The 70,806-nt window shown below is 45.7% G+C and overlaps 2 protein-coding genes across 13 annotated transcripts in view; one reads left to right on the top strand and one right to left on the bottom strand.

The window, feature by feature from the left end:
- GET1 (guided entry of tail-anchored proteins factor 1) overlaps positions 1-14,516 on the top strand; it is a 16,972-nt gene extending 2,456 nt beyond the window's left edge. For 2 of the 7 annotated variants that reach the window (XM_043593580.1, XM_043593583.1), the window contains exons 2-5: positions 7,177-7,342; positions 8,725-8,792; positions 11,192-11,306; positions 12,580-13,570. In XM_043593580.1, the coding sequence (XP_043449515.1) occupies positions 7,177-7,342; positions 8,725-8,792; positions 11,192-11,306; positions 12,580-12,653 (423 nt within the window). In that variant the 3' untranslated portion in view covers positions 12,654-13,570. Of the gene's footprint in view, positions 1-2,394; positions 2,720-7,176; positions 7,343-8,724; positions 8,793-11,191; positions 11,307-12,354; positions 13,571-14,378 lie in introns of those variants that run through there. The other 5 variants (XM_043593577.1, XM_043593578.1, XM_043593579.1 and 2 more) reach the window with 5 other exon arrangements.
- A 3,909-nt stretch (positions 14,517-18,425) lies between these two features.
- On the bottom strand, positions 18,426-66,691 carry LCA5L (lebercilin LCA5 like). 6 transcript variants are annotated; one of them, XM_043593572.1, is made up of 10 exons: positions 66,608-66,691; positions 59,964-60,119; positions 47,395-47,736; positions 46,981-47,127; positions 42,815-43,329; positions 40,692-40,829; positions 27,053-27,134; positions 25,048-25,151; positions 24,763-24,880; positions 18,426-19,137 (listed from the first exon to the last, which is right to left on the bottom strand). In XM_043593572.1, the coding sequence occupies exons 3-10, from the start codon at positions 47,726-47,728 to the stop codon at positions 18,446-18,448; spliced, it is 2,130 nt and encodes a 709-aa protein (XP_043449507.1). In that variant the 5' UTR covers positions 47,729-47,736; positions 59,964-60,119; positions 66,608-66,691; the 3' UTR covers positions 18,426-18,445. The 6 variants fall into 6 exon arrangements, 5 of the variants coding, with proteins under 5 accessions (XP_043449507.1, XP_043449506.1, XP_043449508.1 ...); XM_043593571.1 differs by lacking the exon at positions 66,608-66,691 and adding an exon at positions 66,112-66,222; XM_043593575.1 differs by lacking the exons at positions 18,426-19,137; positions 66,608-66,691 and adding exons at positions 21,405-21,697; positions 66,112-66,222.
- Between the last annotated feature and the right edge of the window lie 4,115 nt (positions 66,692-70,806).

The following is a 70,806-nucleotide window of genomic DNA, read 5'->3' as shown; positions in this document are numbered from 1 at the left end:
TTTTTTTTTTAACGTTTATTTATTTTTGAGACAGAGAGAGACAGAGCATGAATGGGGGAGGGTTAGAGAGAAGGAGACACAGAATCTGAAACAGGCTCCAGGCCCTGAGCTGTCAGCACAGAGCCCGACGTGGGGCTCGAACTCATGGACCGCGAGATCATGACCTGAGCCGAAGTCGGCCGCTTAACCGACTGAGCCACCCAGGCACCCCTGTCCATTCATCTTTTGATGGACATTTGGATTGTCTCCACCTTTTGGCCCTTGTGAATAATGCTACTGGAACATTGGTGTACAAATACCTGTTAGAGTCTCTGCTTTCAGTACTTTTGAGTAAATACCCAGAAGTGGAATTTCTGGATCATGTGGTAATTCTATTTTCAATTTTCTGAGAAACTGCCAAACTGTTTTCCATAGCCGCTGCACCATTTTGCATCGTCACCATCAATGTACAAGGTTCTAATTTCTCCACAATTTCCAACACTTGCTATTTTCTGTTTTGTTTTGTTTTTATAACAGCCATCCTCAATGGATGTGAGGTGGCATCTGACTGTGGTTTTGATTTGCATTTTCCTAATGATTAGTGATGTTGAACATCATTTTATACGCTTATTGGCCATCTGTATACCTTCTTTGGAGAAATGTCGATTCAAGTCCTTTGTCCCTTTTAAATATATATGTATGTATTTTAATGTTTATTTATTTTTGAGAAAGAGCGTGAGGCAGGGAGGGGCAGACAGAGAGGGAGACACAGAATCCGAAGCAGGCTCCAGGCTCCAAGCTGTCAGCACAGAGCCCGACATGGGGCTCAAACTCACGAGCTGTGAGATCATGACCTGAGCCCAAGTCGGACGCTTAACTGACTGAGCCACCCAGGCGCCCCTGTTCCCCTTTTTAATGCAGCTGTCCCTAAGGGAAGGGCATCCTCTGTAGGCCCACAGCAGGGAGTGAATGGTTTTTTGTTTGTTTTTTTTTTGTTCATTTGGTTTTTTGTTGAGTGAGGAGCTGTTTGTATATTGTGGATTAAACTACTTATTAGGTATATGATTTGTACATATTTTCTTCCATTCTGGGGGTTGCTTGCCCATCTTTCTTGGAGTATCACCTGGATTCTTATGTACCCCATCCCATTTCATCTCTCGTGGGAGCCATATGAAACTAACCTAAATTGCTCAAAGAGGCTGTGTTGCTTTTGTGCTCCTCTGTGAATCGTTCATAATTTCCCATTAGCAGAGCGGGAAAGAGGAGTGTTTGTTTCGGGTGTGGCAGCAGCTATAAGGAAGATCTGTCATCATCTCAGGCTCCTTACCTAAGCTTCCACCAAACTCGTGCTCTGCAGCTAGCGCACACTCACTAAAGGTTATCGCTGCAGTCTAGTTGTGCCTGGGGCTTGCACCCGTGGATGTTCATCCTTTAGATGAAAGAGCCCTGGGTTTGCCTTTGGACTTGTGTTCACATTCTGTGCCGCTTCCCACAGGAAGTACAGCCTCTCTGACCTCAATCCAGTTAGCTTTCTTAAACCCGTTTCCCCTTGGTTGTAGCGCTATTTGCCAGGGTTGTGAGCCAGGCTCAACGGATGATGTATAGTTATCCCATCAGAGTACAGCCCTTATTTTTGGTGTTCAGAACAGGGAAGAGTAATGAAGAGATTGTATAGCCTGGCGGCTGGGTTTGTGGCGAGGGTCAGTGTAAAGCTGTAAGGCATGCTTTGGTCCTGGGTCGGGTCAAATGCTGTTCTTTCACGACACTTAGAGGCTGCCCATTACAGGCCCTCCCGAGGAGACTCAGAAAGCTTAATTGGGAATGGGCCATATCCTCGTACTTCCAATTATAGCCTTCCCTACAGTGTTTCGGAAGCATTTCCCACCCAGCCAGAAGCAGAGGAGGGGCACGCCGTCCCATTAGTCGGGTAGGCTGGTTGAGGCCCTATAATCTCTTAAGTATCACAAGTCCCCTGCCTAGCAAAGCCTGGCCAGGTCCTGGCAGGGGATCTCAGCTCAACACTGGGGCGGAGGAGGGGCCTGGATGAGGCTACCCAGTCCCTGGTGTTGACTTGGCTGGCGTTTCCTCAGAGTTCTTTCTCGTCTTCAAGCTGGTCACAGGACGTATGGATGACAGAGCCTAGTTCCTATAGTAGGCGATCCAGGACTTTGTTCAGCCAAAGGCAGAGGAAGAGGTGGACGAAGATGCCCCCTCGAGCGCCCACTCTGCGCGGGTGTAGGGAGGCGCACTGCGCAGGCGCCTCAAGCCTGACGAGGGCATTGGGCCGAGTGAACGTCCCAGCGAGCTGCGTGCACTGCGCAAGCGCCCCGGGAACGACGGTGAGGGGCGGGGTGTAGGGAGGTGCAGTGCGCAGGTGCCCCAGGACTGACGCGGCAGAGGGCGGGGTGTAGGGAGGCGCACTGCGCAGACGCCCCAGGATTGACGCGGCCGAGGGTGAGCTCAGCGCTGGCGTGAGCAGCCCCTGCTTCACGGGTCCTCGCTTTGCTGACCCTAGACGCGGGCACAGCGCAGGCTGTCCCCCTGGGACTTGGTTTGTGGTTTGCCATTTTTATACTTGATGATTTTGGAATGGCCTTCATTTTCTGCTTTAAAAAGTGGCCGCCTCCGTTTCCCTATAGGGGCCCAGGCCACTGAGACGAGGGGCAGACACTGCAGGACCTGCCACTGTAGGTGCCTTCCTGGGACCCTCCTCTCCCTTTCCAAGGAGCATGGTCACCTAGTGAGTTCCTGTTGCAGACCAGGCGTGAGGATGACCCCCAAGTATTAGTTGTGGGGGCGCTGGGGGTTGGGTGCGCAGGTGCGGCCTTGTGAATGGGGTCGTCCACGTGCGGGGGACCCGTGCTGTGAGGAGGGCTCCCGACTGGAGAGCGCTGGCCCTCCGGGCGTGGCACGTTGGGCCGTTTTGGGTCCGCAGAAGGGGCCTTGGTCCCTTCGCAGGATGAGGAATGTGTCGCCTGTATTAGGGACACATCTGAGCGGGCAACCCCAGCATGTCATTCCCCCTGTGCCTCCTGTGCCTCCAGGAGGGATGAGCCTTTGGAACTTAAATGGCATTATGCATTGATTAATTTTCAGATGGGTCTGGTCCAGGGAGGTAGGTGCCAGCCATTGAGTGGTAGAGTGGGGTTTCAGTCTAACCCGGTGTGACCCCAAGTTCAAGCCCTAGCATTTTGTCTGTTGGGAAGGGAGTGTGGAACTTGGACAGGACCTGAGGGTGAGTCTGGTAGGACACTGAGCTCATGCAGGCTGGCGGCCAGCGTCTGGGGCATCAGGGTGACGAGAAGGATCGGTTCTATCCTCGTCTCCTCCCAAGATTCTCCTACTGCCTGTCATCTTAATAACTCATTTTCTGCTTGAGAATTCTTTGTAGACCCATCTCCAGGTCTTTGAAAAGCTGTACCCCACACAGCCTATCTGTTTCTGTCAAGTGGGAGGTTTAATGTCCTGGAAGGTGCTTTTGAGTACATAAGGAGGACAGGGGTTTATTTTTGTTTTAAACATTAATATTCAAAACCTTTACATTCAAATCTCATTAAGTGTTACAATTCAATTCATAATTCTAGAATGTTTTAGTTGTCACTTATCGGGAGGTCTTGGGTTAATGTGGGTACATATTTGCAAATTTAAACACTTTCGAATAGTTCTGTATACTTGCAGATGTCATTTATCCGTCCCCCCCCCCCCCCCCCCCCCAAGCACTGCAGTTGTCTAATTTAACCACAAAACTCTTCACTTCTCCCCAAGCTCATTTTCCCACCCTCGCTCACCGAGTGCTGAGCAAACACCTTGGGCCTTCTCGGTTTGTAATTTTCTTGTGTGTTCTGTATACTGCTAAGTAATGTGTTTGTGCTTCTGTTTCTTCTCTTGAAAATCTAGTTTAAAAAAAAATTTTTTTTTAACGTTTATTCATCTTTTGAGAGACAGAAAGAGGCAGCGTGAGCAGGGGAGGGGCAGAGAGAGAGGGAGACAGAATCCGAAGCAGGCTCCGGGCTCTGAACCGACAGCACAGAGCCCGACGCGAGGCTTGAACCCACAAACCACGAGATCATGACCTGAGCCAAAGTGGGACACCCAACCCACTGAGCCACCCAGGTGCCCCTTGAAAATCTAGTTTTAAAAGCGAGGTTTATTGATGTGTAATTTGCATTTAGTGAAATTGACGTTTTCTAGGTAGGTGGGCAATTTGATGAGTTTGTGCCCTTATTCAGTAGGATAACCACCATCACAATCAAGATAGGATCTCTTTCACTCAAAAAATCTACTTCTTGCCCATTTCTTGATGTGTTAAGTTTAAACATCCATAGACTCTTTGCTCTTAAAGAGGATTCTGTGACTTTCTTAAGAAAATTTGTCCTATTTTCATCTCCAGAGTGGATCAGGTTGGAGTGTATCTGTCCTTTAGTTAGGGGGTTGGGTAGGGGCCAGGCGAGGGCAGAGGGGGTGAAGACAGAGCTACTCTTGGCATGAGGCCTGCAGGGAAGATGTGCGGTAGCAAACACACTGCTTTGTTCAGGTGCCCTTGAGAGACCTCTCGTGTCCCCACGAGAAGCACTTCATTGCGCAGGCACCGGAGGTTGCCATCTCAGAGGGGGTCCCAGGACCTGGCACTTGCGCGGGCGCCGGGGGAGACCCGTGACGGGGACACGGCTTCCCGGTCTCTTTCTGAAGAGTTGCCCTGTTGTGCAGAGGGGAGCCTAAGCCGGAGGGACCGGCTCATTGTGCTCGTGCTATGTGCCAGTACATGTCATACGTTATCTTCTTTCTTTTTTTTTTTAAGTTTATTTATTTATCTTGAGACAGACAATGCCAGCAGGGGAGGGGCAGAGACCAGGAGAGAGAGAATCCCAACAAGGCTCTGCGTTGTCAGAGCAGAGCCTGACGAGGGGCTCCAGCTTACCAACCATGAGATCGTGACCTGAGCCAAAATCAAGAGTTGGATGCTTAACAGACTGAGCCATCCGGGTGCTCCTCTTTAGTCTTTAAGAAAAAAAAAATTTTTTTTTAATGTTTTCTTTATTCTTGAGAGAGAGAGCGAGTGAGCGAGCACGAGCAGGGGAGGAGCAGAGCGAGAGAGGCACACAGAATCCAAAGCAGGATCCAGGCTCCCGAGCTGTCAGCACAGAGCCTGACGCGGGGCTCACAAGCTGTGAGATCATGACCTGAGCCGAAGTCGGAGGCTCAGCCGACTGAGCCACCCAGGTGCCCCTCATCTTTTTTTTTAATCAAGCTTTTAAAAATTTTGAAACAAACATGTAGGAAAGTTAGGCATACAGTGCAAGGAACCAATATTGTTTCCTGAAACATTGAAATTAAGCTGTCAACCTGCGTCCCTGCATTCCTGGATGCACCAGTGTATAAACAGGTGGCTTGTCCACAACACAACCATCAGGGACCTTCCTGATCTCTCGTTCCTGTTTTCACTCCTCCCAAGTGAGGTCCTTTGCAGCAAAAGGACCCTGGTCAGTACCATGCGTTGCACATACTTGTCACGCCTCTTCAGTCTGGAAGGATTCTCCGTCTTTCCTGGACTTGCAGGGCTGACATTTCTGAATAGGGCAAGGGCAGTGAGTTCACACAACGGCCTTCTTGGAGCATCCTTGTCTGATGTCGCAGAAGGGATGCCGTGTTCTCATTGCGGGTCTTCTGGCGCTGTGGACTTTGATTTAGGGGTGTTCACTCTCCGCTTGGGGTGGGTGCTCCAGGGTTTCTCAGTCCTTCCCGCCCCAGACCTGCGCTGTGGGTGGGTCTCACTCCACCCTTGCTGTCAGGGGATCTGTACTTGTCCTGGCCGCTGCCCAGCGCCACCTGGTGGCCACTGCTCCCTGGTCCTGGGGTGGGAGCGAGTGACCCTGGAGTTGTGTGTGTGCGTGCGCAGGTATCTGGGGACGGTGCATGTGAGCGATGGGCGCCTGGCTGTCGGAGGTGCCCCTTCACAAACCTTTACATCTATATTTCTCCATCTGCGGAAAATCGCAAGTTCACACCCATATGCCTCCAATTCTAATTCAACACTGCAGGATTCATTGTATTCTTTTCCAGATCCATATTTCTAATCCCCTTTTCTGACAGTCAGAAAACTGGCTCCCATTATTTATTTATTTTTTTTTTCAACGTTTATTTATTTTTGGGACAGAGAGAGACAGAGCATGAACGGGGGAGGGGCAGAGAGAGAGGGAGACACAGAATCGGAAATAGGCTCCAGGCTCTGGGCCATTGGCCCAGAGCCTGACGTGAGGCTCGAACTCACGCACCGTGAGATCGTGACCTGAGCTGAAGGCGGACGCTTAACCGACTGCGCCACCCAGGCGCCCCGCCCATTATTTTCATTATGTCTGCTGTATTTGATTAAGGCTTTGTAACTCCCATCCTCACTGCTGCCTGCTCCCCCCCACCCCCCATGCCTGTTCCCCCATGCCTACTCCCCCTCAGCCCCTGTGCCTGCCCCCCCATCCCCCAGGCCTGCTCCCCCTACCCTCCCCTGTGCCTGTGCTCCCCCTCACCCCAGTGCCTGCTCCCCCATGCCTGCTCCTCCCCCATCCCCCATGCCTGCTCCCCCGACCCGTGCCTGCCCCCCACAATGCCTGCTCCCCCCATCCCCCATGCCGGCCAGCCCCTCTTGGGCTCTGTCTCTGTGTTTGGCTGGGTGCTCCCAGCCAGTGTCCTGTATGACTCCTGCGCTCACTCTAATGCCAGGCCGCCCTTTCTTGGAGACCCCTGTACCACTGTGCTTGGCTCTGACCCCCTTGCCACGGTGCCCCTCTGTGGGAGTGCCCTCCTCCTGCTGGGCCACGCCCTCCTCACTGGCCCCCTACGCCCACCTTCCTCTGCCTACCTAAGAGGATGTGTGCTCCTTGTCACCCGAGTGGCAACTGGAATTGGTTTTCATTTTGTAATCACAGTTTTGTGGTTAGAGTGAAAGATACGTCCATTTGCACCGGAGCGATCCATGAGCATATCGGCAAAAGGAAACGTAGAATGTGAATAATGGTCCGCATCAGAGGGAGTTTTTGTCTTTGTGGTGGTTGTGGGGGCAGGAGGACCAGGCAGCCGAGGCTGGCTATGTAGGTAAGGCGCAGCCCGCCCCGCTGGAAGAGACCTCAGTGGAGTGGTGGAGGAGGTGGGGGAGAAGACGTACCCCCATGGAGAGGCGCTGATCCCCGCTGTCCGCCCCACCAGATGTCCAGGGTGCTGCAGAAGGACGCCGAGCAGGAGTCGCAGATGAGAGCGGAGATCCAGGGTATGAAGCAAGAACTCTCCACCGTCAACATGATGGACGAATTCGCCAGATATGCCAGGCTGGAGCGAAAGATCAACAAGATGACGGATAAGCTTAAAACTCACGGTACTGGTTTCAGTTGTAGTGTGGAAAGCTTTGCGAGAGCTGATTAATAGAGAAGTTTTTACATAAAGATTCGTAGAATATACGTTTTGATTCTTCGATGTTCCAAATGTTGAAAGGAACTTTTAGGTTCCTTTCAAGGAAGGAGGAAGAAACCCAGTTTCTGGAAGAAACCCAGTGATCATTATTACTTTCTCCTTACTTGCCTGTGAACCTTTGCTTCCTAAACACAGAAACAACTAACATCTTCTGAGTTTTTCTTCGTTTTCTGTAGGTAGACATTTTCAAATTCAATACATTTTGAGACAAGCCTGAAAAAATGTCATCCTGGATTCCCACGGGCTTTTGTGAATACTCTCAAAAATGCCCAGCAGTGTCCTTACCCCAGTATAGACTTCAGGGTCGGGGTTCGGTCTTGTTCACTGCTACTTTTGCCACCACCCCTAGCAGTCTCCTGTGATGAAGACGTTTTTCACCCATGTTCTGGGTGAGAGAGCTGTCTCCATGGCTCGTAAGACATATGGAAGGGCCCACCCAGGCCCAGGACTAGCCAGGTTTCCACTTCTGGATTAGTGTGCTGTGTAGACAGGGAGGCCTGGGGAGCAAATATAGTCCTCCTGGTGAGTGATAAGTGCACTATAAAAGGAATCTGATGTAGATGGATAGTTTTAAGCATCTTCACAATTAAAGCTTCAAATTTTATAATCTGTGTGTGATTCTATTTCTTTTTAAAAAAAAAATTTTTTTTTTCTAACGTTTCTTTATTTTTGAGACAGAGAGAGACAGAGCATGAATGGGGGAGGGTCAGAGAGAGGGAGACACAGAATCTGAAACAGGCTCCAGGCTCTGAGCTGTCAGCACAGAGCTCGATGCAGGGCTTGAACTCACTGACCGTGTGAGATCATGACCTGAGCCGAAGTTGGCCACTTAACCGACTGAGCCACCCAGGCGCCCCTGTGTGTGATTCTATTTTAGCGACTGGCATAATGTGTGGCTTTTAAGAAATTCTGTTTTATATTTTCTTTTTTTTTTTTCAATGTTTATTTTTGAGAGAGAGAGAGCACGCACACACACACACAAGTTGGGGAGGGGCAGAGAGAGAGAGGGAGACACAGGATCAGAAGTAGGCTCCAGGTTCTGAGCTGTCAGCACCGAGCCCGACTTGGGGCTCGAACTCATGAGCCACCAGATCATGACCTGAGCCGAAGTCCAGAATCGGATGTCTAACTGACTGAGCCACCCAGGCACCTGTCTGGTTTATAATTTCTAAATACACTGAATTAGAAAACATTTTATAAAATGAAAATGACACATCTGTGTACTTTGAGTATTTTCTTCATTTTTCAGGACTGATAATAATGATTTCATCCTTGTTTTCCTTTCAGTGAAAGCTCGGACAGCCCAATTGGCCAAGATAAAATGGGTTATAAGCGTTGCCTTCTATGTATTGCAAGTAAGTGCCCTATTGTGTCACCTGGGGTCCTTAAAATTGGTACCAGACTGTCCTCCAGAACTCTGCAGCCCCCAGAGTCCAGGTGCGAGAATTCAGGCTTTTCCACTCTCGGCCGCTGTGCTGCGTCATCCTGCCAGCATGGAACCGAGCTCTGTGGGTTTATAGGTTAGACTAGAAGAAAGCCCTTCTTTGAGTTGAAGTACGACATACAGTGTTAGTTTCAGGTGTACAGCATAATGAATCAACCGTTTTCTGTGTTACTTGGTGCTCGCCATCTGCTTTTTTTAAAATTTATTTAGGTCCTAGTTTTGTGTTTATTCATCTTGTTTTTTTAGATTCCACATGTGAGCGAAATGATACGGTATTTGTCTTTCTCTGTCCGACTTACTTCATACAGCACTGTATTCTCTAGGTTCGTCCATGTTGTTGCAAATGGCAAGATCTCATCTTTTTCTTTTTCTTTTTTTTAAGTTTATTTATTTATTTTGAGAGAGACAGAGATAGCACGAGCGGGGGAGGGGCAGAGAGAGAGGGAGACACAGAATCCCTAGCGGGCCCTGTGCCGCCAGCGCAGAGTCTGACACGGGGCTTGAACTCACAATACCATGAAATCATGACCTGAGACGAAACCAAGAGTCGGACGCTTAACCGACTGAGGCACCCAGGCGCCCCAAGATCTCATCCTTTTTAATGGCTGAGTAGTATTCCAGAGAGTGTGTGTGTGTGTGTGTGTGTGTGTGTGTGTCCACCTCCTCTTTATCCACTCATCTGTCACTGGACATTTTGCTTCCGTATCTTGGCTAATGTAAGTAATGCCGCAGTAAACATAAGGATGGCTGTATAGTTTTTCAAATTAGTGTTTTCGTTTCCTTTGGGCAAATACCCAGAAGTGGAATTCTATGTTTAATGGAATTCTACGGTAATTGTGTGTTTCATGTTTTGAGGAACCTCCATACTGTTTCGCAGCGGCTGCACCGGCTGTGTTCCCACCAGCGGTGCGCGAGGGCTCCGAGAAAGCCTTTCTCGGTTGGAACTGTGAGACGTTGAGGTTTTCAGCACATGAATGCTGAAGTGGCTTCCCTGGAGCTCTTTCCTACTGCCTTTATGCCAATGCAGTTTGGGGAGCGTGTGGAGAAAGGAGAGAAGCTTATTTAGACAGTGCTTTGTTTTTTGTTTTTTTTTTAATTTTTTAAAAAAATGTTTTATTTATTTTTGAGACAGAGAGACAGAGCATGAGCAGGGGAGGGGCAGAGAGAGAGGGAGACACAGAATCCGAAGCAGGATCCAGCCTCTGAGCTGTCAGCACAGAGCCCGATGCGGGGCTTGAACCCACAACCTGTGAGATCATGACCTGAGCCGAAGTCCCACGCTTAACCGACTGAGCCACCCAGGCGCCCCTAGAGAGCGTATTTTGTGAGAGTGCCAGTTTGGGTCGCTGGCTGTTGTGTGGTGTGTGGACGTGGAAGTGACTGCCCGCTCTCCGGGGCGGGGGAGGGGGGGTGCTGCTGTTCTCGTTAAAGTCCAGCACATTGATTCCCAGCTTTCCTGTCTGGGGTCGGAAGGTTCCTGCGGAACCCCTGTTTCTGCTGCGATACTCTGAGGTCATGGATGTGCTGCGCACGCACGAGCGGCTGCCTTCAGTGACCTCTGGGTTTCGGCGCTACACGTGGTCCTCACTGGGGAAGGGATTTGGGCCCGCCCCACACAGCCCAGGTTGTCTGGGTACATTTAAGTATCACCCTAAGGCATTGTCACTGTGACACTGGCTGGTTTCCCAAGGGCAGGAATCGAGCCAGATTCCCTCTTTTATGGTCGCTCGTTTGAGTGGCTGATTCAAAGCCACGAAATGGGTGAGGACAACTGAAGGGATGCTGCTTCACTGCCTACTGTGTAGACTCCCTGGGCTCCCTCCACGCGTAGAGGCCAGCACCGTGTGTGGGTGGGAGATCGACTGGCTTTCCAAGGACCACAGAGGCGTGAGATCACTTTTGTCACTAATAAGGTGTGTTTATCATAGTCTGGCTACTTAAAGGAGATGCTCCATGAGGAAAGAACCCCTTCATTATGCGGGACCCGGGTTGATTTATCAGCTAATTTAATAGTGCATATTTGTTATTCATATTAAAACAGTAAAATGCCAGCTCACAGAAGGCTGCCCCACTTGGCAGCAGTGCGTGCCAATGTCCTGTGGACGAGTCTCTAATTAGACACTATTTCAGGGTTCCGCCAGCGGAAATTAGTGGCTGTGCATCTGGGTCTGTTTCCCGCGAGGACTGATTGATAGGGCTTGACCTCATCGGTTTGGAGAGTTTCCTTAGTATGTTTGCGTGTTTCTCGTCTTTCTTGGTTATTGGTTGTGTCACTGGCAGGTTGTCCGCTCACCGGCAGTGTCTTTGCAGGCTGCCCTGATGGTGTCGCTCATTTGGAAATACTACTCTGTCCCTGTGGCCGTGGTACCGAGTAAATGGATAACTCCACTAGACCGCCTGGTAGCATTTCCTACCAGAGTAGCAGGTAAGAGTTTTCTGGAAATCCCAGGGGAAGAATATGGACATGTGGGGTATGAGGTGAAGTGACCCCCACCTCGTCCATTCACTAGTGAGCAGTTCTTGGTGTCTGGGCCTCACAGCAGGCTCGCGGTGAAGAAACAGGCCTAGAGAAGTTACCTGCCGTGGCCAGCGTCACCGGCATGTTCGGTAGGAGTGCTAGAGTTCTCTGTCCAGTCTGCTTACAGAATCGAGGTCCACTCCTTGAGTTTGATACCCTGTTCATTGAAACGCCCGTCTCTAGTCCCTAGATTCTGTGACCTCTCTTCGTTCCTCACGCTTGGCATTTCTCCAGCATTTACTGCTATTGGCTGTTCTTTTATTTTTGAAAGGTAACATCCTTGGGATGTTAAAAGCAGTACATATCATTAATGATGAGAAATACAAGAACAATTTTAAAACCATCTCATGGGCTATAGATAACTTCTCTTAACTTTGTGGTATGTTTTTCCAGTCTTATTTTCTATTTGTTTTATACAATTAAAGTCGTCTGGTACATGTAACTTTATATCCCCTTTTAGTTTATATTGTAAACCCTTTCCCGTATCAGTAGACTTTTTAAGGAATTTCAAAAAATTGCTCTTCATTAATTTCTCTGTTAAAGATACTCGTTTAGGTCCTAATTTTTTACTGTCGTAGTCTGGTTATGCAACGTGCATCCTTGCCCGCCAGCCTTTGGTTGTGTTTTGTGATCACGCTGGAAGTAATTTACTGAGTGAAAAACAATGACTGTTCCCGAAGATTCCAATTTCACCGCATCCTTCTCCCTCTGCCCCTCTTCTCCCCCCAGCCTTGTGGGCACTGCTGGTGGGCTCTCAGGGCTGCTGAGCAGGAGAGCACGAGGCCCCGGCATCTTGCAGCCTGCTTTCCTATTGCTTCGTCATCACCTGGGCACGAACGGCAAGGGTAGACATGGCCTAGTTTATAACAGTATTTTGAGAAGGAAAAACAAATAGTCTTACAGGGTGGTTTTCTAATTTATTAATGTCATAAATAACAACACACCTCTCTGGCAGGAAAGAAATTCGCATCATTGCCAGTTCGTGTGATTCTTACTGAATGAAGGAGGCAGCCTGTGAATCAGGTCTGATGAGTTTGAATCCAGGAGACACAGTCTGAGTTTTTCGTAGCCTAGCACTGCTGAGAAAGAGTTGGATTCCGGTAAATTAAAGGTAGCAGAGGCCGGAAATACGGGCAGAACCGTTGGCATGCTCTCTGATGTTGAATTTCTTGGTTTCTAGGTGGTGTTGGAATCACCTGTTGGATTTTAGTCTGTAACAAAGTCGTGGCTATTGTGCTGCACCCTTTCAGCTGAGAGACCAGACGAGTCCAGCTGAGACGCTTGTCAACAGTGGATTTTCCCTTATAGGTTAAAAATCTGATACTTTTTTTTTTTAAAGGAAACAGAAGCACACAGGTTAGGTTTTTTTGTTGAATGTGTTTGTTCTTGGATCTTATGTGAGATACGAGAGGCCTGATCTTGTGCACTTGTCGTTGAGCCAGACGGCCAGTCTCTGGTCTCTCAGGCGAGTGCCCCAGCCGGCAGAGTCGCATGTTTGTCGGGAGAAGGGTGTGGCGTGGGTGTCCACACGCTGTGACTCGGGGTTTGCCCTGTTGGCGAATTTTAAAGGTCATGTTGCCAATGGGAAGTCGGTTTTCTAACTTAAGTACTCTAAAGACTTTGTGCTATTCTTGACCCAGATTAGAAAGCAATTCAACTTTAATACCGCCAGTGGAATTTGGAATCTCGTGTAGTACTGCTAAGAGTAACACTAACTGACATTGCTTGTGTTTTTTCCCTTCCTGTGTTGAAATGTCACGTGTTGGGCAAGCCTTTGTGTAGTATTATCTACTTATCTGAAGCTGTTGATTTTTCATCACTGTGTTTTGTAATGTATCCATGAGATCATAATGCATTGTTTTATGCTTGAATTGTATGTTTTATATTTAAAGCATTTCAAATGAAGTGTGTTTTCTAAGCATTTAATATTTATGCTCTGTAGAATGGAACAAACTTAAACTGGGAATTCTGATTAAATTAATTTGAGTGTATACATTTTTAAAAACACTTCTTTTTTACTGTTGCTTTTTTTTGAATTATAATTGACACATAATGTGTTAGTTTCATGAGTACAACATAGTGATTGGTATTTGTACACACTGTGAAACGATCACGATGAGTCTAGTTTCTCTGTGTAAAACACTTTTTTATAATTAAAAGTTTTGCAAGGGCTTGTGTGACTTTTCCTTCCTTATGGTTACTTAACTTGCTATGACCAGTTTGTAAATGTGACAGGTGACAGAGGGCTTTGACTGTTAACTCAGTTGGCCACTGCACCTTAAAACTAAATCCTGTCACCGGTTTTTTTTTTTTTCTGTCACCGGTTTTTAACAGGTAGTATTTGTATTCCCGAGTCCCCTAATGACCTGAGAAGCTACCAATTGTGCCGGGAAAAGGCAGAGTGCCAGAACGCTCTAGTGTGTGTCTCCAGAGTTGGGGTCAGGTTCCCCTTCTCGTTCCTTCAGACTTCCCAGCCCCGGGCTGACTTAGCTTTTCTCAGAAAGGACGTGGAGCAGGCATCACGGGAGTATTTCTAGCGAAAGCATCCGAGGGGGTGTTTTGGCCACAAAGGATGAGAGGCCCACCTGCAGAGGCGAAGAGGGGGCACCAGGGAGCCTCCGGGGCCAGGCCCTCGAGGCCGCGTGCCTACCGCCGCGCTGAGCGAGCCGCAGGCCTGGAGGCAGGTTGTATGGAGCCGTCGGTGGCCGGGCACGGCGTGCGCAGGGACACCCGTGGATCACTAGTCCGTGTTCAGTCTCCCTGACAAGACCCTTGCTCGTCTCCTAATGATCTGATCTTCCGCTTAATACTCAAGAATTTTGACAGCTGTCACCGAGGCCGGAGGAGGAGATGCGCAGTCCGGGCCTGTGTCCGTTCCGCACGCAGTACTTGTTTGTGAAGGTTACGTCAGGGACGTTTACACGGCCGTCGTGTTTTACAGCATCGCGGCTTTTTTAAAGTCTGTTTGTTTTTAAATAGATAATAAACATCGTACTGGATTCACGAGATACAGAAAGGGATACAATGAAAAGTAGATCTATCTTCTGACCGGTGAGTGTCCTGTCAGCCCACTTTCTGTTTCCTGTCAGTACCAGTTTCTTACGACTCTCCCAACGATACCCCGTGTGTATATGAATATTGATGGATGCGTTTTTAAAATAATTTTTTTTAATTATAAAAGTAATACCTAGGGGTGCCTGGGTGGCTCAAGTCGGTTGAGCGACCGACTTCAGCTCAGGTCATGATCTCACGGTTTGTGAGTTCGAGGCCCGCATCGGGCTCTGTGCTGACAGCTCGGAGCCTGGAGCCTGCTTCAGATTCTGTCTCCCTCTCTCTCTGCCCCTCCCCCACTCATGCTTTGTCTGTCTCTGTCTCAGAGATAAATAAACATTAAAAAAAAAAGTAATACCTAAAAAAAATAGTAAGTGCTCATTTAAAAAGAAAAAAACGACTCTTCCAACGATACCCGGTGTGTATATGAATATTGATGGATGTGGTTTTAAAATAATTTTTTTTTAATTATAAAAGTAATACCTAGGGGCGCCTGGGTGGCTCAGTCGGTTGAGCGACCGACTTCACCTCAGCTCATGATCTCACAGCTTGTGAGTTTGAGATCCATGTGAGGCTCTGTGCTGACAGCTCAGAGCCTGGAGCCTGCTTCAGATTCTGTGTCTCCCTCTCTCTCTGCCCCACCCCTGCTCGCACTCTGTCTCTGTCTCTCTTTCTCAAAAATAAATAGTAAACATTAAAAAAAAAATTAAAAAAACAAACAACTCCTACTTGGAAGCAAGGAAACAAAGTCCATGATTGCACAGAGCGGGGATTACTGGTATTAACATTTGTGCTTTTCTTTTTTTCTATTTATTTATGGATAGCTATAGGTTTTGCATTTCTATTAAAAAATACTGGATATACGGGCGCCTAGGTGGCTCAGTCGGTTAAGTGTCTGACTCTTGATTTCGGCTCAGGTCATGATCTTGAACACCTAAAGCTCTCTTTATGGTCTGCTTTACATTTATGATAAATCAAGTGGAGATCTTTACACATAAACCCACCAACATTTCCTTTTGGGGTTGATACCCTTCTGTTGCCTGGATGAGGGGTAGAATCCTAGTCAACTAGTTCACTCTTCCTTGACCTGGCCGGAGTTTTAAAATAATCTGTGAGGATGGGGCACCTGGATGACTTGAGTTGGTTGGGCATCCGACTTCAGCTCAGGTGATGATCCCGCGGTTCACAGGTTCAGGCCCCGAGTTGGGCTCTGTGCGGACAGCTCGGAGCCTGCAGCCTGCCTCGGATTCTGTGTCTCCCTCTCTCTCTGCCCCTCCTCTACTCACCTCTGTCTCTCTCTTTCCCTCTCAAAAATAAACATTAAAACAAAACAAAACAAAATTATCTGTGGGGATTTCTTGAGACCTGGGTTAAAGACAGGCTTTTCCAGACAGTTTGCATTTCTACTGCCCTCTGTAGGTAATCCAGTTTTCAGGCTTCCCGGGAGGTTGAGGGCAGACTGGCTACAGACTCTCAGAGTCTGAGACAATTTCTCCAGGTCCTGGAGGCTGGAGGCCCTGGATGTCCCAGCCTTCCGTCCCATGGGTGGGGCTCCTGGCAGGCCCCTGCTTGGGTGGACAGACTTTGTCCCACTGGGTTTTGTCCTAGAGACTCAGTTCTCCAGTTGTGGCAAATGCCTTAGGCAAGAGCTGACTTCAGAGCTCTGTTTACCTGCCTCTCTGGGTACCTGCTTTCACTTCGTGTTTACCGGCTGTGCGACCTAGTTGAAAACTGAACACATGTTCGTTAGAACTGGTACAACATTTTTAGCTTTCTTAATGAGCAGGAATGCTGGAGTTCCTTGTCTTCCAGACTACAGGAAGTGGCTCTCTTGTTTTTATTATAAAACCTTTTTTTCCTGTTGGTTATAGAGTATGTTCATTGTCGAAAATCATAGGAATAAATTTAAAAGTTGACCACAATTGGGGCACTGGGGTGATTCTGTTAAGTGTCCGACTTCGGCTCAGGTCATGATCTCATGGTTCGTGGGTTTGAGTCCCATGTTGGGCTCTGTGCTGACAGCTCAGAGCCTGGAGCCTGCTTCGGATTCTTTGTCTCTCTTTCTTTCTCTCTCTCTCTCTCTCTCTCTCTCTGCCCCTCCCCCACTTGTGCTCTGTTTCTCTCAAAAGAAAAAAAAAAGTCAGCCACAATTTTATTTTTCAGAAATAAAAAGTTAGCATTTTATTACCCTATATAACCATTCCTATGCATAATTTAAAAAAATGTTTATTTGTTTTGAGAGCAAGAGAGAGAGGAGGGGCAGGGCAGAGAAAGGGAGAGACAGAATAGCAGGCTCCAGACTCTGAGCTGTCAGCACAGAGCCCAATGTGGGGCTTGAAGTCATGAACTGTGAGATCATGACCTATGCTGAAGTCAAGAGTTGGACCCTTAACTGACTGGGCCACCCAGGTGCTCCTATGCATAATTTTTTTAAAAGTTGAGATGACCAGAAAGCAACAGTCCTGGATTATATTTTTATTAAGTAGTTCCCTACAGAAGCACTTTCGGATGGCTGTGATTTAATGTTTTGATTTATGCTTTTGTTGTGGGTAGGCATAAGAAAAGACCCCTTGAAAACTTCTACATCTGCTACAAGGCAAGTAGATGTTATAACATGGAATATTACTCCGTATGCCATTTTTAAGAATCCTTTTAGTAAATTTCCCAGAATTCAGGGCCAGGCATTTATGTCAATTGACCTGCATTTGCAAATCTCCCCTTACAAGCCTGGGAGAGGGCTCATTCTCCCTCTGCCTCCTGTTCTCCCCTTCCTACTCTGTTCCCCAGGGTAGTTTTCCTAACGGTCAAACGCATTGCAGTTACAATATTTATCTCATCTTTGGTTTTAAAAACAATGGTTTTCCACCATGGCTTTCACTCTCTTTTAAAAGTTTTGTTTTACTATTCTCAATTTTTTTAAGTGTTATCACACTCTAACCCAATACACCTCTTTGGAAATAGCACGGTCTCCGTTATCAAGAAGCGGCCCTTAAAAATCAATGCAGGTAAGTAAGCTACTTAGCACTGGGAGTCCAGCCCCCATCTTGTCCCCACAGGAGATGCTGTCAGTATCCTGAATCTGTTAGGACAGAGTGGCTGGCTGGAGTGGACAATGATTAGGCCCATATGCTCTTTCAGAACAAGATTAAAAGAATACAGGTCAAGGTGCGTGTATGCAACCAGTAGAAATAAAAAGAGTGAATCTCAGGTGTACATGAGGAAAGTCACCACACAGGCCTGGTTAACCGAATAGGAGAGCACTCAAAAATAATTTTCATGAAACCAAGCTTGGTAATCACTGTGCCTTTTTTTTTTTTTTTTAAATAGAGTCTTCTGATCATATTGTTCCCTTTCACAGCTGCTTCCATGTTTTTTAGTTAAAACCCAGTGTGATTGCTGAGAACATTGTTATATATACGAGACGTGTGTGTTCTTGGTGACTAACTTGGTCTTATGAGCCATCGAGGTCCGTAGAATATGAAAGTCATGCAATCAGTTTTCCAAAAGATAATGGATCGCTTCTCGGCCTTTTGGCTAAGATCAAGTGCAAAAGATAATGGACATGTTTCATTTGTAGGGAAAAAAAGATACAGTTTTATATTTGAAATGTTTTCATTGGCTAATCACAATGGATATTTATTTATTTTTAAGTGTTTATTTGAGAGAAAGGGCAGGAACAGGGAAGCGGCAGAGGAAGGGAGACAGAGAATCCCAAGCAGGCTCTGCACTGTTAGCGAGATGCCTGACACGGGGCACGAACCCACAAACCATGAGATCATGACCTGAGCCGAAATCAGGAGTCAGACGCTTAACCAACTGAGCCACCCAGGTGCCCCTGGATTTTTAGAATTAGATTATAATAAAACAAAACCTTACTTATCCAGTCAGTCTAAGTACTACAACACACACACACACACACACACACACGCTAACGTAAGATGGAAGGCAAGTCAGAATGAGAATATCAAATCAGAATGTTAGGATAAGGCTTCTATTTAAATAATTATTTTCCTTTTCTCTTCGGTGGGCGAAGACGACTTGGAGTTTACCACAGTTACTTTAGAATCTCCAAAAGCATTGCTGGCCGAGGCCTGACCGGGAGGCGGATGGTGCGCCATGCCTTCTGCAGTCTCCTCGGCCCCCCTGGGGGCAACCGTGCTGGTCGGGTCATGTTTAAAGGCACAGCCTGACCCGAACAGTTCCTCCATGAGACTGCTTTTCTTCTCACTGAAGGTGTCTTTTGCTTTGGGTCGGGAAGACTTGCCGAAAGAGGGTTCGTACCCGCTCACAGAACGTTCTGGTTTCGGTCCCTCCGCGAGCCCGTGGGCCTTGCCTGCGCCAGCCGGCCCCCCTGACGCGGGCAGGCCCAGATGCAGGTTCTCGGTGGCTTCCGTGAACAAGTAATGCTTTCTCTGCCGGAAGGGTATTTTGACGTTTGCAGCTGCGTTTTTCTTGGGCCCCTCAGCCACGTCACTGACTTGGAGACTTCTGAACTCTTCCTTCCCTGCGTCGTCTTCCCGCGTGTCCTCCCTGTCAGGGTGAGTCTCTTGAATTCTCTTTGGTGGCACTTCTTGTTCTTCGGGCACTAAAGTGGTTTTCTTCTCTTGATCTTCTTTTTTCTCCCTTTGTCTCTCAGGGTCCTCTGGAGGTGCTCGTACTTCCAAATGGTCCTCTTCCTTTGATAAATCTATGCGAAAAATAGTCTGTTTAGTGATCGTTATTATTTTAAATGTGTAGTTATTATTTTTGGGAGAGAGAGACAGAGTATGGAGGGGCGGTGCAGACAGGGAGACACAGAATCCGAAGCAGGCTCCAGGCTCTGAGCTGTCAGCACAGAGCCCGACACGGGGCTCGAACTCACGGACCGCGAGATCATGACCTGGGCTGAAGTCGGACGCTCAACTGACTGAACCGCCCAGGTGCCCCAATACCTCACCCTTTCTCAGGGAGAGGTCCCCATTCTAAAATTCTTATACTTAGATGACTCTCACATAGAGTTCTGCAACTGAGATCTTTCTTTTAGTTTCTACACCACCAGGTTGACTTGCTCGTGAGACATACCCACCTGGAGACCCTGTGGGATCCTCAAAGTGGACAATTTCAAGATGGAACTCATCACCCCCATGCTGTGTGGGCTAACTATTCCCCACCTGCCCCCACGGAGCTTCCCTACATCCCCATAGAATGGCTCTTATGGATGCACCTGCATCCACCTCTCACGTGCTCTGGCTTCCTGCTGGGTTGGGCTCATGGGAGGCACTGGCAGGAGACTGAAGGGCAGGTGGAAAATGGAATCTTCCTGTAGGCCCCGGGCGGAGCTGAAACGGACCGAGCTCTTCCTGCCACCATACTCTCGTTCAGTGGTTCTGTCCAATTTTCTCCCTTTGCACCTTGAGGCTCAGGGTGATGGCTCCAGCTGTTCCCGGCCCCGGGGTGCCTCCACATCCGCGGCTGGTCTCCCCTGGCCTATCCCGCGCCTCCAGAATCTTCTAACCCTCCTCTGTCCGTCCCACCACGTGTGCTTCCTGTCTCCCAAAGACCCCGACACATACCTCTCCCGTGTGTCCCTTCCCTTTACTGACTCCACGGACGGCATCAGCTCGCGGTCAGAACCCCAAGCCAGAAGCCGGAGACATGCTTGTCTCCTTCCCTCACCCCACTGCCAGTAGACCCCCCAGTGCCATAACCTTTCCCTCATAGGTTGTCCTCATGGTCCCCTTTGGCTTAACAGAACCGTTCAAGTTGTGGGACTAAATGGATTTGCCACCGCGAGGTAGTCAGCCACGTCACCTGCACTTTGGCAGACACCCAAAGGCAGGCAGGGGAGTAGGAAAGCTTCGGCCGGAGAAAAGGAAGGGCTGCAGGCAGGCCCTGATGGGGGCGATAGGCCTGGAAGAGCCGTGGGCAGCTGGCAGTGGGGCCCCCTCAGCGATCGGTTGATCAGGGGGTACGGATTCGCCTTTGTCTGGTTGCCGCCAAGGCGACAGAAGAACCAAAAACCAGGGAGGCGGCAGGTTATCCATCGAATCCTGGCCATTCTGGGCCAGCGGTTAGGGAAGTCCTCGCTTGGCCGCCTGGGTCGTTCCTAGAGGTGCCGTGTGACGTCCAGCCCGCTGGCGTCCTGGGCTGCGGATTGTACCTGCCCGGCGGGAAAGGGTTTCCGGGCCCGGCCTGCTGCAGCCTGTGGGTCGGCTTCTATTTTTGTCTGCGGTCTGGCCATTTGCATCTTCAGTCTCTCGGGGTCATTGCCAGTTTTTACTAAACAGCGGCCCCAGAGCTGTTATGTTCCTGGTTATAAAGATAATATATCCTCCTGGAGAACAGTTTAAGCCAGCCAGGAAAGGATACGGTATAAAGAAGGGAGCAAAAACCTCACCCCGGGTTCTTCCCGCAAGCGGTAGGCACCGTTAACCTTTTCTTTTCTTTTTGTAAAAAAATTTTTAATGTTTATTTATTTTTGAGAGAGAGCAAGAGAGAGAGACAGAGCATGAGCGGGGGAGGGGCAGAGAGACAGAGAGAGAGGGAGACACAGAATCCGAAGCAGGCTCCAGGCTCTGAGCCATCAGCCCAGAGCCCGACGCGGGGCTCGAACCCACAAACTGTGAGATCAGACCGACTGAGCCACCCGGGCGCCCCTGTTTGGTGATGTTTAAATCCAGTCGGTTTCTATTTCAAGGTGGCACGTGTAGCACACTTACTGACATCTCCCGACAGGCACATGAAAGGGACAACGAGAGGTGAGAAACCAAACGCACCCAACATTAGAACACAGGGGAAGGTGCCGATAACGAGCCTGAAATGCTCGGCTTTCCTAGAACATACCGGGTAAATAGATTTATGAACCCAAATTATGAAAGAAGAAGTAACATTTGCCAAGAAATTATCAGCGGATGTTCATCATTACCAGCTGGGTGTGGTACCAGTTAAAACAATGAGAGCATTTTTCACCCATCCAAATGGGCAAGTGATTTCCAGGTTCGGTGAGAATACAGGGAAATTGGAACTTCCGGGTCCCCATTGGTGTGTGTGTCAATGGTACAGCGTTTTCTGGATGGCCACATGGTCAACAAGTTCGCTTCTAGGACCGACGCGATAAACACACACCCAGGATGTGTACTGCGGCACGGTTTGGTAATGGCGAAGCGTCCCAGGCGTCTGTCGAGGGGTCACGGTTACAGAAACCATAGCACGTGCCGTCGAGGGGGTTCCGGGCGGTGGTTACAGAGAATGGGCTGCGTACACGTGAGCTGACGGGGAAGGACGTTCACAGTGTGTTGTTAATGAAAAAGCCACTTGAAGGTGAACTTCCCCGGTCCTTCTCCGGGCACTCAGGAGGCCCTGCCCTCTGCCTCCCGAGGACGGGCCGCCCCACCACCTGATTACTGACCGGCCGCCCATTTGGGAGGGACAATGGAGACAGTGGCATGCGTGCACAGAGTTGGAGGATTTTCTCGCATGAACACACAGAAAAAAAATTATTCATTTTAATCCAGGGAACTAGGAATTCTAGCAAGAGAAGTTGTTTTAAGAATTCGTGGTGAGGGAAGAAGCCAGCAGACTCTAGTTAATTCTAAATGACTGTTAGCTGTGCACTGTATACTTGATGCAGATGTGAAGGAGTTGGGGGAGACTGCTCATTTTGTGCCTCTGCTGTTCCCAGCCCTGGTCTGTCACCTTCCCTCCTGGCCGGGGTGGGAGGCTCCTCCCGGCTGCACGGCAGCCCACGGAGGCAGGTCTGGTCCCTCCTTGACGCGAATCCTGGCACGGCTCCCCGTCTCCCCCCCGGAGAGAAGGCCCGTGTGCCCAGCACACTACAAAGCTGTACCACATCTGGCCTCCCCTCCCCTCTCTTCGGCTCCCCCCACCCCCACCCCATGACATCTGTCCTCCGGGCCATGGGGTCTTGGCCTGGAATGCTCTTCTCGGGGGTCCGCGGGGCTGGCCCCTTCCCCCCGCCCCACCGCAGCTGCCCTTCCCTAGCCTCCTCTGTTCCACTTGTCTTCCCACCCTCACTTCACGCCCTCAACCTACTGCGCACCTTACTTGTTTTACCCAATGTCTGTCCGTCTGCGCTGGAGCGGACACGTGTGCGGGCAGGGCGGTTTGTCTTCATCGCTGTGCCCCCAGTGCCCAGGGCAGTACCCAGGGCACAGTGTATGCTCAATGAACATCCATCAAATGAACGGATGAAGTTTCTAGCAGAATACGAATTACAAACGGGCTCAAGGACAAGCGGAAAACTTAAGACCAGTGACCCCAGGAGGAAGTGAAAATGGAGTTGTTGGCTTCTGCCCACTGCACCAGACACGGCGGCTTTACAGGTGAGTCGTGCCAAGCCTTTGTGTTATCGAAACGTGTTCTAGGGGCGCCTGGGTGGCTCAGTCAGTCAAGCATCCGACTTCAGCTCAGGTCATGATCTCACAGTTCGTGAACTTGAGCCTCGCGTCAGGCTCTGTGCTGACACCTCGGCCTGGAACCTGTTTTGGATTCTGTGTCTCCCTCTCTCTCTGCCCCTCTCCCAATCATGCTGTCTTTGTTTCTCTCTCTCTCTCAAAAATAAATAAACATTTAAAAAAAAAAAAAAAGAAAAGAAACATTCTAAAGCCAGTCTGGCCCCACACCAAAGGTGTGGCCCCTCCAGAGCCTCTCCTGAAGCCCCCCACTCTGCCGAGGGGGAGCAGGTGACCCGGGGCCCTGGGGGACAGTTCCCTCACGGCGATTGTGCTCACACGGCCGTGAGGGACTCCGCATTCCCCTGCAGCAATAATGTGGCATGCACGCAGTGGGGCAGTGCCTTTAAAATTCTGGAGGGAAATCATCTCCAGCCTAGAAGTTTCTTTCTAGCCAGTTATTAATCAGGCAGGAGGGCAGAATCACATCTCCAGGTGAAGGTAAACACATTTCCCCCACATGCACCCATTCCCAAGATGTGGCTCTCAGAGATGATGGCACTGGCCAAGGAGGAGGAGGACGCGGTTTAAGAACAAGACCTAGCAGAGGAGGGGGTGACAGGAGCCTGCAGGGGAAGGGAGGTCCCAGCACGACAGCTGCGCGCCAGAGGCAGAGGGCGACCAGCCCGGACGCAAAGAGGCTGAAGCATCAAGGGCTGGTGTCACCGGGATCCCTGCTCTGCAAAGCTCCCGGGCCCCCGATGTCCTTGGCCTGTCCTGCCCGTGGCCCGATGAAGGTGCTGCCCTCTCCATCGTGAGTGGCAGCCTGGGTCGGCTGGGGACTCTCATTCCACCCCCCCAGGAGCGTTCTGCTGGGACCTCCCCCCAGGAGCTGGAGGTGAGTGTGCTGATCTTAGCACAGGGAATTCAGACTGGCCCTGTCCCGGAGTGTAGACGCCACGGCTCCGGTGCTCCCCAGCCTCCCAGGGAGCTGCGTGGCCTCCTCGGTGCTCCCGGAGGAGCATCCTGGGAGGCTGAAGCCAGTCTGTGCATCTCCTCCTGGAGTCTTCACGTCAAGTCTTCGTTAACGGGAGCATCGCCCTCTACGCAGCTGGGTTTGGGTTTGCTACTCAGTTTGTCAGAACGGAACATACTGTTTAAAGATGTGTACGAGGACAGGACATGGGGAGGAACAGCAAGGGAGTGACCGGCAGCAAACTGAAGATATCGGTTGTTTTCTGGTGGCCGGGGGGCGGGGAAGTGCTTAGGAAGGGCCCACGCGTGTTCTGGGCAACACTAACGTCCTAGCTCTTTTTAAATTAAAAAGAAAAAAAAATTTTTTTATTTTGGAGAGAGCGAGTAGGGGAGGGTGGCAGAAGGGGAGAGAGAGAAAGAATCTCACCAGGCTCCACGCTCAGCACGGACCCCGATGTGGGGCTCCATCCCACGACCCCAGGATCATGACCGTAGCTGAAATCAGGAGTTGGATGCTCGACCAACAGAGACGCCCAGGTGCCCCCAAATGACCTAGTTCTTAAGCAGGAGAATGGCCACGTAGGTGTTCATTTCATAATAATTCTTTATGTTGTATGATTTTTCCCCCCTAATTTTTGGGAAGGTGCAAGCAGGGGCGGGGCAGAGAGAGGGGGACAGAGGATCCTAAGCAGGCTTTGCACTGACAGGCTGACAGCAGCGAGCCCGATGTGGGCCTCGAACTCACAAACTGCAAGATCATGACCTGAGCTGAATGAAGTCAGATGCTCAACTGACTGAGCCACCCAGGCACCCCTGTATGTATGTGTTTTATGTATACTTTCTCACACACACACACACGCACGCACGCACGCACACACACAGAGTAATTCACACCTTAAAAAGATCAGGTAAGAGTAAAGGACACTTTTAAAAGCAGTTAAAATTACCTTCGTATTTTTTCTTGGACTCCTCTTGGTTTGGTAGTTTGCTGATACAGGGAGGAACCGCACAGGTCATTCCGCTGGATTTTTCTTTATGACCAACGTTTCCAGTTGTCTTTTTACCCTATAATTTAGGAAAGCAGCAAAAAAAAAAACAAACCATTTTTTTGGGTACAGATAGTTTTAAATTGTATTTTATTCACTGAATACGAATACTTTCTGTGTAGAGTAAGAGACTGTTCATAGTCTATTTTTGTAAATAGACACTGCAAGAATTCAAATTTGTTGTACCTTAGTTGTCAAAGATGGAACATCTTCTGATTTTTGGGTTTCCTGGTGTTTCATGCTTGTAAACAAAAAACTTCTGTCTGCTTGTACGGATTTTGTTGAAGAAACTGCAGAACAGGTACATTATATGTAAGGAACATATTTTACATGTGGGTGCAATATTGACTTTACAGAGAAAATAACACATTTGTTGTGTAAAACAAAGTATACCAGATATTAAAATTTTTTCTTCCAATATATGTTTAACATTTGTCAGTTTCCTTTCTTCCCTATCATTTTGCCTGTTTTGTCTCTTTTTGGGGCCACCAAGGTTGCATGAATCACAATGTTAGGCTCCAGAGCGAGGAGGCTTTAGGCTAGGTCCACGTCTCGGAGGACCTGCTGTCCCCGCCACAGACACACAGTCGTGAGGGAGTGAGTCACAGGGACGTCCTGCGTCAGTGCTCTTGGTAACCAGCGGTTAGATCGTCCACCGCTAAATCTACACCTCACTTTCCTCAAAGTGTTATCCCATCTAAATGGCCCCATGGCTGGTACGATCATCTCTGCTGGCTGTTCTGGATTACACAGCAGAAGCAAACAAAGGAAGGCGAGAAAATGTCAAGGTTGTTGCCTTTATTTATGTATTTATTTAAAGCAGGCTCCACACCCAGGATGGAGCCCAGTGCAGGGCTTGAACTCATGACCTTGAGATGGCGACCTGAGCTGAGATCAAGAGTCAGGTGCTTAACCAGCGGAGCCACCCCAGTGCCCCTGAAATTACTGCCTTTAAAAGTGAGCACGTAGTGACTTTTTCTACCAAAACAGGTGTTTCTATTGTACCTCTTTTGAGCCAAGCCTGATGCTGGCAGATCTGGGGGGTGGCGGTGGGGGGGGGGGGTGGGGGGAATAAGTACACCCCATCTTGAAGGAAAAGTACTACTCAGCAATGAAGAGGGACACACGGATGATGGCAGCAGCAGCATGGGTGAGTCTCTGAAGCATTAGGCTGGACACGAGAAGCCGACCGAATAGCACGTGCTGTGTGATCCCACCTGCGGGAAACTTGAGAACAGGTAAACGAAGCTGCTGTGACAAGGGAAATCAGTGGTTGTCCCAGGGACAAGGACAGGGACTCGTGATGGCAGGGGGCGCGTGGGTGGCCTCCTGAGCAGGGAGAGGTTCTGCACTGACTATGGTCAAAACCTGCTGAATTGCACACTTAAAATGGGTGCATTTTGGGGCATCTGGGAGGCTCAGTCAGTTGAATGTCCGACTCGGTTTCAGCTCAGGTCATGATTTCATGGTTCGTGGGATCGAGCCCCACGTGGGGCCCTGTGCTGGCAGTGCGGAGCCTGCTTGGGATTCTCTCTTTCTCTCTCTCTCTCTCTCTCTCTCCCCCCCTCCCCTGCTTGGTCTGTCTCTCTAAAAAAAAAAAAAATATATATATATATATATAATATATAATATATATATATATTTAATACATATAAATATATACAAATGTATAAATATAAAATAAATATATTAATAAAATAAATTATAAATTAATTTACATAAATACATATAAACATATTAAAATATATAATATATTATAATTATATAGTATATAATTATAATAATTATATATTATAATAATATAATATAATATATTATATATATTATATATACTATAATTATATCAAATATATATTATCTATATATATTAAAAAAAAACAAGCCACACACTAAGAGATGCGCTTGGAAAGTTCGCTGTCTGCCAGACACTCTCCTCCAGGCCGGAAGGTGGCCCTCTCACTCTGCCTGCAGAAAGGGCACGCGGGACTGAGCAGAGGCTGGGAGGATCAGGGAGCACGTGCAGTCCCTCCTACCTGTTCCCCCATGTCGCAGCTCCTTGTTCTTCTGGAATCACAAAATGTTTCAATGCCTAATAAACTGATGTTTTTAAAATACCCCTTATTTCGTGATATAAAGTAGGAACATAGGACTACGTACTTACAAGTAGATTTTGAGCAAAAATAAAGCGTACCTGTCGGATAATCTTTGTCATGTAAATTTTTAAGTATCCGATTCGCATAGATGTTCCTGATTTCAAGCTCTCGGTCCTTCCCCTAAAGAGAACCACAATACCAATCTCTCTATAAATACTTGCTTTTAGCAGCCTGGATTTCTTCTATAAAACACGTTGAGCAAGCTCAGCATTCTTTGAATAAACTCTGTAGATGCTGGCAGGAACAGAAATAGGCCATATCCTTCTAGATCATCCCTGACACCAAAAAGTACCTTTTAACAGAGCAACAAACCATTGTGACGGGGACAGTACTGCTGAGGGGTTTGCAAGCCAGCTGCCCTCACTGCAGGTTCTGTCCCCCCGGGTCTGTGCCGTGAAGTTTGCTGGCTTTTCTCGTGGTCCAGGACAGCCACTAGCCACGCTGTGGTCTAAACTAATTAAAATGAAATGCACCGTTCAGTCCCCCGTGGCACTGCCCATATTTCCAGTGCTCAGTGCCGCACATCTCTGGTGGCCACGTGACTGCACGGTGTGGTAGAACATTCCCACGTGGCACGAGGTTCGACGAGACAGGCCTGTGTTTCGACAGTACGAGTGCAGGGTGGGTGAAGCCTAGAACAAAGGCATCACTGTTCAGCTTTGAATGTCAGGGTTGACTTTTTAAAGTCTTGGCAAAACAGGGGTGCTGTGTGGCTCCGTCAGTTAAGCGCCCAACTTCGGCTCAGGTCATGATCTCACAGCTCGTGAGTTCGAGCCCCGCGTCGGGCTCTGTGCTGACAGCTCGGAGCCTGGAGCCTGTTTCAGATTCCGTGTCTCCCCTCTCTTTCTGCCCCTCCCCTGCTCATGCTCTGTTTCTCTCAAAAATTAATAATTGGGGCGCCTGGGTGGCGCAGTCGGTTAAGCGTCCGACTTCAGCCAGGTCACGATCTCGCGGTCCGTGAGTTCGAGCCCCGCGTGGGGCTCTGGGCTGATGGCTCGGAGCCTGGAGCCTGTTTCCGATTCTGTGTCTCCCTCTCTCTCTGCCCCTCCCCCGTTCATGCTCTGTCTCTCTCTGTCCCAAAAATAAACGTTGAAAAAAAATTTAAAAAAAATTAATAAACATTAAAAGCTTTTTTTTTAAGTCTTGACAAAAGTTTTGAAATCCTGGCTTGTTGAGGGGAAAAAAAAAGATTTCATTAAGCACCAAACACTCCTCTTACACATGCACCAAGAGGCCAGCCTGTTAGACTCAAGACCACTGAGTTTTAGTCAAAGCCACAGTCAAAAGGAGTGGGCACTGGTGCCTGGGTGCCTCAACCAATTAAGCATCCGACTCTTGATTTCAGCTCAGGTCATGATCCCAGGGTCGTGAGATCGAGCCCCGTGTTGGGCCCTGCCCTGGGTTTGGGGCCTGCTTAGGACCCTCTCCCTCTGCCCCTCTCCCCCATCCCTTTAAAAACACAAAAATGGAGTGGGTATATATGAGTTAAGGCTGTCTGCTGTATGGTTAGACAGAAAGGGTCAGAGGAAGGGGCCCAGAGAAGGAGGGTAGAGCTAGGAGGAAGGGAGAGAGAAAGAGAAATCAGATGGGGTTCTGGGCTCCCTGTGCCCCTCAGGGATATTAGGAAGGTGAAGAAACAACTCTGAGGTTTGGAAAAGTCTCAGCGCAGGAGGCCTTGGTGTGGCCTGGGACATTCAAAGCCCGCGGTCAAGCCCCCCTTCGGCGTGGAGCCAGAGTAGTAATGCATTGCCAGTGGTAAGCTGAAAGGGCAGACACGCCATCCAGGCAAAGGGCCAAAGAGAGCACTTCACTCACTTGCACAAGGAGTGAGACCCAGAGAGGGGACGGGAGCAGAGGGAAGAGCGGGAGCCAGGGAGCCTGCTTCCGAGTCTTCAACGTTACTGACCCAGGTGATCCCACAGCACAGGCTCTGGGACCGACCGTCGAGCCAAGGATCCGATGGCACCTCAAGGCATTGGCATCGACAGACAACACGCGAAGATGGCCGAGATTTGACCGACGGAGCAGAGGCCGTGGGCGTCACCGGCCACGTTCAGCACCTGCCACACAGGTCCCGGGCACCCCACTAGTTAGGACCAGTCACTCCTCAGACGAGGGCAAGAGGTTCCAGAGGGTCGGGGGACTCCTTCTTCTTTTACCAGCAGGGTAACCAGTGCGCACCCCCTCTTAACGCTAGATGCTGTCTCCACCAAGAGACGCTGCAAGTCTCAGAGACAACCTAAAATGGGGCCAGCTTTGATTAGAACAGACTGAGACAAGCTTCTGCCTAGTCTCCGTGTCCATCCCTGTCCCCACCTCCGACTTGTGGGAACGGGGCTCATAAGGAAGTATGGGTCAGTTATGGAAACTAAAAATGTTACATATTTGTGCACATCTGAGTTGGAATGGGCAGGTTTTGTACTGATTCCATTTTTAATGTTTATTTTGATGGAGCACGAGTGCATAAGTGAGGGAGGGGCAGAGAGAGAGACAGAGAGAGAGAGAGAATCCCAAGAGAATCTCTGCACTGATGTGCAGAGCCTGACTTGGGGCTCAATCTCACGGACCCATGAGATTATGACCTGAGCCGAAGTCCAACCCTTAAGCGACTGAGCCACCCAGGCGCCCCTGTACTTATTTTAATCATAAAATTAATTTACTATCGGGGCACCTGGGTGGCTCAGTCGGTTAAGTGTCTGACTTCGGCTCAGGTCATGATCTCGCGGTTCGTGGGTTCGAGCCCCGCGTCGGGCTCTGTGCTGACAGCTCACCCTGGAGCCTTCTTTCGATTCTGTGTCTCCCTCTCTCTCTGCTCCTCCCCTGCTCGCACTCTGTCTCTCTCTCCCTCTCAAAAATAAACATTAAAAAAATTTAAAAATTAATTTATTATCAGAGGTACATAAATGGATACAATATGAGAATATTAGCCTTTTCTAGAATTTAAGTTTCTAGGAGCAAAAATATCAGTATATTTCTCTTTTTCTTTCTTTTCTTGTAATAACACCTCACTTAGCAAGAAAGAACGGTAATGGTGACAGTTTATTACCTGAAGGTGGCCAAGTTTATTCTGGATATTATGTTTTTTTAAATTTTTTAAAATGTTTATTTATTTTTGACAGAGAGAGAGAGAGAGAGAGACAGAGCATGAATGGGGAGGGTCAGAGAGAGAGGGAGACACAGAATCTGAAACAGGCTCCAGGCTCTGAGCTGTCAGCACAGAACCTGACACGGGGCTTGAACTCAAGACCTGACACGGGGCTTGAACTCATGATCATGAGATCATGACCTGAGCCGAAGTCGGACGCTCAACCGACTGAGCCACCCAGGCACTCCTGGATATTATGTTTAAGAAGAATATAGTGTAGGACATCTTAGAAAGTTTTTTTTTTTTTACCCCCCACTGGTTAAGACAAGAAAGATTTTGATGTTTAGAGGGGCAAGCGTTGATCGTCTGGAAAATCCAGTTACTTATTTTGATTCAGGCTGGTTCCTTGGAGGGTCTAGCATGTGCATCAGCAGCAGAGCGCAGGAAGAAGGCAGATGAGAAATGCTGGCTGACGGGTGACAGGTGCAGGGCTGGCTGGGGGCAAAAGGGAAGGACAGTCCTCCCTCAGGCCTGGAACAAAGGTTCAAGTCTGGATGCTGTCCACAGACCTGGGTCCAAGATCAAAGACAACAGGTTCAGAACACAATCCAGGATACTTGTGTAGTTGAGGTCAGTCAGTTAATCAAGAGAAAAAATACTGGGGCGCCTGGGTGGCTCAGTCGGTTAAGCGTCCGACTCTTGATTTTGGTTCAGGTCATGATCTCACGGTTCATGAGTTCGAGCCCCAACAGAGCTCTGTGCTGACAGTGTGGAACCTGCTTGGAATTCTCTCTGTCTGCCCTTCTGCTGGTGTGCAATAAATAAACATTAAAAAAAACCACACAATAAAAATCCACATGTAGGAATGCTCATGGCATGTTTGTGGAATATTCATAGGAAAGAGGACTCACCAGCTCCAAGGTTATCAGGTCAGAGTTCATTGGAGGTTGGGTCATGGTGGGGAACCATGTTAAAAGAGCAGGGCAGATGGGTTCCAAAAGTCAGAAAACAATGTCTACACAGACAGTGCCACTTTGGCAGGGGTGAGCTTGTAGCCTGGATGCTGGGTAGAGTTGCAGTACCTCATTTGGGAGCCGTGGAGGACTGATATTTATGCCTTTACTTTGGCCCATTTTCTGGAAAGAGAGCAGTGTCTAGAATTGGTGTTGGATGACTTCGAAAATAAGTTTCAGAGTACCAAAACAGAAACTTTGATCTTTGGAACTGTGCCTTCCCAAGGTCAGGTGCTAGTGATTTATGTTAATGTGGCAGATTGCATTTTCTCAGAATTGCTTCAGCAGTATTTCCGGTCCCATATGCTCTTCCGGAAACTTGTGACTCCCCATGAAGAGGTAGAATCTATTGCTCCTCCCATGGTGCCGCCTTGACAAAGGGAATGGGGTGGAAGAGATGCTGTGTGACTGGTTCTCTTTCTGTCTGTATCTCCCCACTCTGCTCCTTGGAACCTGGCTGCCATGTTGTGAGGAAGCCCACACCACATGGGGAGGCCACATGTGGGCAGTTCTGGCCAACACCCCAGTTGCCGTCTCAGCTGTTGGTTGACACCAACTGCAGACATACGTGCGAGACTTTAGAGCACTCCAGCCCCAGCCTTTGAACCACCTTAGTTGATGTCGAGAGTGGCGGAGATGGGCTAACCCTGGCAAGCCCTGCCAGATTGTGGATTCGTGAGCAAAATTAATATTGTCATTTCTTTTTTTTCTTCTTCTTTTTTTGAAGTAGGCTTCATGCCTAGCACAGAACCCAGTGTGGGGCTTGAAGCCAGCACCCCAAGATCAACACCTGAGCTGAGATTAAGAGTTAGATGCTTAACTGACTGAGCCACCCAGGTGCCCCCCAGTATTGTCATTTCTTTTTTTTTTTTTTTTTTTTTAATTTTTAACGTTTAACAGAGCATGAACAGGGAAGGGGCAGAGAGAGAGGGAGACACAGAATCGGAAGCAGACTCCAGACTCTGAGCTGTCAGCACAGAGCCCCACACAGGGCTCGAACTCATAAACCGCAAGATCATGACCTGAGCCAAAGTCAGACGCTTCACCAACTAAGCCACCCAGGCGCCCTAGTATTGTCATTTCTTAAGCCACTAAGTTGTGGAGTAATATCTTATGCAGCCATAGTGATTGGAACAGTCAGGTTACTAACACATCCTTAAAGGTTCCATCCCTTTATTCCTTGGGTCAGTACCCGGGATGACCATGAAGTATAAAAGTCTATCTTATTTTTCCTCCTGAAACAGGACTGTAAGGGGGTAGGAGTATATCCTGAATGAGGAAGAAACTATAGGTGATAGGCCATGGGTTTGAATGATTTGCATTATGGGAAATGATCCAGTGGATTGTTTTAAATTCTTTTGTATAGCACACTCCCTCGGTATCTTCTTTTCCTTCATGTGTTTTTCATCTGTCTTCTGGCTCTGTTTTGGGGAGATTTCCTCAATATCCCTAGATTTTCCTTATCTGCCAGCTCTTTTACTGAATTTTGTATGATGGAATTATCTTTTTAAATTTCCACTTACTGTTTTCTGATTTTTTCCCCATTTTCATAACATTCTTATTTTATGGGCACACAGTATCATCTCTTCTGCATATTAAACTAAGCCTACAGGGTGGGCTGGTCTGCTTGTCATTCTTGTTCTTTCTTCACGATGCTGGAGGCTGGATTATTTTACTAACCTACTGTTTTGTGTGGACATTCATTTCTGTAGTTAGGCTTCTTTCCTGAATGGAAAGGCTGGCTCTGGGTAAATCAGTGGGACTTGCCGACTGCCAGGTTTCACTCTGAGGGGAGTCATTTGACTAAGTGCCTCCCATATTCCAGAATTTCCCCTTGGAAGGGCATTACCTGGGATACTGGCAGTTACCCCAGGTGTCCCAGCCCCATTTCTTCTCAAGTCTTTCATTCACAGCCTTTCTGCCTGATGGAAAATGCTGGACTCTGATGCTGTGAGTCCCGTTGAGAGGGCAGTCAGGTGAGATTGATGACCCAGTCCCCTGTGCTCAAGTGTCTCTTGCTCCTGTGTTCCCTGGGGCAAATGCTTCTCCAAGCACCTCATGCTGTGGCTTCTTCTGCTCTGTGACACCCATAGAGATGCTTCCACCTGTTTTCTGTCTTCAACAAATGTCCCCAAATCTCTACTGTTGGCTGGTGACTTTCCCCAGCTCTTTGCTTCTGTGGGTCCACTTTCTGTCCTTCACTGATCACTTCTGTGGGGTTCTGACGGGAGGGAAGTTACAGAGAGTCTGTCATCACCAACAATTGAGGCCAGAGTGAACAAGGTCCTTCTCAGGCCAAACCAGAGTCCCTGTCTATCAGCTGGTGAATGTGGTGTAAGGCACCCACACCGGGAGATTCTGATTTCACGGATATGGGTGTGGCTGGGGCAGTGGAGTGTTCAAAGCTCCCCAGATGATCAACATGTGGCCACGTTTGAGGACCATGGTTTCAACCAAATGTGAAGACAGCTGCCCCAAGGCTCCGCTCCTGCTGTCCACTTGTATTGATTCTGAGCTTGGGGTTTCTCTCCCTGTTCCTGTTAAGTCACCAGCAATTTTTTTGCACTGTTATTTAGGTTGTGATTATTGGTGTCTGGTTTCTCGATCAATCCGAAACATTGTTTTTGATCTTTTTATCTTCCAGAAATTCTTTGGAAGTTCTGGTACGATCATGGTATCCTTTCTGGGGTTATGGGTTATTGCTTTAAAATATGTTGTGCATCATTTCCATGGGGTTGTGGCAGGAAGAGATGAAAAGCGTGTATTTAGCTCGTCTTCTTGACCTGGTTCAACTCTTTAGGGCATAAAATATGTAACTTTTCTTATTTTTCCCTTTGAAAGGATTTTATTATAAAAAATGTCAAACATACACAAATGTAGAGAAAATAGTACAGTGAATCTCCATGAACCAGTGAACCAGCTTCACTAATGAACAACTCCTACCCTGTCTGTCTCTCTCTACACACCGCCCTCTGATCCCGTTCCCCAGCTATGAATTATTTTGAGGCAAATCCTAGACAGCATAAATTTAATCTGTATTTCACTATGTATTTATAGGAGACAACGGCATCCCTTTTAAAACCTAACCACAGTATGAACATTTCACCTACCAAAAAAAAAAAAAAAAATCCCTTAATATAAACATCCAGTTTGTTTCACATTTTTCCAACTGTCTAATAATTTTTAAATATTTCATCTATTTATTATTTTTTAAATGTTTATTTATTTTTGAGAGAGAGAGAGACAGAGCACGAGCAGGGGAGGGTAAGAGAGAGATGGAATCCGAAGCAGGCTCCAGGCTCTGAGCTGTAGGCACAGAGCCTGACGACAGGCTCAAACTCACGCACTCTGAGATCATGACCTGAGCCGAAGTCAGATGCCCAACTGACTGAGCCACTCAGGTGCCCCATAAAGTGTTTATTTATTTTTTAGAGAGAGAGAGAGACAGAGTGTGAGTGGGGGAGGGGCAAAGAGAGAGGGGAACAGAGTGGAGAGGGCTCCGTGCTGACAGCAGGAAGCTCCATGCAGGTCTCAAATTCACAAACCAGGAGATCATGACCTGAGCTGAAGTTGGACGCTCAACCGACTGAGCCACCCAGGGGCCCCTGTCCTATAATTTTTTTTTTTAAGTTTGCTTGAATCAGAATCCAAACAAGGTCCAAAACATTGAGATTAATAGGTCTCTTAGTCTTTAAGAAACCTTGTTTGTATACAGCTTTCTTGATATTATTCAGGTACCATGTAATTTTCCCTTTCAAATTGTACAATCCAGTGGGTTTTCTTTCTATTTTTTTTTATTGTGGTAAAATGCACAGAACATAAAATTCACCATTTCAATCGTTTTAAGTGCCCAGGTCAGTGGCATTAAGTACACTGTCATGCAACCATACCCACTGATCACCTCCAGAACTTTTTTTTTTTTTTATCTCCCCGGAACTTTTATTTAAACTGAAACTCCATCCCCATGAAACACTGACTCCCATTTTCCTTCTCCCAGCTCCTGGCAACCACCACTACACTCTGTCATTATGATTTTGACTATAAACTAGAATAATACAGGACTCGTCTTTTTGTGACTGGCTTATTTCATTTAGCATAATGTTCTGGAGGTTCATCCATGTTGTAGCAGGTGTCAGAATTTCCTTCCTTTTTAAAGCTGAATAATACTCCATGTGTGTGTGTATATATACACACACATTATATTTCTCCACTCCTCTGTTGACGGTCACTCGGGTAGCTTCCACATTTTAGCGATTGTAAATAATGCTGCTGTGAACGTGGGGGGACGAATATCTCTTCAAGACCCTGCTTTCCATTCTCTTGGGTATAGACCTAGTGGAATTGTGGGATCATACATATTTTTCATTTTTTGAGGAACCTCCATACTGTTTTCTATAGTGGCTGTAGCATTTTACATTCCCACCAGTGGTGCCCAAGGGTTCCAATTTTTCCACATTCTTCTCAATACTTTTCTTCCTTCTTTTCTTTCTTTCTTTCTTTCTTTCTTTCTTTCTTTCTTTCTTTCTTGTTATTATTATTTTATAGTAGCCATCCTAATGACTGTGAGGTGGTATTTCCTCACAGTTTTGATTTGCATTTTCCCAGCATTCAGTTGAGCATCTTTTCACATGCTTATTGGCCATTTGTAGTTCTTCTTTGGAGAAATGCTTAAGTCCTTTGCCCATTTTTGAACTGGGTTTTTTTTTTTTTTTAGTTGTTGAGGGTTTCTCATGATCTCTTTTACTCTATAAATTCCTCCCTCATCTCTTTTGCTTTGATTCGCTATTTGTTTGCTGTAGAAACTGGGTTGTTTGTGCTGTAGAGTTTCAGATGGCCTGATGTTGCTGACTGCATCCCTGAGGTATTACCGTGTTCCGCTGCCCGTATATTTCTTTTCGATCTAAATGTTTGACCACCGGGTGCCTGGCTGGCTCAGTTGGTAGAGTGTGCAACTCTTGATCTCGGGGTTGTGAGTTCCAGCCCCGTGCTGGGTGTAGAGATGACTTAAGAAAAATAATCTTAAAAACAAATATTGGATCACACCTGGGTATGATTTTTTGGGCAAGAACCCACTGTAGGCGGTGGTGTGTACGTCAGTTAGCAAGTACATAGTGTCTGATGGCTTCTCTTGTCATGCTACGAGCCACCGACAACTTGGATCCGCCAACTCACTGGGACTTCCAGAACAGTGGTACTCTAATCCTCTCCTTCCTTTTTCAGTAATTGGAATGCTCTTATAAGGAGGCTCTTCCCTCCTCACAGACTATTTGGTCGCTCTGAGAATAGGAAAGGTAGAAAGAATTGTTTCTTTGCCTTTATTTACCAGTCTTCGAAATAGTGTGCTGGGATCTTAGTATTCTCTAAAGGTGACTAATCACTGAGGTGTTTTGTTTTGTTTTTTAAAGTATCATTATGGACATTTGGATGTCTATATATTTGATGAGATTCAATCCAGAGAGTTACTTCACTGATCCTCAGATTACCCCACCTTTGGCCAATAAGAACCAATCTTAGGTGGCTCCTGATATTACACTTTTAGTTCTCTGTAGTTTCCTTGCTTTTGTAGGACAGTATGTCCCAGGCTCATGCAGTATATTTCATGTTCCAGACCTGAGATTTTTTTTTTTTTTTTTTTTTAAGGTGCCTTGGTTCTTTTTAGTGTGGTATGGAATTTGAAGACCATAATCTGGGCACTAGGGCTATTCAATGTTAATGGGCTGGTCACATTAGAATATGTATTTATTTTTAGTTCTGGAGGCTGGGAAGGCCAAGATCAAGGTGCTGGCAGGCTGGCAGATTTAGTTCTGGGGAGGGCCTTCTTTCTTTTTTAGATTTTATTTTTAAGTAATCTCTACACCCACCATGGGACTCAAACTTACAACCCTGAAATCAAGAGTCACACGCTCTACCAAAAACTGAGCCAGCCAGGCGCCCCATTGTATTTATTTTTAAATTAAAAAAAAAACAAAAACATTTATTTTTGAGACAGAGACAGAGACAGAGCATGAGTGGGGGAGGGGCAGAGGGAGGGAGACACAGAATCCCAACAAAGCAGGCTCCAGGCTCTGAGCTGTCATCACAGAGCCCCACGTGGGGCTCGAACCTACAAACCATGAGATCATGACCTGAGCCGAAGTTGGACGCTTCATCAGCTGAGCTACCCAGGCACCCCTATTTATTTTTAAAGATAAATTATATCATAAATGCATACTTTCACTTCAGTTCACAAACAAGACTATAGGATTTTTAAAAAATGTTTATTTATTTATTTTGGGAGAGAGATTGAGCAGTGGAGGGGCAGGGAGAGAGGGAGACAGAAATCCCAAGCAGGCTTCGCGTTGTCAGTGCAGAGCCCAACATTGGGCTTAAATCCACAAACCGTGAAATTGTGACCCAAGCCGAAATCAGGAGTCAGATGCTTAACCAACTGAGCCCCCCAGGTGGTTCCCCAGGACTACAGGATTTTTATTGACCTCATCTTACTTCTGTATTTTCTTTCTTCCATCCCCAAATCCTAGTTCTCAATGACACCAACATAATTCATCGTGTGTTTCATCCCATAGGATAAACACAACAGCTTCAAAATAACCATGCCCACACTATAATCAAGAACGTATTTCACTAGGCACATGCGGTGAAATTAACATGTTTTAAGTCTCTTGGAATGGTGTCTCTGACAATTTCGCTGCCACTGGAATTTACAGTGGGTTGTTTTCATTTGATTTTTGATTTTTAGGGAATGCTTTTCCATTTTTCCTTTTGCATTTCATTCTGCTTCATAATTATGCAAACCATTTGGTGATTCCACAATTTGATATGGTTCTAAAATCAAATCTACCAAAAAGATATTCAAGGAGAGGCACCTGGGTGGCTCAGTCAGTTAAGCATCTGACTTTGGCTCAGTTCATGATTTCACGGTTTGTGAGTTCAAGCCCTGCATTGGGCTCTGTGCTGAAAGGGCAGAGCCCACATGGGATCCTCTGTCTCCCTCTCTCTCTGCCCTTCCTTTGCCCTCTCTCTTTCTCTCTCTCAAAAATAAATGTTAAAAAAAAAAGATATTCAAGGAAATCTAGGTTCTACAATCACCCCTTCTGATCTGTTATCTCCCTACTTCCGTTGTTACCCCACTATTCCTTTTCTTTTAAAAACATAAATAAAAATGTGGATATATTTGTATTCCTTCTGTTTTTTAATTTAACTTTATTTTTTACTTTTTAAAATTTACATCCAAATTAGTATATAGTGAAGCAATGATTTCAGTAGATTCCTTAATGCCCCTTCCCCATTTAGCCCATCCCCCCTCCCACAACCCCTCCAGCAACCCTGTTTGTTCTCCATATTTTGTTTTGTCCCCTTCCGTGTTTTTATATTATTTTTGTTTCCCTTCCCTTATGTTCATCTGTTTTGTCTCCTAAAGTCCTCATATGAGTGAAGTCATATGTTTTTTAAATTTTTTAAATGTTTCTTTAATTTTGAGAGAGACAGAGCACAAGCAGGGGAGGGGCAGAGAGAGGGGCAGAGAGAGGGAGACACAGAATCCAAAGCAGGCTCCAGGCTCTGAGCTATCAGCATAGAGCCCAACGCAGGGCTCGAACTCAGGAACTGCAAGATCATGACCTGAGCCAGATGCTTAACTGACTGCGCCACCCAGGTGCTCCTTTAGTCCTCCTGTTTTTAAATTCCTCCTGTTTCCTCTGTCTTCCTTTTTTCACTTATCCATATATCCTAGAGATTACCATATTATAATGTAAAGAGTCCCCATTCCTTTCTACAGATGCACAGAAATGTATAGAGGTATATTTACTTTTTTTTTTTTTTGTAAATAAATTTGGATCTTACTGCATATAGAATTTTGCATCTTCTTTTTCATTAAGTATTTCATTAAGTATTAAAATAGCATTTCCCCTTTCAAAATTGTTTTTTTAATGATTGCATAGTATTTATATGCATATCATTGCATATGAAAGCCCAAAATTTATTTTAAAATTCTTTGATAGTGTCTCCATATATGTGGGTGTGTTTGCCTTGACCAGTGGTTCTTGAAGACTCTTCTGTTAGATTTCTAAGCTAGTTGCTATGGCCACACCCATTTTCTGGCATACTTTTCTCTCTGAAGTTACCTGAGACTCTAGGGAAGAAAGAAACAGAACTCTCTTCCTGCTTTGCAAAGGGAAAATTTACATCCAACTTTCTCTTCTCCCCCCCGCCCCCCCCCCAGCTTTCTCTCCTAATATCCTTTCCCTGCCTCTGAGTGCTCTCCAGGCTCCTGGGAAATCTGAATTCTCTACTTGTCATAAAAAAGTTAGAGATTCTTGTCTTAAAGAATCAAACTTAAGATTTGCTAGTTGAGGCTTGAAAGAGCTATATTTCTTAAGTGTTTATCTAGTTTTTTCCAACTTGTTGGCCATTTTAGAAATCTTGAAGGCAGAAAGATAGCAAAAGTCTGAAAAAATAAATATTTTTAATTCTTATCTTTAAAGCACATTTAAAAATTTTTTATAGCGTTTATTTATTGGGGCACCTGTGTGGCTCAGTCGGTTAAGCGGCTGACTTTGGCTCAGGTCACGATCTCGCGGTTTGTGGGTTCGAGCCCTACATCTGGGCTCTGTGCTGACAGCTCGGAGCCTGCAGCCTGCTTCGGAATCTGTGTCTCCCTCTCTCTCTGCCTCTCCCATGCTCACGCTCTGTCTCTCTCTCTCAATAATAAATAAATGTTAAAAACATTTTAAATAAAATGTTTATTTATTTTTGAGAGAGAGAGAGAGAGACAGAGGGTGAGCAAGGGAGGGGCAGAGAGAGAGGGAGACACAGATTCCGAAGCAGGCTGCAGGCTCCGAGCTGTCAGCACAGAGCCTGACACAGACTTGAAGTCACAAATGGTGAGATCAGGACCTGAGCTGAAGTCGGCCACTTAACCGACTGAGCCACCCACGTGCCCCTAAAGCACACTTTAAAAGACAGTTTTGCAAGCATTTCCAAGTAGATTTTATTTATTATTTTAATGTTTCTTTTTATTTTGAGATAGTGTGAGCAGGGGAGGGGCAGAGAGAGAGGGTAAGAGAGAGAGAATCCCAAGCAGGGTCCGTGCTTAGCATGGAGCCTGCTAAACATGGAGCCTGACACTGGGCTTGATCTCACAACCATTAGATCGTGACCTGAGCCAAAATCAAGAGTTGGGCACTTAACCAACTGAGCCAGCCAAGGCGCCCCAATTCAAGTACGCCTTAAAGTGAATTTGTGGGCCATTAAAATGACTAAATATTTTAATGATGTAAGTTAATTTCCAAATTTGAAAACTTAGTTTGGCTTCCATTAAGATGGTAACGAAATACAGTAATATTAATTCATGGGACGAAGCTTTTGTTAATGAAGAGTGTGGAGCTTTAACTTCTAGTGACAGCACACGCTCACCAGGCTGTGAACCCACCCTCGTAATTCAGATCCTCTATCTGTTCCAATGGTCTAGGGGAAAAGTTAATTTGAGAAAGATTCCCAAAGTTAAACAATTTAAAGAACAGCTCTGATATTTTGGGAAGCAGAACTGAACAAATTTTGTTACATTTTGCTTTAAAGAAGTACCTTAAGTTTTTGTTGAAGGCGTTTTATTTCCATTTGCAGAGTCTTTGTAGCTGCCTGGGCTGCTAACGTCTTCCGGTTCTCAGTGGCCAACTGCCGATTAAAGACTCTATTGTTCAGCCTCAACTGTTTTTCCAAGCTCTGAAAACAGTATATATTTTAACTCTTCTGTAACCAATGTAGTATTGTTAACAAAGTTCAACTGTAATGGAACTAATTGCATTTACGAGAAGTGCACAGTTTTAACTTAATACAACTTTAGCGCACGACCGGTGCAGGGGACATATGTTAGAGCTGAACATAACCACACGCACAAATACAAAAGCCGAAAAACCCACATATTCCAACTCTAGAGAATAAATGTGTTTGGAACCCAGTGATTTTCACACCCCTGATTTTGATTAAAAACATAACCTTTGAACACTTCCTGAAAATTAATAAATATAACCAACGCCATGCTTTAAAACTCAACCCAGGTGGCTGTGCCAACTCCAAGACCTGCTAACGCGGCTGGTGCGCACCGGGCCCTGGCCCGCCTCGTCCGCCGGGGGGCGGGCCAGCAGCAGGGCAGCCGCGCATGCGTGAGCCTCGGATGCCTGGTCCCGGAAGCTCCCGCAGGGGTCACAGCCCCGCCCCTTCCCCCCGGGATAAAGGAATTCCCTGTCAGGGATTCCCTCCCCAGGGATAAAGGAATTCTCAGACCAGGAGAGGTTGGGCAGCTGCAGGCCATCCGTGCCCAGGGGCTCACTGGTGCGCGGGCACCTCCTCAGCAGTTTTTTGCAGAACTCTTTGATCTGGACTTTGACAGAGGCTTGACCAAAAGGCCTTTTCTTTCCTTTTGTCTTTTTTCCCATTAAGTGCATTTCCCCCCATATTAATATTAATACTCTGTCATTAAAGAAAAGTGGGCAATATGGTAAGCTGAGAGGATGAAATAATCAGTAAAAATCCCAGTCCCCAAAGTATTAACACTGAAGAAAAATACCGACGTGTTTTGTTTGGCTCGTCAACATTTTCTCCCCCAGCAAATGCCCTACAACCAACCAAATTTCTCACACAACCAAGTGCTTCTGATAAGAAAAGGGTTCTTGAATTCTTATTGGTTTTGGTTACAGCTACAAAAAACATGAACTAATTCACATGTATACATAAAAAATAGGTAGGTGAGATACAACTCCATTTACTTGACAGACGTGAGCTAACATGGGTCCGCTATTAACACAGGAGGCCAAATAATCGGACTTTTCTACATTATTTATGTGACTGAAAATGCGGCTGCTCGTCATTTTCTGTAGTTCACATATCCACTTCGTGGGAGGAAGTTCTCCTTGAAAATAGAGGATTTTTACCAAAGAAGAAATAAATAATAAGGAAGTGGATGAAATGAACTTGATATTTTCTTATTATTTCAAGTTTGTAAAAAATACTTGCCTCTCACCGTCATTTAAATAATAAGGAATTAAACAGTAACCTAATTTTATTTATGTTTATGTCCGTAGAGACCAAGAACTAACACACAAAAAATTCTCAGTATAATCAGGATGTTCCCCCAAATCATCCCTCATAGAGCAGTCTCCAAGACTTTGACACCCACGGCTATTCTAGAAAATCAGCCCATTCATTAGATGATTTTAATTCCTTTCCCCCTGCTCAGTTCCCAGGAGCATTCTCCGGGAAACACTTCTGTTTCCAGCCTACCAACAAGGTCTCTGCGGTAGTGACTAGACAGCTGACCAGGGGGAGTGCAAGGAGAGGGGCTGGAGAGATGCGGGGGGCAGGCTTTTAGGGAAGTGGGTCTTTAAGAAACAGATTCCAGGAGAAGAAGGTTGGCTTCTAAGAGGTTTCACACAACCCAACCCAACACCTTTCCAGCACATGAGCACCCTTACAGAATGGTCATTTCCAGACAAACGAGCCTGGCCACAACAGAAGGGACATCTTCCCCTGCCCCGCCCCCTGTGTTCCCCCCCCCCCCCCCCCCCCCCCCCGCACTGGATGCCATCACTGGTGTGGCCTGTGAGCAAAGCAGCTGGGAATGCTTCACTGCAGGGGGGCAAGCGTGACACACGTGTACCCTGCGTATCGTTCTTGGGACATTACAATTTCTAGGCCTCTGAAATACGGACCTGTATTTTTTTGTTGTTTGCCTCTGTTTTCGTTGTGAGAACAGACAATTTTTGAGTGAGTTCTTCCCTCTCTGCAAGATTTTTGTCTTCGGAAAGCCTCTGCAGCTCCTGCAAGGAGTCTTTAGTCTTCAGCAGCTCACTGTCGGTTTCTCGAAGTTTCCTGGATGCGCTTCTTTCCTTTTCCTGGGATTTCCTAAGTAGCTGCCTTAAGTTTTTGACTTCATTCTGATGTTTTACCATAATTTGAGGTAGATTATTTTGTGAATTCTCATATTTCCCTATTGCTTTCAAGTGCCTAAGCTGAAGATGTTTCAAAAATTGGTTTTCTATGACCGTGGCTTCCAATTTACGACGTATATCACATAGTTCGTTTTTGAGCTCTTTAATCTTCTGGAGCCTTGCTGAGAGGATGCGATGAGTCATAGCATCTCTTCTTTGGGCAATCACATTGTTCTGAGCATTTAAAAGTGGCGCATTCCAGTTGTGCTTTTTTTCAACTGAGATTTCCTTCTGGCCTGCGTGAGCAGATAATCCAGTTTGTTACTAGTCATATAGATAGAGATATGCAGATATGCGCATATGTGTTACCCCCACCTGCACCCCGCACACATACAAGGCGAACGAACATGTAATATAGACGTGCTTCAGGTAGGGACTTCATATATAGATACCTCATTTCAGGTCAGTAGTCGTCTTTTTTACAGCTAGGGATTATGACTCATTTGTCTAAGGTCACAGAACCACAAAGTGGCATAGAATGGATGGAAAACCAGGCTTTCTTTGACTGTAAAACCTGTACTTATTTCTATTATTAAAGTTCTATTAAAAACCACAATAATAGATAACATTTACTAAGGGCTTACCACATGTTAAGCATTGAACTAAATGCTATATGTAGATTATCTGATATAATCCTTCCAATAATATGTTGTGAGGCAATTCGAGTGTAACATGAGAGCCCAGTGTTATATATGAAGATCTCCTTTACTCAAAAAGAGCCTTAGAAAGCCATTGAACTGCTTAGACTGTGTGTACAGATATTCCATTTCTCAGTAAATCCAACATAGCTAAGTTTTCCTGTTACTTTGGGCTCTAAAGGAAGTAGTTAGTTGGCTTGTATTCAGAAGTCTATTTCAAACAAAATGTATCTAAACAATGTCACATCAAGCTTATATAACTGAGTTGTGTCAAATGTATGTGTAATGTCACTGCATTATTATCCCATTTTAAAGATGAACAAACTGATGCTTCGCGACATCCTGCTTGATGGGCACACAGCTAGTCAGTGGTGAAATGGAACCCATGTCTGTGTGCCTGTGCTACTGCCCCATATGTATGTGCATTTGCATGACATTTACATGTGTTTATGTGCATACTGTGTATGTGCGTGTGCACGTTAGTATATCTATATTCTTTTTTTAGTTTATTGATTTATATTGAGAGAGAGAGAGAGAGAGAGACTGCATGAGCAGGGGAGGGGCAAAGAGAGAAGAGAGAGAGAATCCCAAGTAGGCTCCACCCTCCCAGCATGGAGCCTGACTCAGGGCTCGATCTCATGAACCGTGAGGTCATGACTTGAGCTGAAATCAAGAGTCAGATGCTTAATCAACTGAGCCACCCAGGAGCCCCTAGTATATCTGTATTATGAGAGAGACTGAAACTGGATTCTAGAATCTAAAAAAATATATGGTCCTCATCCTGGAGAGAGAAAGCATCTAGTGGCCAGTGTCACTGGAGTCCTAGCCTTAAGCTGTTGCCCACATGTGGACACGTCACCTGAGACACGGCTTAATATGTTTGGTGTAGGTGGTGGAAAAGGTGATTCTGCCTGTGATGGAAATCACGAGCCAACAGAAATGGAAGGTGCTTCCTGGGGACAAGGCATCTCAATTGTGACTGTGACAGAACACATAGATGTGGCAACGATTACAGTATCCGTATCACATCAGTAATCAATGGGCGGTCTTTACAACTGTGCCCCCACAGGTCTTTATTTTCCCACTGGGAACGATTCAGTAAAGGCTGTGGTTGAACGTTTGAGTATTTTGGAATAGGTTTTTGAGCACATTGAAAATTGGAAAGCAGAGGTCAACCTCTGAGGCTGGGCACTGGCTGGGAAAGGCCCAGACCCAGGTGGGTCAGGCTGGATTAAAACAGGGGGTGGGGTGGGGTGGGGAATGTCATGTTCTACACCACGTCCAGCATGACCGGAACTTGACTCCCAACTTACAATGTCTCACTACTCTTGGGTGATGTGTTTCCCGGAGGAGAGAGGGCTCTCCCTGAGACTAGAAGGATGAGGGTGGTGGGTTCTGTGGGCTGTGGAGGCTTATGTCCCTGACATATGCTGTGCTCACGTGACGGGAGGACAGAGGCAGCATGAATGGGTGCTTGGGGGCTAATCCCTGTGGCCATGGGCACACCTGCCAAGGTCCCAGGTTGAGATGTACATACAGGGCATGTGTACTTTGAAAACAGGAGGTGACCCCATGTGTTTGGACAAGGAATGTTTGTGATGCAAATGGAGGACCAGAAGCCCTTCCCCAAGTGTCTGGTCTGTGTAAAGCCACCCAAACTCCCTCCTTCCCGCAAACACATCTGAGACTGAATTGCTTGCCTACCCTAGCTGGTGCTTGGGGGAGGATGAACCAGATCTACTTGCTTCAGAAGATAAACATACCACTTGTATTTGAGTGACATAGAATAAATTTATTCTATAGACATTATGTATACTTGTATACTAATCAAGGTTATGGAAAACGGAAATAGAGTTTAGTCCTTAATGATTTTGCATCTCATTATACTAACCCCTGCCTGGTAAGAATGACCAAATTTATCATTTCTATCTCATTTCATGTAGTGAGGCAGATTTAGCCCAATGGTTAAACTACTCTTAATGAAGTGACAAAATTAATTTTGGCTGCTCCCAATTTATGACCAGGTGTTTTGCATAAAGAACTCAAATACTTGTGGAATAAATAAATGAGGAAACAATTTTTAAAAGTTAAATTGTCAGGCACTTAGAACTCAAAGTGCAGTTCGTGTAGAAATAGTTTTATAAATGCTAACAGCCTTTCATACAGCCCCACGGAAGTGTAGAATCAATACAAAGTGTAGTGTATAGATCTATGATCCCTGTCATAAAACCTTGGAGCCAGACTGTTTCTGAATTATTATTATTATTATTATTATTATTTTGGTGCATATACAGTATTTCCCATAGAATTTCCAGTAGGGCTGGGAATAGCATACTTTAATCAAAGAATATTTTTGTGAAATATGTGGCTATTCACACTAACTGAAATAGAGATCAGTCTCATGTTAGTTCAGATCTGGTTTTTGTTGCTGAATCAGTTTAGGTACCAAAGATATAAAAACTGTTTGTTTTTCAGAGTTTTGTAAATTCAGACGTGGATAGGGGATCATAACCACGATGGAGCCTAACCACGATGTAGTTTCTGTTGTGATAATCTCTTCCAAATGCCACAAACAGACTTCTTTTGACAGAGTCCCATGTGACAGAAGGAACTAGGCTTTTCGTCTTCTACCCTCGGCCTTGACCGTGAGCATAAGACTCCTACCTCTCTAGAAAAGGAGCTTTTAGCCTTTTGAGAATCTGGTGGAAGCTCATGGGTCCTTCTCCCTAGAAGAGTTCACAAATGTAAATAGACATAAAAAATGCAAAGATTTTCATGCAGCCCAGAGATATGCGACTAAGATGAAGAATCCCTACCCTATAGCTGGGAAGAAGGGGACCTGAAGGTTCTAGATGACTCTGAGGTAGCAGAGGGAGTCCTAGGCACACCTGGTCACAGGGGGCTGGCGGGGGGGAGACACGGGGTACACCTGACAGCAGACATGCTGTCCACATAGTATTGACGTAGTTTCCAGCTGTTCACTGATGGCAGTTCTGATGGCCACAGCCGAAGAAAGTTTCAACCATTTCCATATTAGGAATATTTATAAGCCCAGGATTGCCTAAAATGGGAGGAGGTGTTCACAGTCTGGTCAGGGAGGCAGGGAGTGAGGTCAAGGACATCACAAGGCTACTTCCATTTGGACAGTTAGGAACTGGTGTCGGTACTCTTACAGTCCACAAGGGAATGAATGACCTTGTTAACAGCCTTTTGAACCACCTCTGTCTCAAAAGATGATCTTTGCCTCACCGGACTTGTAGACCATCCTCTTGGGGTGCTGACTCGGGTATTTACAGTTCATTGGCAATTCAAACCTTGATTCTTCAGCTGGGATGCGAGGCAAGAGGCCAGCAAAGTCCAAGTGTCGTGGTACTCTGTAACAAGGCCACCTGTTAACTAAAAACGGAACTAACCTCACTATAGGCTCCAGCAGGGTAAGTTGTACAAGAGGGCTAGGTTTTATGTTTTCAGCCTAACTTCCTGCCATCTTGTAATCATTCCCAATTTCTCTATTTCCTTCCATACAAGTTCATTTATAAACACACATTTGAAATAGGGGACAACAATAAAACTGAATAGGGATGACTTCAAATACTAGTGCATTAAATAATAATGTCATTGGGAACAGAAGTTTGGTCTTGCTTGGGAAATTTTGCTTCTTACCTTTAGGTTGGGAGACTTTAGAGACATTATACGTTTTCTTCTCGTTCTTTTTTTCTCTTATCATAGTCTTCTCAAAATAATTTCTATTACGAGCTGTTTCAGAACATTCAGAGAGAAAGTCTTCTGAATAATCACAGGGAGAACTTAAACTTCTGCAGGAACACTGAGATCTGCTGTAATCCACACTCCTATCAGAAGCGTGACTAGGGCTGCCTCTTGAACAGTCACCTGCGTCCTGGGTTCCCGTGCATTCTGCAGACCTCCTCCTGGGACCTAAGGCCACAGAGGGGAGGTGCTCATCTACACTTGTTTCTGCTGGATCAGCCAGAGACATAGCAAAACCTGATAGGAGAAAAGTGTTTTCAGATTTATAGCTATTGACATTAAAATGAACCTCTGCTTTATTATATTTAACTATAAGTGGATCATTAGGAATGGGAAACACCACATCTTGTGGAAGTATTTTCTGGAAAAAATCTCAGTTGGGTTTTGTTTTTTTCTTTGACATAAAATGTAAGACCCCTGAGACAAACTTTGGTGAGACTCTATTCACAGGTAATACAAGACAAAGTTCACATCAGAGGACAACAATGACAGCAATTTGTGAATTAGTGAATTACATCTTCATTCTCTAAGAATGTTGCAAGATTTTGCCTTGAAGAAAACGACAGTACTTGGTAAGCTTGGATGGCTGGTATGAAATGCAATACTTAGGAAATTCAGACATATTTGTGGAGATGGACACACTTTTATTTATTAGTGATGAAATCACACTTTTGAGATGAAACATATAGCATAGAATATAACAAATTAATCTACTACTTTTTTAGAGTTAATACTTGTTTTAAATTAAGAGTAATAGTGGATCCCAGGGATATAAACTTGATCCATAATTACAAGGCTTGTCATATTTTAATTAAAAAAATGTGCTTTCCTTTCTGTGCTCCATTTGGACTATTATAACATGAATAGGACCTCCCCCGATTACAGCTACATGATGACAGAAAACAATTCAGGAAAAAATGTGATTTGCATGGAAAATCATCCCATTGTTGGAACCTTTTTGAAGACAGTCCACCCAGTGGAAAATTTACATTTGTTTAATAAAGAACTGATCATACTTTTGCAGCTACACAAAGACCAAACTTTTATAAGAATGGATTTGGAAAAATCAAAACCAAGTTTGTCTAATTATTAGAAATTTAATCATTCAATGTGAAAAATCAAAACCTTACTTGGGAGTTAAACAAGACTAAAGCGGACTTCGAAGCAATGTGTTTAAAAACTAAAAATGATGGGGCGCCTGGGTGGCGCAGTCGGTTAAGCATCTGACTTCAGCCAGGTCATGATCTCGTGGTCCGTGAGTTCGAGCCCCGCGTCAGGCTCTGGGCTGATGGCTCAGAGCCTGGAGCCTGTTTCCGATTCTGTGTCTCCCTCTCTCTCTGCCCCTCCCCGGTTCATGCTCTGTCTCTCTCTGTCCCAAAAATAAATAAAAAACGTTGAAAAATTTTTTTAAAAAAATAAATAAAAACTAAAAATGAAATGAAATTTGATGATGCGATCCTAATTTCTCATCAGGGATGAAAGCTACCATGTAGTCCAAAGTCCTTGTAACCAAAGGCCATGACTGAAAAACTAATTAAGACCCAGACATAGTCACTTTTATTTCGGTTAGATTTGGTTCAAATTAAGTGCAACAGAAGGTTTAATAAACATAGCAGGTCTTCATTTGTAGGTCAGGAATGTTTTACTGCAGTGAATTACTCCCCAAAGCAACGTCACACATCACTGCAGGGTTCTATGCATCTAGAATAACTTCTCGGCACTTTGCTGCTAGCACCTGCTTGACATTCAGTGAAAACAAAGGTACTGTAGTTTACTTCCACTTTATTTTTAAATTCTTGGTATAGAGCCTAGGCAGTAGTATTGAACTTGATTCAGCTGAATAATCTGTGTGACCAGTAAGGCTAGATGACAAGGTCTCTCACACAGACTCTCCTACACACGCCCCACGAGGTCTGCAATCCTCCATCCAGATTCTTGTTTGATCTAAGGACCCTGGGAGACATGATGGCCCACAGCTAAATGCACACTCCCTAAGAATACAAAAGTTTCACAGGAAAGTTCTCTGAGGTACAATGAGTCCAGCTCCAAGATAGCTCAGGACAGCAACTATACTATACGTAGCTTTCACATGCCCTTGTCCGTGGTTAATATACAAAGACTAGATTCCAATATACACAAGCTTTTTTTTTTTTGTTTTTTAAAGTAATCTCTGGACCCTACCTGGGGCTCGAACTCACCACCCCCGAGATCAGGAGTCACATGCTCCACTGACTGAGCCAGCCAGGCGCCCCTGTACCCGAACTTTTGATACCGTTGGTAAGCCTTTAGTCATCTGATGTGAGAATTTAAAATGGACAGAATGTGAACTCAGACACAAGGAGGCTCTGGAATCCTCTATGATGCCGCTGCAGGAAGGCACAGAATACCAGTTCTGTTTTGACAGCAGTTCAAAACAAAGGAACCCATCTCCCAGGTCTTTACGGGGGTTATTGTTTTCATTCAACACCCCCACTTCTGTTTCATCAAGAAGGCAGAAGAGAAATGAGCTGCCACCAGACCCTTCCCAACAGGGATCTAACGTCACTGGCTCTACTGAGAGTTTTTGGTTTTTTTCCCCGAGTCAGCTTCTGCCTCTTTCTGCATTGGCTGGACTGTCAAGCTTTCTCTCTTCTGATGAAATACATGAGGCAGTTCACCATCTCCCCACTACAGAAATCTTAGCCCAAATAATCCTAATAACATTAGTACCGTACTTCATATTTAGTGAGTGTTTTTACTTCACCCAAGCTGTGTTTGCATCATCTCATCCTGGCCACGTGAAGGGAACAGGCTCAAGCAGGTTAAGCAGTTGTCCCTGTTTTCTTGCTTCCAGGTCAGGACTCTTTTCATTAGGCATTACAACTGCAAACATCACACTGGTGGTAACATCACACATCCTAAGGCAAAGAATTGATCTTTCCAGACGCATTCTGCCATGTAACAGTGGGTAGATGCACAGGCAAAGATCCTTACTTCTGAACCTTTGCAGATGGATTAAGAAGAGACCAAGTTGCTGGTGTACAAGATCCTGAAGGACCAAAAATGCTCTGCTGTGGCCCTCATGGCCTTGCCTGTCCTTGACCCTAGGAGCTGTCCCTCCTCACCTCTTCCCTCTCATGACTTTAGCCCCTAACTTCCTCCATGCGTCTTGTTAAATCCAAATCACTGCAAGAAGCCAATGGCTGGTAATCTGTGAGACAAATTTTTGACCAGTTGTTGGCTGACCTCTGCTGCTAAAGCCCTGTAAAAATTCCCTCCTCCTTGGGAATGCAAGCTGGTGCAGCCACTCTGGAAAACAGTATGGAGGTTCCTCAAAAAACTAAAAATAGAACTGCCCTATGACCCAGCAGGGGCACTACTAGGCATTTATCCACGAGATACAGGTGTGCTATTTAGAAAGGACACATGCACCCCCATGTTTATAGCAGCACTATCAACAATAGCCAAAGTATGGAAAGAGCCCAAATGTCCATCGATGGATGAACGGATAAAGAAGATGTGGTCTATATATACGAGGGAGTATTACTCGGCAATCAAAAAGAATGAAATCTTGCCATTTGCGACTATGTGGATGGAACGGGAAGGTATTATGCTAAGTGAAATTAGAGAAAGACAAAAATCATATGACTTCACTCATACGAGGACTTTAAGAGACAAAACAGATGAACATAAGGGAAACAAAAATAATATAAAAACAGGGAGGGAGACAAAACAGAAGAGACTCATAAATATGAAGAACAAACTGAGGGTTACTGGAGGGGTTGTGGGAGGAGGGATGGGCTAAATGGGGAAGGGGCTTAAGGAATCTACTCTTGAAATCATCGTTTCACTATATGCTAACTAATTAGGATGTAAATTTTAAAAAATAAAAAATAAAAAATAAAATAAAATTCCCTTCTCCTTCCTCAGAACTCTCCTTTGAGACAGCCATCCCAGTTTTGTAGGATACAGGCTTAATTCAAGAGTGTTTTTCATTTACAGTCACAAACTGTCCAATGCTACAAGAGTGGGAGTGTGACAGTCGAAGGTGGTGGACAACTTGAAGGCAGGCTGACATGGGCTTGAACCTAAGTCTGTCAGTTAGTGAAGTGATATTGGCCATCTATAAGACATGAATAACAACACCGATTCTATAGGGTTATCACAGGGAGAAATGAGATAGTGTTTGTAAATATCTATCACAGCACCTGTCCCATAGCACGCCATCAGCAAATACTAGTTGCCTCTTGGAAGAGTAATTCTTGAACACACACTAGGACTCTCGAGGGCCCTGCTCGTGTCTTTATGTGAGAGATGCAACCAAGAGTCAGTCTGTTTCCACATCAACTATTTTACTGGGAACAATTGCTTGACAAATGGCATTTGACTGAAAACTCTCTGAAGACAGAGACTGTGTCTTGTTTCTGTTGTAACTTCAGGCCACCCACTGCTGCCTCACAACCAAAATTTGTAACCACTTGAATACGGATCACCACCATCACCCCCTACACTGTATGCCAAGCACAGAGGCAGCAGCTTCCATATGGCGGCTGACTTCATCATGATGACAGCCCTGTGCAATAGGGATCAGTCATCGTATTTTACTGTTGAGCAAACTAAGTAAGGCTCAGAAACATCAAGTAACCCATCTGAGGTCACAAAGCCAGTGAGGGGGAGAACTCAGTTTTTAGGGCAGGTCTGTCTGCTGAGTTTTTTTCACCGTACCATACTACTTGACCCCAAATGGACATAATTTGACCCAACTTAATTGTCACTGCAACTGTAAAATGTTAAAGTATGTCAAGACCTGTGATAAACCTATGAGGATCACTCACTCTTCAGCTTTTCATGTTTTACCTCTAGTCTAGAGTCCAAAATCTGAGACTATATTGAAACCAATCACGTATCCCTTAACCTTTTAGATTAATCAGTACAACTCACTCAGAATCTGACATGACGGGAACAGTGAGAGATATAGATAAGGAAGTTAGGGTGAAGGAGTGTTTTTTTTCCATTCCTAGATTAGAATATTGAGGTTTGGTGATGTGCTTGTATTCCATGTACAACTTTTTTAAGTTTATTTTTATTTTGTGAAAGAAATAGAGAGCAGGTGGGGGAGGGCCAGAGAGGAAAAGAGAGAATCCCAAGGCTCTGAGCTCTCAGCACAGAGTCCAATGCTGGGCTTGAACTCACACATGCGAGATCATGACCTGAGCCGAAGTCAAGAGTTGGATGCTCAGGTGCCCCATACACGTACAATTTTTTTAAAGAAATATTCCCAGGGCTTCTGGGTGGTTCAGTTGGTTGAGCATCTGACTTTGGCTCAGGTCATGATATCATGGTTCGCGGGTTCAAGCCCCATGTCGGGCTCTGTGCTGACAGCTCAGAGCCTGGAGCCTGCTTCCGACTCTGTGTCTCTGTCTCTCTCTGCCCCTTCCTTACCCACACTCTGTCTGTCTGTCTGTTTGTCTCTCTCTCAAAAATAAGTAAACGTTAAAAAAAATTGAAGAAAAATAGGGGCGCCTGGGTGGCTCAGTTGATTAAGCGTCCAGCTTCAGCTTAGGTCATGATCTCATGGTTCATTAGTTCGAGCCTCACATCAGGCTCTGTGCTGACAGCTCAGAGCCTGGAGCCTGCTTTGGATTCCGTGTCTCCTCTCTCTGCCTCTCCCTTTCTCGCATTCTGTCTCTCTCTCTCTCTCAAAAAGAAATAAACATTAAAAAAACTTTTTTTATTAAAAAAATAAAGTAGTTCCTCTGAATCACATGCTTACATAGGCTAAAACGAGTTGATTGCCCCATGTCTGATACAGCAGAGAACTAGCCATCCTGGTCTCTTTGTTTAATAAACATTGATGTAACAGGAAAAAAAAAAGGACAAAATTCTAATTGAAATCCATTGGAGCCAAATAAGCCTTAATATCTATAAACAGCCTCGCTCTTAAAATAATTCTATGATTAAAATGTACTCTAATAGAAAGCTTTATAGGTTTAGCTATGGAAAAGAAGGTGGATTTGAAGTCATTATTGCTCTCCCCATATAGATTTGCAAGAGCCATAAGCCTCTGTTTTTGGCTGAATTGTTCAATGTATACAATCTCCTGTGGGTCTCTATTTTGCAAGGTCCCTACAGCTAGGAGGCAGTAACTATAGCTCCTTTAAAATGCTTGAGAAAATCGCATACAATTAAAAACATCCCAGTGAGAAGATGCCATATTAGCAAAGTTGTCCATAATCTTTCCTGCTCAATAATTCACCGAATACAATCGGTATCATTTCCACAGGATGGGCCAAAATGCAGTCTTATATAGAAAGTATTTTTGTGAGTGTGTGGGAAGAAAATTCATCATTGTCACCAATTATCTAGTGGATGTACTGTCAGCTTGTTTTCAATAAATTTCTATAGAACATGGTATGAGACACAGTTATTTTACTCTTGATCACTATTATAATCTAATCTATTTCACTGAAAATATAAGCAACTTCGGATTAATTACTGGGTTCACTGATCACTCTCATAATTAAATAAGCACAAATATCTAAGAATTACAAGCTGTAATTTCAATCCATATCCTTAAGATGTTAATTTTTTTTTGTAATTTACTAAGCTTAAGAGTTGTCATAAATGTTTTACACAGTGCTATATTCTTTTGCAACAATACATTTACAACCTGGTACAGCCAGGAGATGAGCTGGCTGTTCCAGTGATTTCCTACAACTCATGAATGTCAGTTGTTTATTAATATCAGCTTTTAGGTAAATGTGATGTGCTTCTTTCTGCTGTAACAAATAGAAAGGCAATTGTTCTTAATGTTAATAGCAGTCTTCGACAAAAAAACGGTCATAAGAGACACAGGGGACCAGAGGGTTTCCTATGAAGCAGTTCAGTAACGATGGTACCAACTTAATAAACTTAAATGAGTTTATTAGGTGAGTCACCAACATTTCAATCATCATTTTTAATGCATCCAGTAGGTCAACTTATTTGGCTTACTAAGAGTATATATAAGAAAACAAATTCCTAAGCAACTGAGATGCAACTTTTTTTTTCAATCTTTTATTGAGTACATAGAAATACAGTATGAAATGACATATGATAAACTGCACATATTTAAAGTGTACAATTTGATAACGCTAGACATGTGTATATACTCGTGAGACTACCACCATGATCAGTAGAGCCTACCTACAAAGTTTCCTTGGACCCCTGTGAGGTTCCTTTCTCCCATCCCTCCCTGCTCCTCCCTTTCCCCCCACATGACCACTGACTGTTTTGTCACTCTAGGTTTGCATCTTCTACAGCTTTCTATAAATGGAGTCATACAGTATGCACTTTTGTTTGGCTTGGCTTCTTCGCTCAGCATAATGATCTTGAGATTCATCCAAGTTACTGTGTATATCAGCAGTTCATCCCCACCCGCCCCCCCCCCCCCAATCTCATCTGCGGTTAGTATCCAATTGTGTGACCACACCACAATTTGTTTGTTCGTTCACCTGCTGATGGACTTTTCAGCTATCTTCACTGTTGGGCCATTACAAATAAAACAGCTATGGGCATTCATACCCGGGTCCTATGTATGGACATAGGATTTCTTTTTTTGGCGGGTAAATACCTAGGTGTGGGTTGGCTGGACTGTATGGTGAGTGCATGTTTAACTTCTTAAGAAGCTGCCAGACTGTTCTCCACAGTAGCTGCACCATTTGGCGTTCTGGCCAGCGGTGCATGAGCTCCCGCTGCTCCACATTCCTGCTAACACTTGATATGGGCACTCTTTTTAGTTTTATTTAGAAAAAAAATAAAATAAAATAAAAACCTAATAGGTCTGTTTAGGGATACCCTATATGGCTTTAGTTTGCATTTCCCAAATGACAGATAATATTGAACATCTTTTCACGCGCCCATTTGCCATCCTTGGGTCTTCTTTTTTGGGGGGATGGGGCGATGAAGTATCTGTTCAAATCTTCTGTCCATTTGTAAATTGGATTGTTGGTTTTCTTATGGCTGTGTTTTCAGAGCTCTTTTATACTCTGGACATAAGTCTGTTACTGGATACATGTTTGTAAATATTTTCTCCTAGCCTGTGGCTTGTGTTTTCATTCCTCTAAAAGTGTCTGCAGATGTTTTTAATTTTGATGAAGCCCAAATTACCAATTTGTTCTTTTACTGATTCTTCTGGTATTGCATCTAACACATTTTACATAGCCCGAGGCCACAAAGATTTTCTCCCAGAAATTTTATAATTTTGTTTTGCTTTGATCCATTTTGAATTAATTATCATGGGTCAGAAATTGACCAGAGTTTTTTTTTTTGTTTTTTGTTTTTTTTTAAATAAGGATATTTAGGGGCTCAGTCGGCGAAGTGTCTGACTTCGGCTCAGGTCATGATCTCGCAATCCATGAGTTCAAGCCCCGTGTCGGGTTCTGTGCTGACAGCTCAGAGCCTGGAGCTTGCTTTGGATTCTGTGTCTCCCTCTCTCTGCCCCTCCCCTGCTCGCACTTCGTCTCTCTCTCTCAAAAATAAATAAATGTTAAAAAATAAATAAATAAATAAGATAAAATAAAATAAGGACATCAATTGTTCCAGCACCGTTTCTTGAAAAGACCAACACTTTTTGCACTGAATTGCCTTTGTACCTTTATAACTGAGATGCCGTGTGTGAGTCTATTTCTGAGCTCTCTCTGGCTCTGCTCACCTAGTTCTCTATCTTTACATTGACACTTTACACACCTTTCTTGTTACTGCAGCTCTATAATTAATCTTTTTAAAAATTATTATTTTTTTTAATGTTTACTTTTGAGAGCGAGACAGAGTGCGAGTGGGGAGGGACAGAGAGGGAGACACAGAAGCCGAAGCAGGCTCCAGGCTATGAGCTGTCAGTACTGAGCCTGATGCGGGGCTCAAACTCATGAACCATGAGATCATGACCTGAGCCGAAGTCAGATGCTTCACCGACTGAGCCACCCAGGCACTCCTATAATTAATCTTAAAATGGAATAGCATTAGTTCTCCAACTCTCTTCTTTCTTTTCAAAGTTGTTTGGCCATTTTATTTAGGTTCTCTGAGTTTCCATGAGAATGTTAGAATCAGCTTGTCAGTTCCCTCAGATAAACCTCATGGAATTGTCATTGTGATTGTGAGTCTACAGATAAATTCATGGAGAACTGACACCCTGACAAAAACAGCTCTGGTTTGTTAGGCCATCTTCTGTAGTTTGTAGTGCATAGATCTCTTACATATTTTTTTTCAGATTTATCCCTAACTATTTCATATTTTTGATAACTGCTATTATACAGGTGTTGTTAAGTAGTATTATCTTTTAATGTCAATTTCCAATTGTTTGCTGCTAGTATATAGAAAAACAATTGATGCTCGTGTATTGATGTCATATCCTGTAAACTTGATCATTGGTTCTGGTAGCTGTTTTATAGATTTCATCACAGATGATGATGTCATCTGTAAATAAAGAGGGCTGAATTCTCCTTTTCTAATATGGACCCTTTCATTTCTTTTTCTTGCCGGACTGGTTGGCAGAATCTCCAGTACAATGCTGGACAGAAGCGTTGCTAGAGTTGACGTCCTTGTCTTGCCTTGGAGCTGAGAAGGAGACTGTCCAGTCTTTCACCATTAAGTGTGATGTTAGTTGTAGGTTTTTCCTTTATTAGACTGAGGAAGTTCCCTTCCATTCATTATTTATCTAGGGAAGTAAGGCAAATCTTGAGGGAAAAGTGGGAAGAGAGAGGTTATCGAGAGAGGGGGAATAAATAAAAGGGAGAAGCAGAGAAAGTTAGGATATGAGGGAAGTCCATTTGGGGCTCCTGCTGAAAGTCTAGGGAATATTCACCAGGGAAACCCTTTCGCCTCCCAGCTCAGGAAGTGGACATCTGCCTCATCAAGCAGGCACTACATGCTAGAACACAGAAACAATGCTTTAATTTCCCAAACCAGTTCTATTCCTGAATCTTTCTGTAAGAACCACTTTGGGCTCCCTTAGATTCTGTCTGTACTATGCTGGTTTTAGGAAAGGGTAGTCAGGCACTATCTGGAAGACTAGGAGGCTTCTTTGCTGGTTGTCAAGGGGCAGAGGCCGCATCCCTTTTGTCGTCTACTGAATGGTAACAATCACCTAACTGTAGACCTTCAGTCAGCTGGGGAAACCACCAGGTGATTCCTCTACATTGTCACTTTTCTTTCCCTAGAGAGCCCTGGAGCATGCCAGTGGCTCCTGGGATGAAGAAGGGAGTCCTCATCTACCTTTCTGAGGCTGTCTTTGGAATGTGCTCAGTGTGAGTGGTAGCTTCTCAGATGGCTCCCACAGACTCCCACTTCCTGGGACTCATGTCCTTGTGTGATCCCCTTCCCTACGGTGTGACTCAGATGTCACTTTCAAGATGAGATTAACTAAAAGGCTTTGATTTCTGTCATCACCTTCTCTTTTTCTCTCACTTGCTCACATTGATGGAAGCCAACTGCTATGTTGTAAGCAGACCCATGGAGAAGTACACATGACAAGAAACTAAGGCCTCAGGCCAACGGCCAGGGAGGAACTGAGACCCTCAGTTGAACAGGCTGTGAAAAACAGAATCCTACCACCAACTGCTGGAGTGAGTTTGGAAGCCTGGAACTACCCCCAGGTGAGTCTGGGGATTACTACAGCCCAAACTGACGTGTTGACTACAGCCTTAAGAGACATCCTGAGCCAAGGAACCCAGCTATGCCCAGATTCCTGACCCAGAGAATAATAAATGTTTGTCGTTGTTTTTCCATCCAGTAAGTGTTCATTTGAAATTGGGGACAGACTTATAATAGACAGAAAACTTCTGTGTCAATCTACTTTAGGAGGTTTCAAAATCAACAGTGATCTTGTAGAACACGGGAGAATAGGATTTAATGCTAAATATCTTATTTAGGTGAACAGATGCTTTCTAGAATGTTTACTTGATTCTGAAAAAAATCTATATAATGCCATATTTTCTCTATCTCTAATCCATTAATTTTAATCAAATCATGATCTTAAAATAATTTTTTGGAGTGGTGGCCAACCACACTATTGTTTTAAGCTGTTAAGTTTTTTGGGTCATTTGTTACACAGGCATAGATAATTAATACACTCAGACATGTCTTCTCAGGATGGTTCAGTTACCAGAAGAATTACTTGAGCTTAACATAAATTACACCCACTAAGGACACAGAACATTCTTAGAATTTTGGAAGTCTCAGGACCCCAGAACTGTTCTATAATTTCTATCTGTAGGACCCAAATTTGGGCCTATTTGGGTTCACCTGTGGTAATTCCATTCTTTTTCATGAAACGGATTCTGAGAAGTCTCATCAACAATGTCAAATGAACTGTATTTTTGGATATTACTGGTCGGCAATGAGATGTACCATGAATGCATATATCAAGCAGCTCTCTGGAATATTCAGTCTGTTAAATACCAGTTTTCTCACTGATCTGTTAAAGATAGGTGGCTTGGTGACTAGTATCAGGTCCATAAATACCCTTTTAAGTTGATGAAACTGTTTCTGTGTGTCTTTGTATTAATATAACTGGTCTTACCTCATTGTTATTAATTAAAAAATGTATGTAGGCTCCACACATGGATTTCTGATTATGTGGTGCATTATTGAAAAATCAAAGTCTTAGGCCAACCATCTAATGTTCTTCTGAGTTTGTTGACCACTTAATTAATGAAAATGTCCAATCAAAGAACGTTTACTTAGTGTCTACTAGGCACTGGGGTTATGAAGAAAGCAAACTTCTGCCTTCAAGGATTTAAAAATAACCCGTTAGTAATTATGTTATTATTCTTACTATAGAGCGAGCATACTAATTTTTGATATACTGAGTTTATGGTGGTGTATAGTTCAGATTTTGGCAAGATTTATATTTTGAACACTAGTGTTTACAGTATAAAAGTTCCTGTTTGGGGCACCTGGGTGGCTCAGTCGTTTAAGGGTCCAACTTTGGCTCAGGTCATGATCTCACAGTTTGTGGGTTCGAGCCCCACATCAGGCTCTGTGCTGACAGCTCAGGGCCTGGATCCTGCGTCAGATTCTGTGTCTCCCTGTCTCTCTGCCCCTCTCAAAAATAAATAAACATTAAAAAAAAGTTCCTGTTTTATTGCTCTTGAAGCATAATTGCACATGTTTCTATCATGACAGGGTTGATAGTAGTTTCTTTGCTGTTATGACTCAGGAACAAAACTTACAATCAAAAACACGGCTTGAATGGAGAGAATGTAACCCAACTGATGCTATGCTTTCCTGGAACGCGCCACGTAAAGGCATGGCTGCCCAGAACAACAATAAATTTGTATATCATGTTCTTTTAATTACAGAATTGGAAAGAAAAATGTTCAAGATCAAGATGCACATTTGAATCATTTGAAAACTACATTTTTTGTGGGTAGTTGTCTTCAATCTGCTTTTGCGACAAAGCAGACAAAAAAATATGCCAAAATGTTTTAAAATGAATTAACGCATACCTGCTGTCCTTCATCAAACGTTCCTAAGATGTATGACGATTAACTATACATTCTGAGTGGACGGTCCTTCACACCACAGTATTTAGGAGGTCTCCAGGGTAGTAGTTTTTGACATGTTTTGGTCTCTTTTTAAGGAAAGAATATACTTCAAAAAACCTAGAATAACATTACAAAAGGAAAATGTCAAGATGTCACAAGTGAACATTTATATGAGAAGAATCAGTTACAAGTTTTGAATCGGTATTGATTAATTTATATCTACTCCTTTGTATATGGATTGCTGTCTACTCCACACACTAAGGCTTCTTATCAAAGTGAATCAGCTCTTTGCAGTTGATCAGGAAATGGGATTCGAAGGAGCCACAACAGGGCAGCGCCTCTGAAAATGTTGTGGGTAGAACAAAAGGTTGTGTGGCTCAACCTGCCTGTTCTTTCTCTCCAGTACAAAGTTGAACATGAGTAACCAAAGTTTTTGGGTTACCTGTTACTTATCTGCAAACAACAAAAATAAGGAAAGGAAGACTCTCCTGGTACTACTGGTGGGCACTGGATCTTAATTTAGAAGCACTGATATTCCAGACATGGTGTTATATATCGCAACTTGCTCTTCAACCGTCTCACAAATTCCTACATTCTTGGCTATTACTACAACCAGAAAATCCCAATTCTTTTTTTAAATTTTTTTTAACGTTTATTTATTTTTGAGACATAGAGAGAGACAGAGCATGAATGGGGGAGGGTCAGAGAGAGAAGGAGACACAGAATCTGAAACAGGCTCCAGGCTCTGAGCGGTCAGCACAGAGCCTGACGTGGGGCTTGAACTCACGGACCGCGAGATCATGACCTGAGCTGAAGTCGGCCGTATAACCGACTGAGCCACCCAGGCGCCCCCAGAAAATCCCAATTCTTAAAGTAAATATTCTGTAGTGAAGCTGTAACGCATTCAGGAGAATGATTTAGTTTTCAAAGGTTACAACTAGGTTTCCCACCCCAAATTATCGTGTGGGGAGGTAACTGTATTCCTAACCAGTCCTGCTTTATGGAAAACAATAGCTGACGTTCAAGTTTTCCCTCTTTTCTGATCCATTCTCAGCACTCGCTACTTCCTTTCCCACTTTACTTTTCCCTGTAGCAGCGATCATTATCTGACACAATCTGTATTATTCTCCTTTAGCTTATCCGTTGCCTGACTTCCCCACTGACATGTGCTTCTTGATTACAGTATGTTGACTGTTGTGTCTACTGCTGCAGCCCCAGTGCCCAGAGGAGTTCCCAGGGAAACATAAGTGTTCAATAAATATTGATTAAGTAAATTAATGGTGAGAGTGCTTCTTTCTTAGCTCCCTCAATTCCTGTCTCCATGCCCATTACTCCTGACAAGCTTTGCACTGCTGCTGACTCAACTTAAAATGCCCTAAGTGCCCTTTAAATGAACGCTTTTCCAATACGGTAAACAAATAGATGTCTCAAACTCAAAAGCCAGCCTCATGCTTACTAGTGAAACATGAACGTACCCTCCCGCAAGGACTAAGATAAGGATGCCCACTATCACTTCTGCGAATGAATACTGTCTTGGAGGCAGCAGGCAATGAAATTAGATGTGAGAAATAAGAGGAATAAACATTAGGAAAGAAAAGCCCAATTATATACTGTGCAAATTATTATCATGTGCAGACGACATGACTGTATACTTAGAAAACTCTAAAAACACTCTAAAGAATATTTAATAAAACTGTAGTTAAGTGGATATAAAAATCAATCTTTTCTATATGCAAATTAAGATGACTTAGAAAATAGATGAGGGGCACCCGGGTGGCTCAGGCGGTTGAGCGTCCGACTTTGGCTCAGGTCATGATCTTGTGGTCCGTGAGTTCGAGCTCCGCATTGGGCTCTGTGCTGACCGCTCAGAGCCTGGAGCCTGTTTCGGATTCTGTGTCCCCCTCTCTCACGGCCCCTCCCCCACTTATGCTCTGTCTCTCTCTCTCTCTGTCAAAAATAAACATTAAAAAAATTAAAAAAAAAAAAGAATTAGCACTGATTCAGAAGAGAGGGTGTTTGCTCTAAAGAAAAGGCATCTGAATGACAGTAGCAGGCCTTCCAGTACAGCTGGCTGCTTGATGTCAACTGTCTAAGGTCTAAAGTTAGCTCACTGTTCTCAGTAACGTCTAAGATCCAGTCCAGCGTGAAAAATCTGTAAATTAAACATATGTACATCTATCAGAAATTTCAAGCCTTGATAATGTGAAAATGTGTCATGTTCAGCGTTTGGCTGGTTATAGACAAGCGATGTAGGTTTTGGTCATTTTACAACTTGATGTTATTTATTTTTTGACAAAAACTTTGAATTCATTCCCAGACCGAGTGTCCCCAAGAAGTGCCTTTGGGATGAAAAAGGAGGAACCGGGCCTCTCTGCTCCCACCAAGTGGTGGCTAATGCAGTTCACCGCCTGACGCCAAGAAACCAAATGTGGGTTTAGGGCTACTTTTCTGGAAGTGTGCATCTGCAGCTCCCCCTCCTGGCCACGGCCACATTTCCTTCTAATTTTCAGTGTTGACCTGGCAATTTTTTCCTAGAATTGTCCTTCTATTTTAATAAATCGTACTAAAATACCCTACATTTGATATATCTCACACAGTAAAATGTTCAATTCATTCATTCTTTCAACACAGATTTGGGAGCTTTCTGTGCACCAGGGACTGTATGAGGTGTGGGGGATGTAATGAACGCAAACGGAGATGTTTCTCTTTTCATGGGGCTTTCATGCTGGCAATAAAATAATCACAATAGTGACTGTTGTAAATGTTTTAGAGGAAAGAGACAACTCTCTGAAGCTACATGACTGACAGAGAAACCTGACCTGGACAGTGACCATGGAGGTTCTAGAGAAGGACCATCCGAGCTAAGACAGGCCGGTGGGGGCTACCCACGCAAAAAGGAATGGAGGGTAGGAGGGAAGTACACTGGATAGAGAGAGTAGACACTTTCAAGGCCTGGTGGGCGGACGAGGCCCATTGGCTGGGTCCCAGTGGTCCCAGAGCCTCCCGAGGTCGGTGGGGGTGAGCCGCTGCAGGCTCACAGGAGGGCAGGTGTATGATTTGGGTCACTAATCCAAGAGCAATGAGAAGCTAGCAGGGAGAAAAAGCGGGAGGCTGGGGAAGAATGCCATCATTTGCTCTGCTTTCTGACGGTCACTCCTGCTGCAGTGTGGAGTGCAGAAGAGACAGAAGCCAGAGGAGAGGATTCCGGAAGGCTGGAGAAAGAAGGTGGCAGCTTGGGCTAAGGTGCCAATGGTGACTGAGAAGTGAAAGATGCACGGGAGACAGTGTCACCAGGGCTTGGTGACCTGCCGGATGCTGGGGGAGCGAAAAGGCCGAGGAGGAATCCTTGCTGCCAATGCGAGAGGCCCCGGCTGGGAGGGGTGGTGGGAGACTGGTCTTGGGCACGTGGAGCTGGTGTCGGAGATGTATTAAGAGGAAAGGCCATTCCGCTCGCTGGACATATGGGTCAGCTCAGAGGGCCCAGCTGGAGGGATGAAGTTGGGAGTCCACATGGATGGGGATTCACATAGATGGTGTGCATAGATTTGTGCCCAATCTCGGATTATGGGGGGCACGGGAGAGAATGCGACGAGAACAGACTGAGCTCTGAGGAACTGCAAGACCAAGGAGCCCCTGAGAAGAGGGCGAGCCAGCACGGTAGCGGGAGAAGCAGGGGGGGGGGTGGTGGTGGTGTTTGGGGCGAAGAAGCCAAGGGAAGACAGTGCTTCAAGAACCGGGAGCAACAGTGTCAAATGCGAATGCTGCCGGAGGCCGAGCAAGAAGAGGCCTGGCAATGTCGGATCAGTGGCTTTTGTTCTGGTACGTGGAGATGAGGGTGGAGGGCAGACTAGAGCGGGCTAAGGAATGAGACGCAAGGCATGGATACACGGAAGGTGGCAATTCTTTAAACAAGTTTGCCTGCGAAGGGAATGAGACCTTGGGCAATAGCTGAAAACGAAAGGGAACGGGGGTCAAGGGAGATTTTTTTCTCTCTTCCGGGATGGGAGACTGGAGCATGTTTAAAAGCCAAGGGCAAGAGCCAGTTGAGACACAACAGGTGACAGCTGATAGTGAGAGCGTAGGTTTCGGACAAGCAGGTGAGGGTGGGATCCAGGGCACAGGGAGGGTGGCCGGGGATAGGACGGACGATGTGCACATAGATGTAGGTAAGGCTTGCAGTTGTGGTGGCTGGAGCTTGAGGAGATTTCCCATCAGACAAGAAGTGACGGCAAGAGGGGGAGGTGTGAGGTCAAAGTTGAGGTTTCCGATCGGCAATATCGTGTGGACCCTCCATGAGTAGCAGCAACCCTACCCTGCTACTTTGGCCAACTGGAGCTTCCCTTGGTGGAAAAAGAAAAAGTGGGGCCTGGGGGTTTACGACTGCCAGGGTACAGGTGCGTGGGGGCCAGGAGCTCCCCGAGGGCAAGGACCTGTCCTATCAATCGCTGCATCACTCTGTGCCTGATGGACTGGAATACCAGTGCCCAGGCACTCACTACCAACATGACCAGCACTGGGATGATCATTGATCTCCATTTCAATTCACCTCTTTTGGTGCTTCTCTAAAAAAACAAAGATGAAAGAGAAGGGAATAAACAGAGCCTAAATTCCTACATGGCTTCTTTTTCTCACTTAAAAGGAAGCTCTGGATTTTTTTTTTTTTACTCTTCTGTACAGCCAGTTTTAAAGTTCTTGTCAAAGTTCAATCCAGGGACACACTCAGGTACCCAAGAAAGCTGAGGGGCATCTTTCGATTTTTAGCTTGTTAATAGTTAGGTGTTTATGTAGCTTTGGCTACCTGGTTTAAAAGTTGAAATCTTCAGGGGCGCCTGGGTGGCGCAGTCGGTTAAGCGTCCGACTTCAGCCAGGTCACGATCTCGCGGTCCGTGAGTTCAAGCCCCGCGTCAGGCTCTGGGCTGATGGCTCAGAGCCTGGAGCCTGTTTCCAATTCTGTGTCTCCCTCTCTCTCTGCCCCTCCCCCGTTCATGCTCTGTCTCTCTCTGTCCCAAAAATAAATAAACGTTGAAAAAAAAAATTAAAAAAAAAATAAAAGTTGAAATCTTCAAAATACGTATTAAAAATTATTTTCATCTATGGAAACTATGAAATTCCTATCTTTAAAAGAAAGCCTTATTCACTTGAAACAACAGAAAAAAGGTAAGACTGTCTACATGCAAGGGAGGGAGGGCACACATAAGCACAGAGACCAATTAAGAGGCTACTGAGGGGTGCCTGGGTGGCTTGGTCGGTTAAGCGTCCGACTTCGGCTCAGGTCATGATCTCACAGCCCGTGAGTTCGAGCCCCGCGTCAGGCTCTGTGCTGACTGCTCAGAGCCTGCAGCCTGTTCCAGATTCTGTGTCTCCCTCTCTCTCTGCCCCTCTGCTGTTCATGCTCTGTCTCTCTCTGTCTCAAAAATAAATAAACGCTAAAAAAAAAAAAAAAAAAAAAAAAAAAAAAAAAAAGAGGCTACTGAAATAATCCAGGCACCAGAGGATGGTGGCCTGGACCTGGGTTATGATACTGGGGGTTTGAAGAAAAGACAGGATTGTGTCACCTATTCAGAGTACATTATGAAGGATGTGTTGACAGACTGAACGTAGGAAGGAGAAAGACGTTACTGGTTTCCAGTAATGGGGTGGGTAAAAGTGTGGGAAGACCAGGTGTGAGGGACTGTCGGGGGTGCCTTAGACATCACCCAAGTACAGACGCAGGCAGGCAGTTGAGTACACGGGTCTCAAGTTCAGTGTTAGGTCAGGGCTGGAGATAGATACTTTTGGGGCTCATTGGCATTTAGATAGGATTTGAGCCTGACACTGGATGGATTCGTGTAGGGAGCCAGTGTAGATAGAACATAGGTTCAAGGTCATGTTCAGCAGTGGAAAACCCCATCCTCAAAAAGTCACCTGTTGGCACAAGCGTAGCAATGAAATGTTAAAGCGCCGAGGGGAAACTGGACAAAGAGCTCCAAGGCTGAGCGAGTGAGGGACACACACTGCGGAAATTTCAAAGAATTCCCATTTCCACGGGCTGAGGATAAGGAAACGTCAGCGCTGAGGTTAGACCGGTGTGGGAGGGGCGGGGAACTAAAGCAGGAAGGTAGACACGAACCTGCAGGCATCAGTTTCAGACAGCAAAAAAGCATCCGGCGAAGGCCTGCAGCTCGGGGATGAGGGGTGAACGCGGCCCCGCGCTACCGCTACGGGGGTGGGGGTGGGGGTGGGGGGTGGGTGGCAGACACGACCCGGCCCCTTTCCCTGGCGCCTGGCGCTACGAGGGCCGGTCGGTTGGGGCCGCCCCTGCCCCAATGCCCCCGGGCGGCCAGTCCGCGTGGCGGGCCCGCAGTCGGGGGGACAAGGAATGGGGGCGCGGCGTGGGCGGGCGAGAGTCTAGGCCCCCTACCCCGGCTGGGAGGGCACGCCGACGCCGGCTCTTCACCAGGCGGCGCTCTGCGGGAGGAGGCGGCCGGCGGCCCGGCTACGTTACTAACGAGAGCGAGGCTGCTTGGCCCTGGCTGAGCAAGGGGCCAGGGCTGAGTGACCGGCGGCACCGGAGGGCCCGGAGGCTTGAACAGGGGGACCTGGCTGGGACTGGACAGGGCAGTTACCTGCTCCGCGCGGCTCCCGCGGCCCCCCGACTCCCGCGCGTCGCCTCGGAAACCCGCGCGCGAGGCCTCCTGGGACTGGCTGAGCCGCGGGATAGGGCCGCGGGCGCCGCGAGGTCCACGCGCTTGCGCACTGCTGAGCGGAGCGTAGAGAAGCCTGCCAAGTAGCCTCTCGCCTGCCCACCTGTGCGCCCGGGGCCCTCCACCTTCGCCCTGGCCGCGTCTGGGGCTGGCGAACCGGTCCCGCGGCGGGCCCGCCGTTCCTTCACGCTCTCGGTTGCGCTCGCCCCTGTACCGGTGTTTTGAATCCGAGTCCCCTGCGCGTATGTGGTTCCCACGCCTGCGCGGTGCGTGGACCCCGAGCCGGGCGCTCCAAGTTGGATGCGGGCAGGTTGGGAAAGAGTGGACCCTGCCAGGCGGGTGTAGACGCTGGGTTCCCCGGGAAGGGGGTGAGCCCAGGCAGGCGGGCGTGGAGTCGTCGTCCCTGTCTGGAAAGGGAGTGGACAGAGACCAGAGAGCTCCTGTTAACCTCTCTCTCTTTCTCTCTCTCTCTCTCTCTCTCTCTCTCTCTCTCTCTCTCTTTTTTAACATTTATTTATTTTTTGAGGTACAGAGACAGAGCAAGAGTGGGGGAGAGGCAGAGAGAGGGAGTCACACATTGCAAAGCAGGCTCCAGGCTCTGAGCTGTCACCACAGAGCCTGATGTGGGGCTCGAACCCATGAACCATGAGATTGTGACCTGAGCCAAAGTCAGACGCTTAACTGACTGAGCCACCCAGGCACCCCAACCTCTCTTCACAAAGATAGATTTCTATGGTAAAAAGAAAATCGGATCCCCAAATAATGCGTTTGTTGTAGAGAATTTAGAACATACAACAAAGTACGAAGAAAAATTTAAAATCACCTAGATGATGGAATTGCAGGTGATTTTTAATGATAACCTAGGAATTTTAAATGACTGCATAGGCAGAGTTAACGAACATTTTTTTTCTTCCCTTTATCCTCATTGTATTAATGGCATGTTTAGTATCCACGTAATTGAATCTTTGAGGTGTGACAATTAAAGGGAAATCTCACGAAAGTAGCTCTGAGACTGGAGGGGGAAGCCCTTACTCAGCTCAATTAATTACAGGCTCCCACAGAAGACTGTCCACAGGAAAGAATGATCGATTCCAGCCCCAACAGCGAAGATGTGCACTGCGTCTCCGGCAAGAAATTGGCCACTCCTGCAACTCAGTCAACGAGAATCGGTCCTCACCCTGAACTCTTGCTTTCCTGGATGTACTTTTGAGCCATTCTCAACTTTTTCCTTCTCCATAAAATACCGTTCCTCTCCTGTTTGTTGGACTTGCCTAAGGTTTTGCCATCGTTCAGATGTCCCAAGTTGCAATTCTCTGTTATTCCCGAATAAACCCATTTGCTGGTAAGATAACTGACAGTTTTATTTTATTTTACTTTATTTTAATGTTTATTTATTTTTTGAGAGAGAGACAGAGCGCTAGTGGGGGAGGGGCAGAGAGCGAGGGAGAGATAGAACCTGAAGCAGGCTCCAGGCTCTGAGCTGTCCTCCCAGAGGCCAACGCTGGGTTTGAACCTACACACCCTGAGAACATGACCTGAGCCGAAGTTGGATGCTTAACCTACTGAGCTACCCAGGCACCCCCTGACAGTTTTGTTTTTAAGGTTAACAGAGGTCACTCCTGACTCCTTAGAACAAATTCCTACATGTGAAATTGAAGGATCAAAGGATATGCCCACTTTGAGGCTTTTCAAAGGTGTATGAAAGTTTGCCTTCCAGGCAAATGTCTCCAATCCTTAACCCACGTTGGGAATCATCTTTTCCTAAGCTTATTTATTTATTTTTAAGTTTATTTATTTTGAGATAGGGAAAGAGTGTGAGCAAGGGAGGGACAGAGGGGGTCTGAACAGAGCCCGACGTGGGGCTCGAACTCATAAACCATGAAATTGTGACCTGAGCCGAAATCAAGAATCAGTCGCTTAACTGAGTCACCCAGGCGCCCATGGGGAGAATCTTTTAAATTTAATTTCTTTAAAAAACGTTTGCGCATTTTAAGTTGACACTTTATTTTGATTTTATTCACATCTTTGGTTGCTAGGAAGGACACTTTTTTTTTCATATTTTTAGTAACCATTTGTACTTACTTTGTGATTTGCCTTTTCCTGCCCTTTGCCCATTTTTCACTTGTGTTCATCTTTGTAGAACTTTTGATGTTCTGTGAAGCTCAGGTCTGGCATGCGAAAACTTGGTCTGTGGTATATGTTATAAATATTTCCTCCAGTTTGTCACTTGCTTTTAAATTTTGTTTGCAATGTATTTTGATATTTGTGTAGAGTCAGCTTTATCACATCTTCCCTTTATGGTTTTTGCATTTGGATTTTAAGTAATAGGGGCAGAGGGCATTTCTACACTGACACTGTTTACATCTAGTGTTTTAGGGGTGGGTGGGGGGCAAGGCTTCCCCTTCACGTCACCACCCTTCCTTCTTGTGCTGTTAGAGTGCCCACTCTTAATGTTGGTGGACTGCGTTTCTACAACCTTCGGTGGCGAGTTATTCCTATAAGGTGGGTGGTGGCAGTTTTTGTTGGCGCTGAGTCGGGCAGCAAGCACCTCCAGGAGGACCCGCATCAGACAAGTGTCACCCTAGACTTGACATTCATGGAAAGATGCCTGCTTTATGGCTGCTGGTGCTGCCTCGACAGTAAAAAAAAAAAGCGGCAGTTTATTATTACATGACCCTCCCAATGCCGGTACTCAGGACTGGAGGAACCTGAAAGATGGAGGTTCCTCAGAACTTCCTTTCCCATCTGAAGGGTCTCTCCTTTTCTTTGCTAGCTGGTCTCAGTCTATAGCCTTTGTTTCTGCCTTTACATCTGTGTCCACCTGTGTTATGGAAGGGGAGAGACCCCGGGGCAGTGCCAAGCTGAAGAAATGCCTTTTAGTAATTCCGATACATATTGACGTACGCCCTTACTTCTCTGTATTAGTTTACTAAGTCTGCTGTAACACATCACCAGAGACCCGGTGGCTTAAAACAACCACAGTTGTACAGGCGGGAAGTCTGAAATCAAAGTGCCGACAGAGCCATGCTCTCTCCGAAAGCTCTTGGGGAGAATCCTTCCTTGCCTCTTTTGGCTCCTGGTGTTCCTTGGCTTGTGACAGTACTACTCCGATCTCTACCCTTGCTTTTACAAGGTGTTTTTTTTTTTTTTCTCTCGGCGTGTCTCTCCTCTTTTTGTAGGGACATCAGTTACTGGGGTTAGGGCTCACCCTAAATCGGGGATGATTTCATCTCAAGCTCCTCAACCAACTTCATCTGCTAAGATCCTGTTTCCAAATAAGGTCACATTCTGAAGTTTAGGGTGAATGTGAATTTTGGGGGGACACTATTCAACTCACTTCTGAGCGGTTACTCTGGTAGTCACCGCTGTCATTCTACATCAAATATGCCTTTACAGGGGCACCTGGGTGGCTCAGTCGGCTAAGCATTCGACTTCGGCTCAGGTCATGATCTCACAGTTCATGAGTTCAAGCTCCGCGTTGAGCTCTGTACTGACAGCTCAGAGCCTGGAGCCTGCTTCAGATTCTGTGTCTCCCCCTCTTTCTGCCCTTTTCCAGCTCACACTCTTTCTCTCTCTGTCAAAAATATATAAACATTAAAAAAAATTAGATGAAATCAGTCTTTCATTATGTATGTGTACATTGTACACTTTACATATCTTACAATTTTATCTGTCAATTACACCTCAATGAAGCTGAAGAACATTCTTTTAAAAAATGAGGTCACATCTATAATTGCTGTCATTTCACTTAGTATCAAGGACTTGGGATATGAAATGATTAGCCTTCTACCTCTTCACTGGAGCATACAGCTTATTGCTGAAGTGGATTTTCTAAATCAGAGATTTGTTGAGCTTTATTTTTTTTTATTAAAAATATATATTTTTTTTATTAAAAAAAATTTTTTTTCAACGTTTATTTATTTTTGGGACAGAGAGAGACAGAGCATGAACAGGGGAGGGGCAGAGAGAGAGGGAGACACAGAATCGGAAACAGGCTCCAGGCTCCGAGCCATCAGCCCAGAGCCCGACGCGGGGCTCGAACTCCCGGACCGCGAGATCGTGACCTGGCTGAAGTCGGACGCTTAACCGACTGCGCCACCCAGGCGCCCCTATTAAAAATA

Source organism: Prionailurus bengalensis, chromosome C2 (genome assembly GCF_016509475.1).
Source record: "Prionailurus bengalensis isolate Pbe53 chromosome C2, Fcat_Pben_1.1_paternal_pri, whole genome shotgun sequence".
NCBI classification, from domain to species: domain Eukaryota; kingdom Metazoa; phylum Chordata; class Mammalia; order Carnivora; family Felidae; genus Prionailurus; species Prionailurus bengalensis.
This window is presented reverse-complemented; position numbering and strand designations above follow the sequence as displayed.

Excerpts from the sequence above, each read along its gene's own strand:
- LCA5L (XM_043593572.1), bottom strand. The coding sequence starts at position 47,728 with ATGTCTCTGGCTGATCCAGCAGAAACAAGTGTAGATGAGCACCTCCCC. Across the intron at positions 40,830-42,814 it reads CAAACAACAAAAAAATACAG|AGCTTGGAAAAACAGTTGAG; the intron begins GTCCGTATTTCA and ends TACTGTTTTCAG. Across the intron at positions 25,152-27,052 it reads TGACAAAGATTATCCGACAG|TTTCTTCAACAAAATCCGTA; the intron begins GTACGCTTTATT and ends CCTGTTCTGCAG.